The following is a 63,238-nucleotide window of genomic DNA, read 5'->3' as shown; positions in this document are numbered from 1 at the left end:
ATTTTAAAGAGGCTTTAGAATTAACATAACTATATCCTAATTTGAGAAGTTCACACAGCAAACTGATTAATAAAATTATTGAAATAAAATTGTCCTGTAATGACCTAGTTTATGCCAAGTGGATGTTAAACCCCATTTCTCTCTCTCTGTGTTTACACAACCCTGTAGCTGATAATTTACTCGGTTAATGTGTATCATAACTGCCTATAACCGCACTTTCATTTCACATCTGAATATATAATGTGCTAGACATAATGCGCTTATGTCTAGCGATCAGTTTATGTTTTTACATGTTTATAAACGTTATGTACAGCGGTTTGAGATATTTTAATGTAAATTACTAAATGAAAAATTAATTATTATTATCATTATTATATAATAATTAGTCATTTAACATACCCGTCTTTGTCTAGCCTGTTCTAAAGTTTTCTTCCTTTCAAATGCTGCAAGCTGATTGGCTAATTTCTCCATTATAATTTCAACCTACAAATATAATACAAACAAGAACAAAAATAAAAACACTTGACAAGAATGTCTCAGGTTTTAATATCTGTGTGGGGTCGAGAATGTCCCGGGTCTTAATCCCGTGTGGGTCGAGAATGTCTCAGGTTTTAATACCCGTGCGGGTTGCGAATGTCTCAGGTTTTAATACCCGTGAGGGTCGAGAATGTCTCAGGTTTTAATACCCATGCGGGTTGAGAATGTCTCGGGTTTAAATACCCGTGCGGGTTGAGAATGTCTCAGGTTTTAATACCTGTGTGGGTCGAGAATGTCCCAGGTTTTAATACCTGTGTGGGTTGAGAATGTCTCAGGTTTTAATACCTGTGTGGGTTGAGAATGTCCCAGGTTTTAATACCCCTGTGGATTGAGAATGTCTCAATTTTAATACCTGTGTGGGTCGAGAATGTCTCAGGCTTTAATACCCATGTGGGTCGAGAATGTCTCAGATTTTAATACTCGTGTTAGTTGAGAATGTCTCAGGTTTTAATACCTGTGTGGGTCAAGAATGTCCTGGGTTTTAATACCTGTGTGGGTTGAGAATATCTCAGGTTTTAATACCCGTGTGGGTCGAGAATGTCTCAGGTTTTAATACCTGTGTGGGTCAAGAATGTCTCAGGTTTTAATACTCGTGCGGGTTAAGAATGTCTCAGGTTTTAATACCTGTGTGGGTCAAGAATGTCCCGGGTTTTAATACCTGTGCGGGTTGAAAATGTCTCAAGTATTAATACCCGTGTGGGACAAAAAGATCCCAGGTTTTAATTAACCGTGAGCCCCAAGAAGAACCATCAGGATTTTTCGAGCTTGGCCTTAATTTTCCAGGGGAGGTCTGTGTAGGACTGTTCATGGGATATTGTCACTGATTGTGACTGTGGGTGGGATTAGGTGAGATTGTGACTTTTGGTGGGATTAGGTGAGATTGTGACTTTTGGTGGGATTGAGTGAGATTGTGACTAGTGGTGGGACTTGGTGGAATTAGGTTGGATTGTGAATGTTGGTGGGATTAGGTGGGATAATGACTATTGGTGGGATTTGATGGGATTAGGTTGAATTGTGACTATTATTTGGATTAGGTGATATTGTGACTATTGGTGGGATTGGTTGACATGGTGGGATTGTGGCTGTTGGTGGGATTGATTGACATTGTGGCTCGGTGGGATTCTGACTTGGTGGAATTAGGTGGGATTCTGACTGTTTGTGGGATTGTCATTGTTTGTGGAACTGGGAGACTGTTGGTGACATTATCAATAATGGTGGGATTGTCACTGTTGGTGGGATTCAGAGATTTTGATTTCAGAACATTCAATCAGTTATGCTTGTAGATATTTATAGAATATAAATTACCTCTGCATCCGATAAACCCGAGGATCTCATTAAATCTTGGCGTATTTTATCACGGTATTCTTTATCAAGATGATTCTGAAATAAAACAACATTCACTGTAACTTGGGTATCATTTAATCTTGTGTATCTAGCATTAATTTCTTTCCCATCTTTGTTTAAAAATTTGTAAATAAAAATTTTAGCCAATAAAATACATTTGTCTAGTGCCGTCCCGTTAGAGTTATCTGTCTTGAAGTACTCAAGTAGTTCCACGAGGTGGCACCGTATTCCTCATATGGCGGGATTCTAAGTAATGTGCTAAAATATTTCTTACTAATGTTTTTATGATAATTGCATGTGTTAATAACTTCAAAGGGCTATTGTTTTAAGGACTTTCTTTGTGTGGCGTTGTGGCAAGTGTTCCATTCACCGTAATCAGGTTTGATTAAGTGATTTCTTCTACTGCGAAGACAAAAATCGTTTAAAACTGTTTGATTTCTCAATTACTATTAAAAAATAAACAACCCAATTGATTATTGATGTATATGTACATGTATAATGATGAATTTTTTAACAGTGGTCAGGAAATTAAATACTTGTAAATTGGACACTTGTTATCAAAATTAATCAGTCAGCTTTAAACTGAAAGAAATTAGTGCTAGATACACAAGATTAAATGATACCTGGGTTACAGTGATTATGGATTACATTAATTGGAACATAATATAGAGTTAAAAATATAAAGTCACTTTGTTTCTCACCATTATAATTAAACTGACAAATTTTCACAATTACTTGAAGAATACAAGCTGGAGTGAATTTTAATAGGAAACCAAGTTGAAAATTGCAAATTGTTGGTAATGGTCACACCCATCTGAATATTTGTACTTCTAGAAAACCTATTAACAATTTGATTCCTTTTACTTGGGGTGTAAAAACATAACTTAAAAATTAAAGAAATACTTGAATGGTTGCTCTTCTTACAGAAAAAAAAACAGAAAAAGATGAGTCTAATCTTACCAATTTATTGTTATGTTCTGTTTGAACTTTTTGTAATTCACTCTCAAAAGCTTCAGGATTCTTCGACAATTTCACATCCTCTCTTAATTCCTGAAAATCATTCATATAAAAGTGATTCTTTAATTCTGTAAACGACTTTTGCTTTTCAGATCATGAAGAGCAGCCACTTCGTCGTTCGTTTCTGGAGTTTTACGTCCACTTCCACCTAAGGTGATATCGTAGACAAAAGCAGCCACTGAAGTTGCTGTCTTTTTATAGGCGAGAGACTGCGAGACAGAAGTTTGGTGTAACATGCGCTCAATACACAATAGGTCATTTTGTGACTAACATGTGGTTCGATTTTATTTCAATAAATTGCTTGCATGTAGGAAATTAAATGAAATGGAATGGGGTTTAACGTCCTACTGTTCTTCTCTGTTGGACAGGTGATGCTACTCCCTGTCACATACACGCTGAGAATCCAATCCACACCATTTGACTCAAAGACAGACCTTATGATTTAAAGTGCAAGTGTTAGATCACTCAGCCACTCCACCCCAAATCTGGCCAAAAACTTATCAGTTTCTGCTTCATATTGGTGCAGATTGTCACAGGACATCAGGAATTTAACGTTTCGGATCCATGGTCAAGAGCTTTAGCACCCATCTTGAAAAAACTTTTGTCCTTCATAACTTGTTGTTGATAATGTGCTCAACCCTCTCATGGGAGATGCCCAAAACACTGGCAATATGTTGAGTGGTCAATCCTCGATCAGCCAACACCGTGTCATGCACCCAAGTAATGTTTTCTTGAATGGTTAATTGCTGTTGACGGTCTTCCAGGACGCGGGTCATTGTCAAGACTCTCTCGGCCACGCTTAAATTCTGCAGCCCATGTCTTACTGTGGAAAATGAAGGAGCATCACCCCCTTAAAGATACATTATGTAAGATGTAGATAAAGAGCTAGCCATTCTTGCTATAATAGTTTGAAAATAGATAATGTAAAATGAATAATTTGAAAATTTCATTCAAATTACTCTTTTACGAGCGATGATATTAGCCTTTGAAGGTTTGACAAGACGTGTGCAATAATATCAACCACCGTACTGGTTGTTCGAAGCTAAGTCTCACTCCTCCATTCATTCAATGATTGTACTTGTTGGTGGCAAAAGTTTGTTTCAACCAAAATGATCTATCCTTTTCAGACTTAGAACTTTTCAACCAGCCAACATAGGCTCAGGTGGTTTCAATGCTAAAGGTTTTTTTTGTGCCTGTTTGGTTTTTATTAACAGTATTTTATTAAGGGTATCTAAATGATTATGGGGAACAGGTGTAACCTATGTAAAAACTCTGCTAAAGGGATAAGGCCCTAACTGTCTGCTCCCACAGGGCTTAGAGGGCTAATCAAGACAGTCATACGCATTTATGTGCGCTCTTGGGGAAATTTTGCTTTATCTTACCTGTTCTTTTTCTGCTTTTTCTCTCTCCATTATTTTCTTCTGATCAGCCATTTCAATCCTTGTTTTATGTAAGAAGCCATCGTAGAATGAAGTCGTTATCTTTTTCCTGTCAAGATCTTTGCGTAATAAAATGGCCAACAGTTGAACATAAAGCTGAAATAAAATTAATTCATTGAATTGTACGTAACCCCAGAACAATCAGAAAATAAAAATCATACAAATAATCATTACCTACCCAGATCTGTTTTTTCTTTCACATCTAAAAATTTATATAGAAGTATAAATATTTTGCCAAACAAAATACATTTCAGTGAAAATACGGATGTTGCAAAGGACTATATTTTACTTTAATTATTGGGACTTTCTGAAATACAGGTAGCTTATACAGGTACTCACCGTTTGTTTTTCTTTACGTTGTCTATTTTCTATGGCTGTGACAGTTTCTAGATCTTGACTTGCTATCTCTATTTCCGCAGAATTACTATAAATAAAAATATAGATATAATACACATGAATATTCATGACATTTGTATATATGAATAGTAATGAGTTTCAATATGTACATGGCCGAGGCTTGGACTTCCTGTTGTCATGGTAAAGCGTATAGTGGTCTTCCGTACATCCATATTGATAACTTGCAGGTTTTTATTTTCACATGAATATGAATGACCTTTGTATACAGTATACATCAAAGTGTGTATGTAATTATGTGTGTGCATGTGTGAAAGTATGTTTGCACACATATGTGGTATCAATTAACCAGCATAACCCGTGAATTTTTTAGGCTATCGGACTTGGGTCCTGGATGAATTGGACCTAGGACTCAGGCGAATCACGCTTCGTCTCTGTGCTCCATCCCCACATATGTGGTATCAAATTAACTAGCATGACCCTGTGAATGTTTTAAGGTTGTCGAATTTGGACCCTGGGCCCAGGACAAATTTGGACCTCGGGTGAATCCAGGTAACTTGCTAGTATGTATTAGTAATAAGTTGTATTATAATGACATACATTGTATCTTTGTGAGAATAATAAATGGAATCAAAAATGCAATGGAATGGTTCATCTATTTGTATATTCTAATAAAAGATAGTTGATCAGAACAGCTACATTCCGATTAACTGTTAGAAAAATTCTTGGTGTCCTTCATTTAAGCACTATTCTTAGATACGTCCTCAAAACTAAATGTAACAGATTTTTCAATATGGTGCAATCAAGCTTAAAATGACAATAATTTTAATAAATTCGTCATATTTTGTGTATCAATAAAATTTTGGAATCTTGGTCACCTTGCTGCATAGTCAACCCAATAAAACTACTTCCTTGAAGGGCCACATGTGTCCCCTAAACTGATCGATATTGTCATACATTTACAAGGTTGTTCTCTTGACTTGCTTTAGATTGGGAGGTCCTAGACAATTTAATCCTTGAATGGCATTTAGTGATTGAGCACATTGAGTACTTGATAACGATAAGAGAATACTTGTTGGGACGTCGTGCTATATGTGTATAAACCAGTGATTGTATTCCATATAAATTGTGTTGTGTTTCTTAAGAAATTAACATTATAATTACATGTAGTTTTACAGCTTACATGGTGTATAGTCATTTCGGGACTAGCATATGGTTCAATTTTATTGCAATAATTCGCTTGCAGTCTTACTGCTTACATGGTGTATAGCTTCAATTGAGAGAAGATGGAATTGAATGTTCCATCGACACAAACTAGATCATTTTGGGACTAGCATATGGTTCAATTTTATCCCAATAATTCGCTTGCACGTTGGAGTCTTTGGCTATGGAAGGAAACCGGAGGACCCAGAGAAAACCCACAAGGTTGGAGAGGCGACCACACTCCTTGTCAAGTACAAGCAGGGAATTGAAACCACGCAACTTGACTCAATGTAAGATAATAATAATAACAATGTACATTCGAATATGGGTCCAACCCCTCCAATTGTTTTTCTGGGGGGTCTGAATATACTTGACCCTAACTCCTATTTATTTACAACAATTATTAGGATTAGTTAAGATTTTATCTGTATAAAACCTGTACATGTTTTAGTTTAACTCCGTAAAATATGCCAAAACAGTGTTTACAGAAGACTGAAACTTTAAAAAAAATTTTATGGGAGGATGACCCTCCCACACTCTTCCTATCGCGCTCCCGCGTCACAGTTTGTCAACATTTTATATAATTTCATTTGCGGAACCCCCCCCAATATATATTTCATGGCTCCGCCTCTGCATTCGTAGAGCATTAAATCCATCCAAAAGTATGCTCAAAGCGCAATGAGAAAATAGTTATATACACAGTGAGTAGAAGGTCTAATTCCCAAAAAAAGTAGGTGATTATACTCAATTCAAGTTAAAGTCATTCGACCACCAAACTTGATAATGTGATTTGAGGCTCAAATTTTGAGAGATACAGGAATCTTGTAACCCCAGCGATCTTAATATGTTTGTGAAATCTAATTGATGTGCCTATTTTTAATATGACTGAAACCAAGGCAGGAAGTTATCTAGAGTTGATATTCTGCTTTTGTTTTCTTAATTTAATGTTAAATAATCAATCTGAGTACATATTACCGGGATAATCAGTGTGGATCAAGCTGTGAGAAATTTGATATTTTCGACAGAATGAAAATTACAAACTATTACTTTAAATAATTAATTAAACATGCAAAAGCTAAAGCTGTCTATTGCAGGTCGTTCTTTAGGGAGAGTGAGACAGAGAAATGGGGTTTAACGTCCACTCGACACAAACTAGGTCATTTTGGGACCAACAAGTGGTTCGATTTTATTTCAATAATTTGCTTGCATGTAGGGGTCTTTAGCTGTGGGAGGAAACTGGACGACCAGGAGAAAACCCACGAGGTTAGACAGGCGACCCTACTCCTTGTCACGTACAACTGGGGATTCGAAACCATGCCAATTGACTCAATGACAGACCTTATGATATAGCGTGCACATGTTAACCAATCGGCCATCCAACCCCCCTTCTTTCTTTAAGCCTGAAATGTTATCTAAATTATTAATTAGACATTAATTAACTTATCCAGACCATAATCAACTCTAGCCTGTGATGTTTACTGGATAAGGATACCATTTGCTGCTCCACTTTCATTCTTTAATTTAATCATGAAATGGATAATCGAGTCTCTATGTTTTTTTAGCGTACCGACTTTAGTAATGATGATCGAGGCTTGGCCGAAAATTCAATCGCTAAAATCTTGGTTCATAGTGGATCAATTTGACTAAAATCTTTAGCAAATTCCCTTTACATTATCTAATTTCTAACTACATGTATTATAGTGAGAAATGCCAGCTCTTTATCTAATCTCCAATAATGTATCTTTAATATTAATATACAGGACTTTAACTTCAATAATCAATAAAGACCAACAGCTCAACTCGTAACAAGAGATCAATCTGCTAGAAGCATAGCCCAGAAAAAATAACATCATTAAAGTTTCATATTTAACGTCAAGGAAAAACACAAGCTTGTAGCCTTAAGATCAAACTGATCAGTAACAGTACCACACTGATCAGCAGTGAATATTCACTAGTGAGCTACAATCACTGATAAGGATGACATCGATGAGGCTTAATGAGCCCCCAATATTAACTTATTTTCCTTCTGCAAATTAAATTCTAGAACATTTTTTTTAAGCATTAGAAAAATAAATAAAGGTGTTTAAAGTATATATATGTAGGTAAAAATATGTCCTATTTAGTGTAAATGGGTTTGTAAAATGAGTACAAGGTACCATTCTGCTCAGACAAGTAACGTCTCATGTAAACATTGAACGTGCCGATGATTGATGCCGCGTGATGTGACATCATGTGTTGATGTGACATCTTTTACAGAGTTATTAGAAGACCTTCGTAATCCTTTGTAAAACAGATTGCAACAGTACATCGCCATTGAGGAGACGACCACTGTCAAGATTGGTCGCATTATTTCTGTTACGTCTTTTTTGTATTCCTGATCGTTTTCAAATTTGAGTGAAATCTGTGTCACTACAGGCCCGGATCCATTCACTTGATTTGATATTTGTTTATTTGGTGCAATGTCTATTTTCTGTCTTGTCCGCAGGTTTATCTTGTAGATTTTTGTTTTGCGTGTAGTGCGGTCCTCCTGCAATTACTATTAGAGCAATAAAATATAGTTAATTTAAATATAGAGCCAGCAATATCAAATTTTTATTCACTGCAGATAAACTTCTGAAAAGCCCATCCCAGTGTCGAGAAAAATTATGCTGTAGTTAATTTGTAATATATCTGAGCAACGGGCAGTACATGGTTGACACTGGTTATAAAGTAATCAATCTGAATTCAAACTTCCTATCAAAACCTCAAGACAGGCGCAAAATCTCCAAAGCAGCACAAAAACTCCAGGGGGTGCACAATTAAACTATGACGATAAAGCATGTCACTGTGTTCTCTTCACTTGTCTGGCAATGCTACATGTATATTCATTGTATAAAATATAAAAAAAATGAAATGGGTTTAATAATGTCCTACTGTTCTGCTCTGACCGGGCTAAAGAAGACAGCATAAAAAAAAAGGTAACTGAAGTTGTCATGATATATTTGATCTGTGAATGGGTTTAATGTCCTACTGTTCTGCTCTGACAGGGCTAATGAAGACAGCATAAAAAAAAATGGTAACTGAAGTTGTCATGATATACATGTATTTGATCTGAGTGAAATATACTGTATGTAATTGATGTACATGTACAATGTTGATTTGATTGAAATATACAACTTGTAATAAACCTGCTGCTGGTGATTGAACTAATGAAGCGCTTGTGATCTTATTGAAATATATAAACCTATTGAACCAGGTAACCAAGTAATCAAATTAATTATTGAAATACTAGAGTCTCATCAACTGGTGATTAGGGAAGCTGACAGTTTAAAATCCATATCTCTCTGGTATATTAATGTTGGGTTATAAGTACAGCATCGTGAAATACAATAATATAGTTCTAGAAATATATCGACAGTTATTGTCTTACTGGGAAGAATCTGAATACAGACATCCTAGATAAAACCAAGGAGAGAGAGAGAGAGAGAGAGAGAGAGAGAGAGAGAGAGAGAGAGAGAGGGGCGGTTAAGGTACATGTAAAGTTTACACAAGCCAGGTCATTTCGGGACTAACACATGGTCAAATTTTATTTCAATAATTCACTCATGGGAGGAAACCGGAGGACCCAGAGAAAACCCATGGGGTTGGACAGACGACCCTACTCCTTGTCAAGTACAACCGGAGAAATGAAACCATGCCAGCTGACTCAATGACAAACCTTATGATACAACGAGCACACCATAACAATTTGGCCATCCAATCCCCCTAGACAGAGAGAGAGAGTTAAACTTATTGGAGGTAAAACTACATACATGTACATGTATGTGCATTTCTAGTTCAATAAAAACAAAAATTATTATTTCATCTAGATAGAAAATAAGGTGCTCAAAACCTAATCAAACACAAATTTTACTTTTATTTTAATTGAATACCACAAATTTGTACTGGTACATGTACTTATTGTCTGAAGCCACTCTACTTTGTGTGACATTTTCGGGCATCGATTATTATTTGTGAATGCAGATGCAACAGTCTGATTGGATGATTGGAATTCAGGTCGCAATAGAGTGGAATTTCCATTGCAAAAAGTTTAAACTTTGAAGTTGCTTAACTCACAGGCCGAAATGGCAAAAAAACACTTTTACTGCAGTTAAATTTTCAAAATTTGATTGTTTGTTTGGGATTCAGGTCAGCCACCGAAGGGACAGGTAGGTTATACTGGACCACATTGAAGTTGCTGTATTCACGGCTGGCATAGCTTGAAAACATGTTTGTGGCAGTTAAATTTTCAAAAATATTCTGCAGAGTCAGTCACCTAAATTAGGCTATATTAGACATCTTTGAAGCTGCTGTATTCTTGGGCTGGAATAGCAGAAAATTGCAGTTCATCCAGATTTTCCGGCGTGGTTTCCCCTTGTCAGTGATGCAGGACGGAGGGCCTGACAAGGACAGCTGTCTAGTTGTTCGGATGGTACGAAAGACCGAGGTCCCATGTACATATTGGCGTGCACATAAAAGGATCCCTTGGCAGTTGGAATTCGATATAAGAGTAGGCCGTAGCGCCGCTGCCCAGGCAAAATTTCCCTCATGGCACACTGTATGACGTATGCCCATCTTCATTAGCCCAGTTTAGGAGCAGAATAGTAGGACATTAAACCCCATTTCATTTCAGCAGAAAATTGCATTTGCGGGGTTCAAATATTGTAACGTGTGCGCTTTAGATTAAAAAGTATGTCATTGAGTCAAGTGTCACAGTTTCGAGTCCACACTTACAAGTATCGTCGCCTATTTTGTGTCAAGTGGACATTAAACCCTATATCTCTCCCCCAAAAGTAAGTCACTGCTGTTATTATGATAGACTTATATCCATAGGCGTACGGGGAAATTTTTGACTGGGGGGGGGGGGCGGTGGTGGTTGGTGCCCAAAAAATGTAGTTAAGGTTCTTAGTATGTTACATAATAATAATAAATTCGCTGTTAAATTGGACACATTCAAAAACGCAATATTCTTTTATACAACTTTTACAAAGTACAATTGTGTGCCCAAATTTTCCCAGCATTTGGTGCCCAAAATGGGGGTGCCCCCCCAGCTCGTACGCCTATGCTTATATCCACTGACATAAGAGATGACTGTAGTATTGATATAGTTACAATATTTGTATATACATGTAGATAAAGAATGGAGAATGTTTTGACAACCGGAGATATCAATAAGTTTTATTGACAATCATATCTATATTATTTTATTATGTAGTGATAACAGTTTTTATATTTCTATGAAAACGTTTATCGATGGTCAGGGTTTATTGATCTAGTTGATGTATAAATATACTAAGCCAACCCACATTTATAAGTAAAAATAATTACATGCTTGAGTGATTCATTCTTAAACATGTTAACAATAGACAATGTACTGGGTCACCTGGCCAGGTAGGATTACGGCATGGGCTTTAGGGACTGGAGCACAGTGGTTTATCCCAGCAGGGAGGTGGGGGGGACGCACAACAGATTAAGTTTGTAGTTTTTTGCGGAATCAAATCAACCTACATACATATATAAATACTCCAAATTTATCAATCTGATTAAAATACAGGGCCCTTATTCACGAAAACTTAAACTAAGATACAATCGAAATTTTAAGAAATACTGCAATTCGATTGGCTGACCAGTGAAATCAATTTGCATATATCCAATTTGCATATTGGTCAGCCAATCGAATTGCAGTATTTCTTAAAATTTCGATTGTATCTTAGTTTAAGTTTTCGTGAATAAGGGCCCAGATCTATATTTTTGTTTGGTTTTTATATACTTTCGATGACCTACACCACATGAAGATCTGACCAGTTGTACTCGGGGGTCACGTCAGAGGTCATACGTGCGTTTTTTTACCCTTTTGACGCCAGACATTTGATTAACCAATCAGCATTGATGTTTCTAGTGGATTACCCACAAATCTGTGCACCTCACGTCAAAGGCTTGCCGTAACAGACCGTTTCATTGGCTAATCCCTCACATAATCCAGAACACGTCAATGATAACAACTCTTTCAGATCCTATATGTGTAAATTTCGTTTCATAGAGAGGGAGAGAGAGAAATGGGGTTTAACGTCCACTCAACACAATCTAGGTCATTTCGGGACTAACATATGTTTTTTTTAATTTTTTATTTTTATTTCAATAATTTGCTTGCGCATAGGGGTCTTTAGCAGTGGGAGGAAACCAGAGGACCCGGAAAAAACCCATGAGGTTGGACAGCGACCCTACACCTTGTCACGTACAACCGGGGATTCGAAACCACGCCAGTCAACTCAATGACAGACTTTATGATACAGCGCGCGCACGCTAACCATTCAGCCATCCAACCCCCCCCCCCCCCCCCGTTTCATAGATACAATTCAATTATTTATTCTGTTTAGAAGCCTGACCATGTACATGATGTAAATGGTGTATTCGCATTTCAACATTTTCTTTTAAATACATAATTTGCAAAAGGGCATTCGCCTCACGAATATTATTATTATTACGGTGGAATGAGAATCAGGTCAGGCAGAAACTGAGAAAGCTCTCATCGTCCTCCTAGTCCTACTCTCGGGCTGTAGCAAATCCACGGTCAACACAGGTAAGAAATAAAATAAGAAACATCGTGAAAATTTGCAGGCGCGTGTTGGGCAATTACGACATTCAAACCTTTAACATTGGAGTGCCGTAAATTGGTCTGGGTGACCTATTTACGGCAAATAAACAAATATAAAGACCGTAGAATAATTGTAAAATGAATAGACCTAGGCCTACACATCTTCTAAGTATAAATAAACAAAATACCAATACATTTTTCGTTAAACTAATTTGGGATGATAGGGTCTACTACGGCACACAAAAATAAATTATGCCGTGACAGACATGGTTTGCGTACGTCGGCTTTTACCATGGCTTTGCCGAATTGCCGTGGTAAATTTCGAGCGCCAAGTTTGTGTACAGAGAAGGACGAAGGGGTTTAAATACGACTGGGCGGCTTTCTTCGATTTTTTCTTTGTGCTGGGCGGCAAAAAATAGTGCCGGGCGCAGGCGCCGCCCCGCGTGGCTACATCTGCAAAAATGTGCCTGAAATTTTTTTTTTTTTTAAAGCGGATGTGCCTGCGCACACCGTGCGCATGTGCGCGGAAATATCGATGCCTGGCATTCGGCAATATCCGTCACCTTTGTTTAATGAATGTCTGTTGTTAATAGTGTAAAGGAACTTTTTTTTGCTAATATTGCACTTAAACTGTGTTCACGAATTTGTTAGAATTTATTTGCAGTCTATTATTTGAAAGATGATCACTCAGTTACCAATTGCTTGACGTGTCTTGGGGGGGTGGATGGCTGAATGGTTAGCGTGCGCGCGCTGTATCATAAAGTCTGTCATTGAGTCGACTGGCGTGGTTTCGAATCCCCGGTTGTACGTGACAAGGAGTAGGGTCGCCTGTCCAACCTCGTGGGTTTTCTCCGGGTCCTCCGGTTTCCTCCCACTGCTAAAGACCGCTATGCGCAAGCGAATTATTGAAATAAAATTAAACCATATGTTAGTCCCGAAATGGCCTAGTTTGTGTCAAGTGGACGTTAAACCCCATTTCTCTCTCTCTCTCTTTTGACGTGTCTTGATGACACTTACCATAGATGTACATGTATAGATAATTATCTAAATACTTATCGTGTGATAATTAGTGCCTCGTGAAAGGTCATACTACTTGTCCTGATTGATATCGTGTACTTAATATTAATCATTATTCAATGGTATTTACCAACTATGTAATACCTTCGCACACCAGATGAGTCCCGTTCCGACGATATCTCTTACATGTACCACAACTCGATTTAAGGATACCCTTCTTATACTATGAACATCAGATAATCGTTTCGCTAACCACAGTATACATTCTGTTCTTTAAAGATACATTATGGGAGATTAGATAAAGAGCTGGCAGTTCTCACTATAACAGCTAAAAACTAGATAATGTAAAGGCAATTTGCTGAAAATTTCAGTCAAATTGATCCACTATGAACCAAGATTTTAGCGATTGAATAATCGGCCTAGCCTCGATAATCATTACTAAAGTCTGTACGATAAAAAACATAGTTTCGATTATCCATTTCATGATTTAATTATGAATGGAAGTCGAACAACAAATAGGAACCTAATCCAAAAAACATCGCAGCCTAACGATGCCATCGAGAGTTGATTATGGTCTGGATGAGTTAATTATTGTCTAAATAATAATTTAGATAACATTTCAGACCTAAAGAAAGACCTGCAATAGGCAGATTTAGCTCTTGCATAATGTGTGTTTAACTGATTTATACTATATCCAATATACATGTAAAATTGTGACTAATTAATTTGAGTAAACATTTTTACTCTCTATTTTATACCAGTACATGTATATATTTACTGTAAGATCATAATTTTAATCAATGTATTTTTATTTTCTGTAAATAATTTCTTACAGGAGATGCCTTGTTTTCAAATCCCATAATTATATACATGTATTGTCCTTTAGATAATATCTAAATATTTACTGAATAACTAGTGTTAGAAAAAAAAAAAAAAATTACCAATGTATATTATCAAAATAGAACGACAATACGATATACCAGAAAGCAACAGAAAACATTGAAAAACACCGGAAAACTACCGGAAAACACCATGTTGTACTGAATACCGGAAAACACACTAAATACCGGAAAACACACTAAATACCGGAAAACACACTAAATACCGGAAAATACCCTAAATAGGTAACCTGGAGACTAGCACCCTAAATAGGTAACCCAGAGCCTGGTCCTCTGTGTGCCTCGGTTAGGGTTAGGGTTAGTTTCCGGTTTATAGTATAGCCCTTCTTCGGGTTACCTATTTAGGGTGTTTTCCGGTATTTAGTGTGTTTTCTGGTATTTAGTGTTTTTCCAGTGTTCAGAATACCATGGTGTTTTCCAGTTGTTTTCCGGTGTTTTCCGGTATAGAGTATAGCCCAGATAGAATTCTAGGATTTTTCACTGCCACCAAGCTGAGGAGATTATTCCAGTGAGAGAATATATGGAAATGGCAATTTCTATGTTGCACCAAAGATATTAAACCATCAATACACAATACATGGCCAATTATTTCTTCCTCCCAGACAATGTCAAATAACGTCCAAGCATACATGTATGTTTAGCTGATTGGTAGAACTAATAATAAATTTGGATTGATAGCATGGGAGAATCAAGAAAATAATAGGAAAAGTCCACCTAAGCATATTTCACAAAATCTCATTTTTAAGCAGGGAACAGAGTATTACATGAAATAAGATTCTCCAGTATGTGTAGAGTACAGCCACCCAGAAAATGTCACAAGTACATGTATAAGAATCGAAGACCGATAGTTGGAATGGACCTGCTTTTCTTCATTTAAGGAAGGGGGGGGGGGCGCGAATGGTTTGCGCATGTGTGTTGCATCATAAGGTCTGTCAGTGAGTCAACTGGCATGGTTTTGATTCCTTGGTTGAACGTGACAACGAGTAGGATCACCTGTCCATCCGTGTGTGTTTTCTCTGGGTCCTCCGTTTTCCTCACACTGCTAAAGACACCTACGCGCAAGCAAATTATTGAAATAAAATTGAACTGTATGTTAGTCCCAAACTGACCTAGTTTGTGTCGAGTGGATGTTAAACCCCATTTAAAGATACATTATGGGAGATTAGATAAAGAGCAGGCAGTTCTCACTAAAATAGGTAAGAACTGGATAATGTAAAGGGAATTTACTGAAAATTTCAGTGAAATTGATCCACTCTGAACCGAGATACTGATATTAGCTTTTGAATTTTAGGCCTAGCCTCGATCATCATAATTACTAAAGTCAGTACGATAAAAAAACATGTCTTGATTATCCATTTTTGGATTAAATCATGAATGATCTTTGAGCAGCAAATCGGATTCAAAGCCAATAAATATCGCAGGCTAGCGATGACATTGAGAGTTGATTATGGTCTGGATAAGTTAATTAATGTCTACTTAATAATTTAGATAACATCTCTGGCCTAAAGAAAGACCTGCAATAGGCAGATTTACATGTAGCTCTTGGATAATGTATGTTTAAGGAGGTATACAGACTGGCTTTAAATGGAATAAAGTACGTTCTGTAATCACACATACATTTACTAATCAGTAATCCTATTGTTACTCTTAATCCTTTAAATCTCAATTTCTCAAGGAAAAGTAAGGCGATTTACGGTTTTAGACACTAACGGTGATTTGTGAAGTAAACATTAGAATGAAATCTAAGATTAATAGCAATTAGCAAGCTTGACCAATTGTATTTCTGTAATCAGAGATTAATAATTATCAACATTCGGTGTATCAATCAATCAATCACTGTTGGATTTAAAAGATAATTATAGATAGTCCTACATTACAGGTTAATCTGAACCTTAAGGTGATGATAGGTGTCAAAGCAGGATGAACTTTCTCTGTCAATGCAGGGATTGAACACCCGACCTCCAGGCCAGCGAGCCAGCATCTTACCCACTTAGCCACTGTGATCTCCCAATTATCATAAACATGTTGAACTATCTCGGCCAATGCAGGGATCTAACACCCGACCTCCAGGCTAACAAGCCAGCGTCTTACCCACTTAGCCAATTGTAATGACTTTCAAATATCCTATTTAGTGTTACTTAGGAACCACAGTGGGTAAGACGCTGGCTCGCTAGCCGGGAGGTCCCTTGTTCGATCCCTGCATTGACCGAGAAAGTTCATCAGGATTTTCCAGCATATTTCCCCCTTGTCAGTGGTGCAGGATGGAGGGCCTGACAAGGAGAGTTGTCTAGTCATTCGGATGGGATGAAAAAGCGAGGTCCCAGCTGGTACAGTAGAACATTAAGTTTTTTATATACCCAATTATTGTTCATTTCTTCAAAATAAATCTCATTTATATCTGAACATCATCAAATAATTTTACCTTTCTGTTTGAGCCATGATGTCAACCATTCCTTTTGATAATTCGGGCATCCTCTCTTGAACTTTCTCTTTGTAATCAACATCATCATCATCGTCCTCATCATCACCACCCCGTCGTTTAAAACGTCCACCTTTCTTTTTCTTTACTTTCTTCTTCTCAAGATTCTAAATAGAAATTCTCATTTAAAATTTGAACAATATATATGGAGAATGTCATGTGGGGGAGAGAGAGAAAGAGAGAGAGAGAGTTTAACATCCACTCGACACAAACTAGGTCATTTCGGGACTAACATATGGTTCAATTTTACTTCAATAATTCGCTTGCGCGTAGGGGTCTTTAGCAGTGGAAGGAAACCGGAGGACATGGAGAAAACCCACAAGGTTGGACAGACGACCCTACTCCTTGTCATGTAAAACTGTGGAATCGAAACCACGCCAGTTGATTCAATGACAGTCCTTATTATATGGCACGCTTGTGCTAACCATTCGGCCATTCACCCGCCCCATGTCATGTGGAGCTGCCAAAAAAAAGATGGCTAATGAAAATCACAACCTGTACATATGCATGTACATGTACAAACAGCAAAATAAAAGGTGAAATTGAGTGCATAAAATTTTGTCAAGCAGCTAAGTTTTATTTTAATAAAAATTTAATGTTTAATGTCTGTAAGGTATTCTCTCTATATACATGTATCTTCATGTACCAACTGTATTGCAACCTTACAAAACAAAAAAACTCAAATGTTTTATCTAGACACAGCCTTCGTTAATTACATCAGCATTGCAATTCTGGTGTAAATTTGATCTCTTGGGCAATCAAAGATAGAAAGAAATTCATTTTCATAACAGTTCCGTTTTTTGGGATTTTTTTTGTATCTGAATAGATGTACTTGTACATGTATGTAGTTAATTACATGTACAATACAGAAAACTTTAATGAAGGATCTTATTCACTATATTTATTAACTGTGCACAAAGTTTCAATCAGGGTATTTCCATTCCTATCAAGCAATGATACAATCAAACCTACATGTACATGTATTACAAAAGGTTGAATAACCTAATTAACAAAAACAAGCCAGTTAAAGATACATTATGTGGATTAGATAAAAAGCTGGCAGTTCTCACTATAAGAGTTAAAAACTAGATAATGCAAAGGGAATTTGCTGGAAATTTCAGTTAAATTGATCCACCCTAAATCGAGATTTTAGCGATTGAATTTTCGGCCTAGCCTCGATCCTCAAAACTAAAGTCATTACGATAAAAAATATAGTATCTATTATCCATTTCATGATTAAATCACGAAACGAGATTTTAGCGATTGAATTTTGGGCCTAGCCTCGATCATCATTACTAAAGTCGGTATAATAGAAAACATAGACACGATTATCCATTTTTTTTATTTAATCAGCAGCAGCAGACCAGGTTCTAATCCAGTAAATATCGCAAGCTAGTGATGACATGGAGAGTTGATTATGGTCTGGATAAGTTAATAAATGTCTAATTAATAATTAAGATAACATTTCAGGCCTAAAGAAAGCCCTGCAATTGGCAGATTTAGCTCTTGCATAATGTATCTTTAAGGAAACAATGATTATGTGTTAATCAATTACATCGCAAAAGCAACGAACATAGGTTCCCATATATAAATAGATCTCCCAAATTGGCAATTTGGCTTGTCTGCGATATCACTTCGGTGGAGTGCAGATGTTAAATAAAGCTATTTCACACATTTGGCGAGGTTTGCAAACCTTTGGGCCCTGGTGCAAGTACATGTACATGTACATGTATGCAGATGCACTGTTTGTAATTCCCTAATATAGTAATATACATCTACTGGTACCACCCTGGACCTTAAAAAAGATTTCCAACATTTTTCAACTACAGAAAAAATATTACAAGAATACATTACCTTTTCACCATCTTTTATCTGTTTTGTAACAACTGGTTCTAAATGACTGCTTGCTATATTACCCTTCTCCGCATCTTGACGCTATCAAAACAATTAACTTTTTTAGTAATCTACATGTAATACATGATGTACATGTATGGCACATATGGATTAATAAATTAAATAATGTTTTCTAGTTTTCTAATGTTTTAATTATTTAAAATGATATACCGGTACATGTAATTACTAAGGAACAGATTCCAGGAACAGATTCCATCAAAAATGACATAATCTATAGTAAATATACATGGATTAATGACAATGATCTACATGTACTGTAATAGCGAAGGAAGAGATTCGATCAAAAATAAATAAATGAATACCGATAGTCCTATCCTATAATAAATGCAAATGTGGGATCAAAAGTCGTAGAATCTGATCATTCATTTTTCTGACAATATTTAATTTTCAGCAGCTTAAAAAACTAAAATATTAAGGGTAGATAATTTCCTATTACTAGTTCAGATTTAATCACCTGAATCATCATCCCAAACTTAGGCTGCCTCTCTACAGTTAGTTCCGCCTGACAATAGGACATAACCTAATTAACCGACATTTTAATTCCTACATCGACGATTTTAGTCGAAAACATGGAGTATGCCTTTAGAAATTTTTAGAAGTTTTTATTTCTCATCTATTTTCATACTGAATGAAATTTAATATGTTTATTTAGCCATTGTGTCTATGAAAGATGTCAAATGGATTAGAGCGGAAGCACGAAATAGTCCACTAATTATTCAAAATGGACGATAAGTCCCACCCCAAAATGATCACACGAGCGTTTTTAAATGGACGTCATTTAGCGCAGTGATGTATTCTCGAGGTATGAATAAGATGCATCGCTGTGCGCAGTATGCTGAATCATGAGTGAATGAATGAATGAATGAGTAAATGAAATGGAGTTTAACTCCTACTGGTCTGCCAATGAAGACCGACATACTGGTATCTCATACAGTGTGCTACGAGAGAAATTTTGCCTGGACCCAGCTTGAATTCCAACTAACAAAGGCCCTTTTACATGTACGCCAAAGTATACGTATGGCATATCATCTGCTGAAAGTTCCGAAAATTTTAATTCATCACTATCAAATATCGAAGAGAAATTAACTATTTTCTAGCTGGTATTTCAGAGGTTCAACTTTCACAATATTGTAGCTTGCATGGAATTCAAACTCGTATAAATGTTATGAATCCTGGCTTTTATCAATCAATCAATAATTTTTTGTATTAGATTTATGTTGTGGTTTGAGGGTGAGGGGCATACTTCTTCATTAGCCCATTCCTCCGCGCAGAACAGTTAGACGTTACCCCATATTTCATTTTTCTTTGATCAAAAATATGCTCATATTGCCTACTAGTACTACATTAAGAAAATAAAACACATATAATTACTTTTTTCTTTTCCCACTCTCTAAGACAAGGCCTCACACATAATCCTGCAATTCCTGCTCCAAGAATTAGTCCTAATACAAACGCACCTGCCACCCATCCTGGATCAGCGCTGAATTCATCTTGTTCTACTTTAACAGTCAGAGGTACACAATAAGATGCTGTCGTACATGACGTCATCGTTTCCCTTTAATTTATTTCCCTAAAACACAGAAATTAACGTACACCTTTCCAAAACACCTGTAATCCAATTAGCCTTTGATCTTGCCGCTCCACTGACTTTCCGTTAGCGGCTTGCTCGTTCGCTCGCTTTGCACTTTGTTAGCCACACTTTACTATATATTAATCATAATAACAAAAAATATTGGATTCACATGTTCAGTATTTAACACTACGCATCCCTGATTTCCGTAATTTTCATCAGATAGGTGGTAACAGTTCAATAATCACTGTTGTTTTCTTGCACGCACATGTCAGCGGAAAACAGTCGCCATATTTGTTGTTGTGGTAAATAATGCCAGGTTGTTGCGAAGGACGGTTTTGAGGTTCCCGAGTTATAACGGTACGCGATTGGTTGAAAGATAAGGGGAACTAAAAACCGTATAGATTGAGGCTATACCGGGTTATTTGACAGCCAGTGCCATGAATTTTGTCGAAATCTTCTTAAATTTGTAAGTGTCTTTCAGTAATTTTCTACAAAATCATTCTGTGCTAGAAGTGATGGATATTCTTGTGTAGGAATTAAGCTTATAATGTGAACCCTGTTGTTTATATGGGTCGGTGAATTTTACTGTTAAGACTATAGTCGAGTTACAATACCGTACTACATGTATAACGAACCGTACATACAAATTAAAGGGACTGCTGCCTTAAATAAAAAAAAAAATAAAAATGGAATTTGTCATGAATATTAAGAGATACATTTTCAATTGTTATGTTTTTTATTTATTTATTGATTGTTTTTTTGATATGATTGTATAATTTTAATTAAGATCTGCATTATATGTATGACTTCTACTTCTAGCTGTCATCTATTTCAAGTATTTGTATCTGAATATTATATCCCTCAATAAGGAGGTCCTGCAAAAAATTCTGAGGATTTTCCAGCCTAGTTTTCTGTGTCAGTGCACAGTACAGGATATACATGCAATGTAGTGCCTGTCTATGAAAAAATGTCTTATTTTGTTTGGATGACATATAAAACCGAAACCAAGCTGATTCGAACCATTACTGATTCGGACCAAAACTAAAGCTGATTCGGACCACATTCTAGGCTGATTCGGACCACCATTCGGTAGCATTGTGGAAAATGTATTATATGTAGAAATGCTAAAGCTTTTTTAAATTTTTTAATCTGACTAAAATTGAATATTTACTAGTTTTCCAACCCCTCTCCCATTTAAGAAACCCCCCAAAATTTCAAAATCGATTAAGAAATAAGAATGTTATTGCACTTTTATGACCCAAAATTGATTGATGTCAGTATACACTTTTTTTTTCAAATTTGCAAAAAAAGTGACCGAAATTAATTTCTCAGCAACCATTGAAGATATACCGGTAGGCATCAAATTTTCAGGAAACATCCATCCAACCATTAACTAGTTATTGGAATTTTAAAATTTGGGCTATATAATTTATTTCCTATGATAAAGAGGTCTTTCTATGAGAAAATATGTTTACTCTCAGTGATCAGCGCCGTTTTTGCCTTGTCCTGAAAATTTTTTTTTTTTTAAAATATAAGAAATAAGCCGTAAATTACGTTTCTGAATGTCAAAAACACACTCGACACAAACTCTGTTTTCGTCTCAACATGAAAAGCGCAAAGTCGTCAATGTTAGTGTTCATACAACTACCTGAAGTCACGGAACAAAAACGACACATTTTACGGTCAGTTTTTTTGACGTTGATAAAAATAGTATGAATGGTGCCACTAGCGAGCTTTTGCATTGCTATTATATGACTAAATGAAAATTTTGTCCTATTATTAAATATATGCAAACATGTTTCAAGTACTCTCGTCATTCAAATAATGGTCCGAATGAGCCTTATGGTCCAAATCAGCCAAGAATGTGGTCCGAATCAGCCATGGTTCGAATCAGCCGATTACCATAAAACCATGCATGGGCTACCTGTGTAATCACTGGTGCATAGCAGAGCAGACTGCATTAGATCAGTTCCCTGCATTGGCCGAGAAAGTTCATCCTGATTTTCCGACGTGGTTTTCCTTTTGTCACTGGTGCAGAACGGAGGGCCTGACAAGGACAACTGTCTAGTCCTTCGGATGATACGAAAACCTGAGGTCCCGTGTATACATTAGAATGCACGTAAAAGATCCTTGGCAGTTGGAATTCGATATAAGAGTAGGCGATAGTGCCGCTGCCCGGGCAAAATTTCCCTCATAGCACACTGTATGGCGTATGCCCATCTTCATTAGCCCAATATATAGGAGCAGAACAGTAGGACGTTAAACCCCATTTCATTTCATTAGATCAGTTGGTGTAGAAAAATAGACTGTAACACATCATTGCATTTTATTATTATTTACTTCATCACCCACTGAATTGTTTCCCCTGTTCTTGTTTTATTGTCTACATCATTTTCTGTTGTTGTTTTTTTTAGATAAAATGTCGTAATAAGATGGTAAAGATGAAGATATTGTTAATATTACTGTGTTATTGTCTGGTTGGGTTGAGCTGGGGTCAGATCAGTATAACGCCAGTTTGTACCACATACAACGTAAATCTACCTTCCACTGTAATTGGTCGAAATCCTCTAATTGCAGATGTAAGTTATATCGCTATAATAAAAGCATATATTGGGAGATTCGAACATTTATTGGGAGATTTAAAACATATTGGGAGATTCAAACATTTATTGGGAGATTTGAACATATATTGGGAGATTCAATTTTATTTTGGGAGATTCGAAACATATTTGGAAATTCGAAACATCTATTGGGAGATATATTGGGAGATTCGAAGGGGATTAAATTCACTAGTCTGTCACTATACAAACTATTTAGATATTAATAGATTATAAAAGAAGCAGCCTCTATACAAAATATTCTAAATATGTCCGAGTAGGCTATCAAAGGGCTGGGATGACCTAGTGATCTCAAATGTTGTGTTTCTAGCTCTAGCTGTCTTGGGGGAGGGGGGATGGCCGAATTGTTAGCACAGGCGCGCTCCATCATAAGACCTGTCATTATTGAGTCAACTGGGGTGGTTTCGAATCTTCGGTTGTACGTGACAGGGAGTTGGGTCGTCTGTCCAACCTCATGGGTTTTCTCTGGGTCCTCCGGTTTCCTCCCACTGCTAAAGACCCCTACGCGCAATCGAATTATTGAAATAAAATTAAACCATATGTTAGTCCCGAAATGACCTAGTTTGTGTCGAGTGGACGTTAAACCCTATTTCTCTCTCTCTCTCTCTCTCTCTCTAGCTGTCTGGTCACCTCTGGCTTGTGGTCATAGTTTCGATCCCTGGTGTGAGCGTTTGCGGCTTGGAGATAGGGACGCCTTCCTCTGACAGAAGATCCATGTGCGTGCTCTAAGCATTATAGAATATGGCAACTTGTCTGTGATATCACCATCGGTAGAAATAGCTGGTAATCACTAACAGAAGAAGAAGTATTAAAGAAACCAGCAGAGCCAGCTGAAGGTTTCTGATTTTAGATGTTTTTGTCCAGGTCAATGGTCAAGGGTCAAGAGACGGTTGAATCACTACTAGTGGACTAGTGTTCATACGCTGTATGGTCCAAGAAGAATCTTCAGGAGATCTTCTGTCTCATCCCCATCCCCCTTGCTTTCGATTCCCAGGTTGTATGTGACAAGGAGTAGGGTCGCTTGTCCAACCTTGTGGGTTTTCTCCGGGTCCTCTGGTTTCCTCCCACTACTAAAGACCCCTACGCGCACACAAATTATTGAAATAAAATTGAACCATACCATGTGTTAATCCCGAAATGGCCTAGTTTGTGTAGAGTGGACGTTAAACCCCATTTATCTCTCTCTCCCATCCCCCTTCCCAATAATTTGGATATATTTTGGCCTTTTTTTTTCCTGAGATTATAAATTTTTATAGGAGGAACCCCAGTTTGGCTCCCCTTACCAGCATCTCTGACAATATGATTTACTAGTCTGTATATAATATGTTTTTGACCAAGCCAAGGTTTAGATACACACAGATTCATCGGCTTGTTTGTTTTTCAAAAATTGTAGTTTTAACTTGACAGTAAATTGTAGTTTAACATGCCAGTAAAATCGTAATTTAAACTTGACAGTAAACTGTTAGTTTAAACTTGACAGTAGATTTGTTTAAACTTGTCAGTAAAATTGTAGTTTAATCTTGTCAGTAAAATTGTAGTTTAATCTTGACAGTAGATATGTTTAAACTTGACAGTAAATTTGTTGTTTAAATTTGACAGTAAATTTGTTTAAACTTGACATTAAACTTGTAGTTTAAACTTGACATTAAACTTGTAGTTTAAACTTGACAGTAAACTTGTAGTTTAAATTTGACATTGTAATTTAATTTGAACATTTTTCTTTTTTTTTTACAGGTTGTATATTTGGTGTCAAACAATTCAGTTATTCCCGGATCGGCAGCTACTAATCCTATTCCTGTAAACAGTGACATGATAACCAAGTCTCAAGTAGAATACAGAATAAATGATACTGGAAGTGGTGAACCTGATGTTCTGGTCAAAAAGTCAATAGAGGTCAGAATCATTTTATTTGCCTTCCTCCGGTTGGGGGGATTGGTGGCCGAATTGTTAGCACGTGCGCGCTGTATCATAAAGTCTGTCATTGAGTCAACGGCAGGGTTTTGATTCCCCGGTTGCATGTGACAAGGAGTAGGGTCGCCTGTCCAACCGAAAAACTGAGGACCCGTTTGCGTTCACATAAAAGAACCATTGGCAGTTTGCAATTCGATATAATTGTAGGCCCTAGCGCTGCTGTCAACGCAAAATTTCCCTCATTGCTCATTACATGGTGTACCGTATGCTTGTCTTCATCAGCCCTGTAGGAGCAGAAAAGCAGGATGTTGAACTCCAAAATGGATGAATGAATATGATGTTGAAATTGCATTTATTCACATTTTCACGATTTTTAATTTCAGATAATTAATAGTAGCCCTGAGAACCCAGTAGTTAAGATCAGCACCGTTCTGATTCACGAATCAACCTCAACCCGCCAATATTTAGACAGTGTGCAATTTAACGATGATTTGACGGCAGGTTTGTGGGCAGAACTTGGAAATGGTTTTCAACCTGGCATATTTGAACCCAATTTAACCAACTATGGTCGCTCCCAAATACGGTGGAATGTTGCAGGCAATATCACAAGTAAGTTTAAAGGCTCAATACCACTCTTGTTGTAACTGAATAATATGTCCCAATCTTTATTCTGGTCAACAAATTGTACTATTTTACAATATTCCAATTAATTGATGATACAAATTTGATCTTAACACACCTAATTTAAAAAATTGGAAAAATTCAACTAAATGATTTGAAAAGCCTGACATAAAGCTTTTCAAATGTTACTTGGATTTAAAAATATTTTTGAACCCTCTGGACAAGTAAAATATGATTTAATGGATAATTTACACAACAGGTAGGACACTAACAAATCTAGTACTTAGAATAAGGCTATTTTTTATTTTCTGGAGCTGTCAAGCCAGCAAGAATGTTATTGTCCCTTTAAGTGTATGTAAACACTGGATCGTATCCCTGACTGCCTCATTATTGAGCCAGCACCATACTCCGCGAACTCGCAGCTTCGTATTAGGTACGTGTATTATGCGATGGTGTTTTGTTACATCGTGAAAAATCCAGTATGAATTAAGGAGTGCTCTATATTATGCAACATTATACTCCAATTATGTGGCATCATACAGAAATTATGTGGCATCATACAGAAATTAGGTGACATTGTACAGGAATTAGGTGACATCATGCTGAAATTAGGTGACATCATGCTGAAATTATGTGACATCATGCTGAAATTATGTGACATCATGCTGAAATTATGTGTCCTCGTACTGAAATTATGTGACATCACACTGAAATTATGTGACATCACGCTGAAATTATGTGACATCATGCACTTAAAAGAATCTGTGACAGATTAAATTTAATGTAGGCAGAAACACTGCAGTCGGACAAGAGTTCTCTCATTACACGCCTCATAGGTCGTTAAACCCCATCGCGTTTCTTTCTTTTTCAAATTACGAGAATTCGTCTTTTATTTTACAGGTAACGACAGTAGAACATTAGAATATTTTGCCATGCCACCAGAAGATGAATATCATGATTTACCTGATGGTGTTTCAACATACGTAACAACTGTTCAATTTTCAGATGTAAGTTACTTAATGTTGTTTTACCCACTCAAGCATCAACATAATTTGTAGTTACTAGGATATGTGCTTCCTGCTGTTGTACTAGATATTCCAATTTTTGATTTTGTAAGCAGTTACACCCATAACACAACCTCACAACTTCCTTCATTTGCCTAGTATGCCACAGAAAAACTTAGTAACTCAATAGTCAAATCAATACATAAGCTGGGGTTTAATATTCATTCATTAAATTTTTCTTTGTTTTCTCAAAATAAGAAAAAAGTGAGTTACTAGGTGTTGCCTTTTGAAGGGAGATATGTGTTTGATGTGATATTTTATGAAATTATTTTCTTGTTGATAGTTCTAAAGCCTCTTTGCATTTCCTGGGGGGGGGGGGGCGGCGGATGATCTGGTAGTTTCACGGGCACATAAGGTTTATCATTAATTCAAGCGGCGTGGTTTCTATTCTCTGCTTGTGTGTGGGGGGTCACAGTGGCTAAGTGGGTAAGGCGCTGGCTCGCTAGCCTGGAGGTTGGGTGTTCGATACCTGCATTGGCCGAGAAAGTTCTTCCAGATTTTCCGGCGTGGTTCCCCCCTAGTCATTGATCCTGGACAGAGGGTCCGACAAGGACAGCTGTCTAGTTGTTCGGATGGGATGTAAAACCAAGGCCCGTGTATACATTGGCGTGCACGTAAAAGATCCCTTGACAGTTGGAATTCAATATAAGAGTAGGCCATAGTGCCGCTATCCGGGCAAAATTTCCCTCACATAGCACACTGTATGGTGTATGTCCATCTTCATTAGTCCAGTTTGGAGCAAAACAATAGTACGTTAAACCCCATTTCATTTCATTTCATTTCGTTTTGTCAGTACAACATTACTGAAGGTTGTATACTTGATAAATGAATGTATTCCACTTTTCTGGATTCATTCAAATTATTTTTATATAGTTACTTTCTAAAACATTTACATACGGTAATGAAATTGTTATTTCTTATTTTTGTTTATAAAAATGGGTCTTGCAGCCCTTTTTAGTTGACCAGTGATTATCTGAGAACCACACTATTTGTTTTATATGGCCTAGCGTTTTTAATGTTACACTGGTTCTGATGGGTTGGATGGCCGAATGGTTAGCGTGTGCGCGCTGTATCATAAGGTCTGTCATTGAGTCAACTGGTGTGGTTTTGATTCCCTGGTTGTATGTGACAAGGAGTAGGGTCGCCTGTCCAACCCTGCTAAAGACCTCTACATGGAAGCGAATTATTGACATAAAATTGAACCATATGTTAGTCCCGAATTGACCTAGTTTGTGTCGAGTGGATGTTAAAAACCATTTCTCTCTCTCTCTACACTGATTCTTCTGTGGGTTTTTTTTTCAGGATGCTGGTGTGATGTATACCCCTGTGAAACTTGAAGTGTGTATTGATAGAACATCACAAATCAAAAAAAGTGTAAGATATTTTATTTATTTCATTTTGTTGTTTTGTTTAACAATTTGTTGTCACTATTTACATACTTTAGATTGGCTGTTGTAGTTTGAATTCTTAATTTGTTTTATTTCCATTATAATTTCTAGTTTACAGTCATATTTTTGATATTAAAGCAGCCTGTAGTCATTTTAGTTTTGTAAACATTTTGACATTTTACAAATGTTACCAGATGTGGTAAAACATATGGAATTGTAACTCACAATATGGTAACAGATGGCAATTGTGTTGTGAATTCTGCTCCATATTTCTTTGCCTGGATTGAAGTAAAGAAATGATGGGAATATGCATTTGAAATTGAAAACTATAATTTTTTTTTTTTTTTTTTTTTTAAAGTTATGTAATTTATTATAAATGAGTGGGAGATCTGGGAACAGTCAAAATGCTTTGTCAAACCCCTTTCCCAATGCTTAACTGAAATATTTCTGGAATCATGACTTAGATGCTTTTATTTATTTACATGAACAATAAAAACGTTACAGTGATGTGTAATTTTTGTTTTTCAGTTATTATACATGCATGGTTTTACAGCACTGAGTTTCTTCATGGCATTTATACTAGGTATATTGTTGGTTGTACTGATAGTATTTATCATCGTGTATTTTATGAAGAAACGCGGCTATATGGCCACAGCTGTATCTCCTGGAAAAATAGATGTAAGTCATTTTATGAAAGAAACCGTATCCTATGAACAATGAAATTTCAGCAACGTTTCAATACTGTTACCGGCATATCTTTATCAAGCAATGAGAAGGGGGGGATGTATCATGAGGTCTGTCATTGAGTCAACTGGCATGGTTTTGATTCCACGGTTGTACATGACAAGGAGTAAGATCGCCTGTCCAACCTAGTAGGTTTTCTATGGGTCCTCCGGTTTCCTACCACTGCTAAAGACCCCTACACGCAAGCAAATTATTGAAATAAAATTGAACCATGTGTTAGTCCCGAAATGACCTAGTTTGTGTCGAGCGAACGTTTAACCCCATTTTTCTCTCTTTTTATCAAGCAATGATCAAGAATGAGCTAAGAAGTAGTAAAGTAAATCCTTAAAGTTGTGTTATTGTGAACAATTTAATTAATTAAACAATTTATGTCCAATCTGAAATCACTTTATGGCAACAATCTTGTTTTTTTATTCATAAAACTATTTAGGTTCAATCTAAGTCACCTAATAGTTGCGATTTTTGTTTATGATCTCTTGGGGGCCTTTTGGCGCAATGGTTAACGCGTGCACATGGTATCGTAAGGTCTGTCATTGAGTCAAGTGGCGTGGTTTTGATTCCCTGCTTGTATGTGACAAGGAGTAGGGTTGCCTGTCCAACCTTGTGGGTTTTCTCTGTGTTCCTCACCCTGCTAAATATGATTAAAATAAAATTGAACCATGTGTTAGTCTGAAATGACTAGTTTGTGTTGAGTGCACGTTAAACCCCATTGCTCTCTCTACATGATCTCCTGGGATGGATTTAATCAGATGAAAAATTACCTCATCAAAATGATTTGACCATATTCTGTCTACAGACAAAGCCGAACACTGAGAATTTTTAATTCATCATATTTTTTTATTTACTGAACCTTATTTGGACTGATATCTCTTTATTAGAGATTCAACTTCCACAATTTTATGGTATTAAAAGGAGGCAAAATCACTCAAGTTGAATCGGGGGGTTGGGTGGCCGAATGGTTAGCATGTGCATGCTGTATCATCATATGGTCTGTCATTGAGTCAACTGGCGTGATTTCGATTCCCCAGTTGTATGTGACAAGGAGTAGGGTTGCCTGTCCAACCTCGTGGGTTTTCTCTGGGACCTCCTGTTTCCTCCCTACGTGCAAGCGAATTATTGAAATAAAAATTGAACCATATGTTGGTCCCGAAATGACCTTGTTTGCGTCGAGTGAACATTAAACCCCACCACAATTTTATAGTTTTAAAAGGATGCTATATCACTCAAGATGACTCAAAGTTCAAAGACTTGAGGGTCAGAATTATGCAGATAAGATTGTGATTTGTTAACCAGTTGAGAAAGAATTTAATTTAAACTGTTTATTATAATTGAGAGAGAATTGAATTCCAACCTTTCATTGTTTTATCTTGTAGAAAATGAAGATGAAAGAGACAGGTAAAAAGATTGTTTTGGATGCCAAAGATGCCATTAAAAAAGGTTTTAATACAATCAAAGATTACAGGTTAGCTAAAAAGATTTTTAAAACCTATAATCTCATATAACAAAGGGTTATTAGAAATGTAAATGTGTTTTTTACAATTAAAATGTGTTATTTATATACATTACAATTACAACATGTTATTTACAGAATGTTATTTACAAATATAACATGTTATTTACAATTACAACATGGTATTTACAATTACAACATGTTATTTACAGAATGTTATTTACAATTATAACATGTTATTTACAGAATGTTATTTACAATTATAACATGTTATTTACAATTATAACATGTTATTTACAATTACAACATGTTATTTACAGAATGTTATTTACAGAATGTTATTTTCAAGTACAACATGTTATTTTTAAGTGCAACATGTTATTTACAGTTTGATTGGACCAGATGATAGTATTGTGTACATCCTGTCTCTAAAAGATAAACTTCAGATGTTCAGAGAAATTGACAAGTAAGTTGAAATTAAAACAGGAAAACTGGTCAAGAAGACTGAGTTGAATGTTAATTGGATGTTAACCCTGGTCTTTCTCTTCCTCTAACCATATCCCGGGTTTGATCCTGGTGTTAGCTATAATAAACGAATGTGAAAGAAATTAGTGCTAGATACACAAGATCAAATGATACCTGGGTTACAGTGTTATAGATTCTTATAATCAGTCAAGTTTTCAATAATAAGAGTAAGATTTTCCTCAAAGCACACTGCATGAATTATACTCGTCTTCATAAGCCTAATGGGAATATCTGACCCTCCCCACCCCACCCACCCCCCTCCCATCGTAAGTTTCTTTGAAAATTAATAGCTAGTAATATACAACAACAAAATATTATTAATGAATTTCCATAATTTTCCTAAACAGTTTAGATATCGTTTCGACGATTTACGTGGATACGGACATCGAGAAAGAACAGAATGACGCCGCTGTACAGGCAAGTACCATGTTGATACAAGGTATGATGCAGAATGGTGACATCACAAAACAAACCCACGATCAGACTATTAACAATCTCAACAATAACATGAAAGATTTGGAGAGAAAATTACAAGACGATTACAAAAAGGAAATGGAAATTATTCTGGTTAGATTGTGTGCCAGAAATAGGGTGAGTAAAATCGTAAATACAGGTGCGGCTGATGAAATCAATGGGCCCTAGGCTAAATCAGTATAATTTTGGATTGCTCCCGTCAAAAGGCAAAACCTAGTAACTCACTTTTTTCTTATTTTGAGAAAACAAAGGAAAACGTAATGAATGAATATTAAACGCCAGCTCATTCATTGATTTGAATATTGAGTTTCTAGGTTTTGCTGTGGTATACTAGGCAAATGAAGAAAGTTGCTAGGTTGTGTCATGGGTGTAACTGCTTACAAAATCAAAAGATTGGAATATCTAGTACAACAACAGGAGACACATACCCTAGTAACTACAAATTTGGTCCTAACTCAGTTTTGATAAAAAAAAAGTGAGTTACTAGGTTTTGCCTTTTGACGGGAGATTGTCTCTCTAATGTTGCTTCTTATTAAAAATTTAAAAAAATTGTTACTATGCTTGTATATGTATAATAATTAACTACTATATATTCTGTACATTTTCATACATTTTATTATATTAATATAATATGTATGTGTTTGCCATTTTAACTATGTATAATATACACCCATTTGCATTAATAATATATATATACATATATATATATAAATTATTTAGGGAGAGGGGTTTTACATAGGTTAAGCCAGTTCCCCAATCCCATTCAGACAACCTGAATAAAGATATTGTTTATAAAAAAAATGAAGAGGGACCAGGCCCTAGGCTATTCCACTTATGAGGCCCCCTCCCAATCCCCCACACTGAAATTGTGTTTTAAACACAATATAGCAAAGCGGAGGATGATGACGGATAATTAGACTATAATGTGTGCCCGAAAGGCTTATGACAGCGTCATAAATGTTATACACCTTGGTCGGAGGCCCCCTAGATCTTGAGACCCTATGTAAATCCGGAACTGAGTCTTATGGTGTGTAAAACCAGGACGGAACCTTCAATTCCCGACCCACACGACTAGAGGAAGATGAAGGTCTGTTTTAAACACAATTGAGTAAAGCCCAGAATGATGACTATTGTTTAAGAATATAGAATGTGTAATAATAGCGTATGACAGTGTAAAAAATGTGGCATTGGGCTCACTAAGGTGAGTAAAATCAGGATGGAACCTGGTTAGTGAGTCAGGACTTTACTCGATCCCCCGCCCTTATGACTTAAGGAAAATGAAAGTGTGTTTTAAGACATAATGTAATGACATAAGATATTATACACATTGGCCAGAGGCCCAATATATCTTGAGGCCCTAGGCTTCAGCCTTTCAAAATTATAGTAAGTAAAATGAGGATTGAACTTGGTTAGTGAGCCAGGACCGTTTTCACTGAGCAATCATTAGAATATCTGGTAATAATTTTCAAAACTCAATTATATTACAGGAAAAAGTTGGTGAGATGCTTCATAGACATAACTTACAGAAGATAGAAGTGGAAGAAAAAACATCAGAATTATCGGAAAAGGTTGGTTTTAATTGTTGATTTATTACTATAATCAGCCCTTAACACACCAGGAGGAACTTCTGGGTCAGTCAACTCTAAGAATGCGTAACGTCTATTTCTGTAAGTAGGCTGGGTTTCTGCTCTCTGAAACTGGTGGTTATAATGGCAATCCATCTAGCGTGTAGTTATATCTAAAGTTATTCATGGGACTCTCATTAGAGCCTATTTTCTCCTCATTTATCATGGACATGATATTTTGAAATAAGAATCGTTTTAAAGGAAAGTATGATTTTTTTGTTCTCGTTTGGGAGGATGGAGGTTGAGTCACATACCAGGGAAACTCCTGGCGCTACTGAGAGACTTGGTAAGTCTGACAGTGATTACTACAATGATCTTTATCATTATGTACAAATCGATAGCAGCATGTTAACGAAACCCTTGCAGTTGAACATGGAAATACGTAAGTGTAGGCTGTAGTGCCTCTTTTGGGAAAAACTCCTGTCATAAATAAACATTATTTTATTACTTTCATTGATCTATTTACACAATATATATATATATATATATATATATATATGAATACAATAACAAGCTCATGTCAAATCAATTTTAACTGCTTGACTTATGTCTCTCTTCATTAGCCTGGTTGGTGTAGAAAAATAAAATTTTAAACCCAATTTCATTTCAATTTGTCATTATTAACTAAAGTATGATAATAATAGAGCATCTTCACAAGGTTTCTTGGTAGAGCATCATTCTCATGTGGAGGGATACTATATTTATGGATATATATATATATTTCTGTGTTTTAGGAAACTGAAGATTTTTTAAGTTTATTAGAGAAACAACATCAAACAGAACAGAATGAGATGACCTACGTTTTAGCTTTAGAACAGAATGAAGAGGCAGAAAAACTTAGAAAGGTCAGTTGATAATGAGTGATAGAAGGATGAACAAGTGAGTGATAGAAGGATGAATATTTATCTTATGAAATTAAGACTGATAAGGTTGGCAAAAATTGAGGGAGGGAAAGAGAGAGAGAAATGGAGTTTAAGTCTACTCAAAACCAGTTTAGTCAATTTAGGATTAACATATGGTAAAATATTATTTCAATAATTCACTTTTGTGTGAGAAAACCCACAAGGTAGACAGACGTCCCTACTCCTTGTCACGTCTTAGTTCAGGAGCAATGACAGAACTTAAGATATAAAGTGCACATGCTCAACAATGATCGAGCACCATACCCCTTGTAAAAATTGAGCAAAAGGTAATAAATAACTTGACCACCACAAATATCATGATTCTCATTTTCTATTTTCAGGAATTTGGAATCAGAAAACGACTTGGTATAAAAGAAGTTCAGCAGAAAATAATCAGTGATGTTGTCCAAAATGGCGGGTTGATGCAGAAACAAGCTGATTGGTTGCTAAAAGAACATAAACGACAACAGGACGAGATACAAAAAATGTATGATGAAGAAATTTCACGACAGCGAATGACCCTAGAAGAAAAGCTGACCAGAAGAAGAGGTTTGGCTCAAGCCAGTGTAAGCTTTTAGAATTTATTTGAAATGATGGGAAATAATCTCAAATTTTGATACTGATCTGGTACATTAATATTGCAAGCTATATAATTGGGAAAGATGTATTTGGACAGAAAATAATAATTAAATAAAACACATGGTTGCTGTATTCTTCGATTTATACAATGTGGTGCTGTAAAAAATGTTGTTTATACAATGTTCTGCTGTAAACAATGTTGTTTATACAATGTTCTGCTGTAAACAATGCTGTTTCTACATGTACAATGTTCTTCTGTAAACTGTGCTGTTTATACAATGTTCTGCTGTAAACCATGCAGTTTATAAAATGTTCTACAGTAAGAGTGCTGTTTATACAATGTTTTGCTGTAAACTGTGCTATATTTCAGTTTAAATAATTCACACAATCAACTTGCATTCAAAGATTATAGGCGTTTTTACGAGAAAACAAATCAGTTTCGATTACCTATCTCGTTTTGTACAAAGACATAAGTCTCGAATTGGTCTTCGAATCAGTTCTCGTAAACGCAATGAGTTCTTGCAAGATGGCTGAAGACTGAAGAATTGAGGAAAAATGTTAAAAAAAATTCACTTTTCTTTATTCTGTTCTTGGTGACACCTCCCAAAAATAAAAACGAGAAGTTGTACCAGTTGACTATCCCCAAATGCCCCGTATTTTTATTAGGAATGTCCATAATATTCATATTTTAACATTCATATTTCAAAAGAAAATGAACTAACGTTGGGCACGTCGTGTCCCTCGTTGGGGACGCCATCTTGGAAATCGAATCTTCAATCCAGCAGGCGAGCAAGTTGGAAGATTTGTATAATCGATTTGGCAAATCGTCATGGTAAATACGACAATTAGGTGGAACCGATTAGGATAATTTTTGCCGTGTTTGGAAAGGAAATGCAAATCGATTAGCCCTAATCGGTTTCTCGTAAAAACGCCATATATATTTTCAGATTAGAATGTTGTAACTGTAATAATTGCATAATGGTTAGATGATTATTATTGTTGATTAAAGGAATATCAAGAAGATTAGATTTATTTTTAGATTTGAATGTTGTAACTGTAATAATTGCATAATGGTTAGATGTTTATTATTGTTGTCTATAGGAATATCTGACTGGTATATATGTAGAGTGTAAATGTGATGTTTATTATTGTTGTTTATAGGAATATCAAGAAGATGATTTAAGTGATATGTTGAATACAATGGCTGGACATCAAGTTAATGACATCAACAAATTAAACAAGTTTGTATACAATATTATTTTACATTTTAACATGGTCATATATTGTCATCATCTCTGTCTATTTATCTGTCATTCACTATTTAGACCATACGGTCTGTCATTGAGCCAAGTTGGGTAGTGACCCACAGCTTTATAATGAGAAGGAGAAGGGATGGCTGCCCAACCTTGTGGGTTTCCTCTACTAAGGACCCGTAGGCGACTCATAAAGAAAACTGGACCATATCACTGGTAAGCTGATACCGTTGACTAATGAAGCTAGTTCTTTAAGTAATGACAGTTTTTGTCATTTAATTGTGTAAGTAGTCAGTATTCTAAACTTATGTTTAGTATGTATAGAAAGTGGTTAGAAATTACCATTATGGGACAAACGAATGGTTCAATTTTCTTTCAGTAATTCTCTTTAGCTGTTGGAGAAAGCCCATGAGGGTGGACAGGTGAAACCATGTCACTCCACTCGATGACAGACCTTATGATCCAGAGTGCACGCTTAATACCCCCCGTCAGACCGGGGAGGTGTCTTTACTTTGCTGCTACGGCAACGGAAAATGGTTTTAGAGGGCATTAAGATTGCCATAAGCGTGGTGGAAACGCCAGCTGTGGTCACCATGGTCGCCAATGATTGCCGAGTCACAGCATTTGTTTTGAGCATGTTCAAAACAAATGCCAAGGTTCTGTGATCTAAACTGGAAAGCTTTGAGAACACGACTTTTTCCAAGTGGTCACATTTTTGCGCATTGTGTTCACGTTTGCCGGCGACCAGAAAATGCACAAGGTTGCCACAGCGCAGTAAAGACGCCACCACGGTCTGACAGGGGCAGTAGACAACTAGACCTCCTGACTTTCACTCCCAACAAAGAGGTGATTCTGTGGAATATAAATGTCTCAAGTTTTAGGCTCTGTGATTATTGGCTTTAATAGTTTTTATGTTTTTTGTTTTCAGACAAGGTAAAATTTCGTCAGAATTGGCTGAAGAATTTATCGCAGATATGAAAAATGATATATTGGTCGTGAAAGAGAAAATGGAGAAAGAAAAAACTCGACAGGAAATGGAACTTCATAAAAAACTTTCTTTATTAAAACAAGAAAAAATGAGTGCCATGGTGAGGGAAAATTCCATTTAACATGTGGCTGTAGTAGAAATGCGCCTTTTTTTTTAAAAAATGATTTGGTGATCAACGTTGTTTAAATGTGTGTGAAATAGCTTTATTTAAAGATACATTATGTAAGATTTAGGTAAAGAGCTAGCCATTCTTGCTATAATAGTTCGAAAATAGATAATGTAAAATTAATAATTGGAAAATTTCATTCAAATTACTCTATTGTGAGCGAAGATATTAGCCTTTGAAGGTTTGACAAGAAGTGTGCAATAATTTCAACCACCGTACTGGTTGTTCGAACCTAAGTCTTGCTCCTCCTTCCTTAGCTTAACTCAAAATATGGCTGAACTGTTCTAATCTATTTAATATCGGAGAAATCCGATGACATCAAGACTTGATTATGGCCTGGATAAGTTAATTAATATCTAATTAAAAATTTAGAAATCAATTCAGGCCGAAAAAAGACCTGCAATAGGCAGATTTAGCTCTTGCATAATGTATGTTTAACATCCGCTACCACCTAAGTAATATCGCAGACAAAATTGGGTTGTTTAAAAAAATGTATTTCTATTAATAGAGGGAGGTTATTGCAAAATGATTTACATGCAATTTTTATAAAGAAAATCTATCTTTGTAGAATGATTTCTTTCTCTCTTTCTCTTTCTGTATCTGGGGGTTGGATGGCTGAATGGTTAGCATGCACGCACTGTATCATAAAGTCTGTCATTGAGTCGACTGGCGTGGTTTCGAATCCCCGGTTGTACGTGGCAAGGAGTAGGGTCGCCTGTCCAACCTCGTGGGTTTTCTCCCGGTCCTCCGGTTTCCTCCCACTGCTAAAGACCCCTACGCGCAAGCGAATTATGTAAATAAAATTAAACCATATGTTAGTCCCGAAATGACCTAGTTTGTGTCGAGTGGACGTTAAACCCCATTTCTCTCTCTCTCTTTCTGTATCTGGAGGTCAGGGTGGCTAAGTTTGTAAGACGCTGGCTCGCTAGCCTGGAGGTCAGGTGTTCGATCCCTGCATTGGCCGAGAAAGTTCATCCTGATTTTCCGGCGTCGTTCACCCTTGTCAGTGATGCAGGACAGAGGGGTCTGACAAGGACAGCTGTCTAGTTGTTCGGAGGTCCTGTATACACATTGGCATGCACTTTTAAGATCCCTTGACAGTTGGAATTCGATATAAGAGTAGGCCATAGAGCCTCTCTCGGGGCAAAATTTCCCTCATAGCACACTGTATGGCGTATGCTCGTCTTCATTAGCCCAGTTCGGAGCATAACTGCAGGACGTTAAACTCTGTTTCATTTTATTTCTGTACCTGAGGGCACTTGTCATAAAAGAGTGAAAATGTGAAATGATGTATTGGGAAAGTTTGAGGGATAACTAAATTCACATGTCTATGTGACATTATTTGTTTGTTGTGTTTTTAGAGAAAGCGACAAGAAGAAGAAATGGTTGAATATAACAAACGATGTAAAGAACAGCAGACAGAAGGTCCAATAGGTCAGACAATTATTATTATTTATATTATAAATCATTTTTCCTAGTGCCGTGTAACGCAAGAATTTTGCCACAAGAGAGACGTTTTTTTTAATTCCAACTGTTAAGTCCACCTAAGTTGTAAACAGCTAGACCTCAGTTTTTTGTACCATCTGAATGACTAGACCCACTTTCCACATCAGCCATAGTAGACATCATCCAGGAATCACCCCTGCCCTTACTGTTGCATAAGAAGGGTAACATTACCATTGATTGTGTGACCTAAAGAAAGCACCTATAAGTTGTTTTTTTTTATAGTGAATACGTTTCTTATTTTGGAATTTAAGCTCTGAAGAACACTCAGATAATATCCCTGAAGTAACATCATTGAAGTAAAGAAAGGCTACTTACGGTTTTCAGCTAATTTAAACTGTAGTGTTTTTCAGAAATTGTGTAACGTTTTAAGATTCAGTCAGCTGTAAATGGCCATTGTAGATTATGTTTTTACACAATAAAATGTCTAGACATAATCTGAATTATATTGACTGACGAAGTGGGGATTGGGTGTTCTAGTAATTTAAACTGTAGTGTTTTTCAGAAATTGTGTAACGTTTTAAGATTCAGTCAGCTGTAAATGGCCATTGTAGATTATGTTTTTACACAATAAAATGTCTAGACATAATCTGAATTATATTGACTGACGAAGTGGGGATTGGGTGTTCTAGTAATTTAACGCCATGAAGTTGGACATGTAACCCTACTCCTTGTATCCAACCTCGTGGGTTTTCTTCGGGTCCTCCAGTTTCCTCCCATTGCTAAAGACCCAAATGCGCAAGCGAATTATTGAAATAAAATTAAACCATATGTTAGTCCCGAAATGACCTAGTTTGTGTCGAGTGGACGTTAAACCCCATTTCTCTCTCTTTCTCTAATCCTTGTATATAAGCCGGGAATTGAAACCACACCACTTAACTCAATCAGACTTTATGATTTCATATGCATGCGTTAAACCACTAGAGGAGTAGGGTAGCCTGTTCAACCTTGTGGGTTTTCTCCAAACCCACCGGTTTCCTCCGACAGCTAAAGGCTTTTTTTTTTTAGAGTGGCCATTAAACCCGTTTTCTCTATCTCTATATTGTTACTTTAATGAAATCCAGGCTGGTTGGGTGGCCGAATGGTTAGCGTGTGCCCGCTGTATCAGAAGGTCTGTCATTTAGTCAACTGGCGTGGTTTTGATTCCCCGATAGTATGTGACAAGGAATAGGGTCGCCTGTCCAACCTTGTGGGTTTTCTCCGGGTCCTCTGGTTTCCTCTAAAGACCCCTATGCGCTAGCAAATTATTGAAATAAATTGAACCATATGTTAGTCCCGAAATTATCTAGTTTATATTTAGAGTGGCTATTAAGCCCAATTTCTCTATCTGGATTGTTAGTTTAATGAAATGCTTTCTGTGTGTTTTTATTAGATCCTGTATCTGTATTGGAAGGAGAGTTGAGACTGAGATCGACACATCGTGCTGAATTAAGTAACGTTGAGAACGAACTTGATAGCGATCACTCTAAACAGTTAGAAAAAGCTCGAGATATTCTTGCTGAAAGAACAAAGGATGAATTATATCAGATGGAGAAAAACTTACTGGATAAATTACAAGATGAAGGTAAGAGCAATCTAATTAAAGATGCATTATGTAAAAGCTAAATCTGCCAATTGCAGGTGTTTTTTTTTGGCTTCAAATGATTTTCTTTTTGGCCAACTATAACCAGTACTTAAAGAGACATTATGTAAGAGCTAAATCTTTCTATTGCATATCTTTTTTTATGACTTCAAAGGTAATATAAATAATTATTTAGACATTTATTTACATGACAAGCCTATAATCAACTCTCTAAATCATCGGATGGCAGAGATTTAAATGGATTAAAATGCCTTCTGGATATTAAAATTTAACAATGAAATGGATAGTCAAGACTAAATCACGCTTGTCTAGTACTGTTGCTAGGATAGTAAACAATTTTCAAACACCCATAAATTTGCTCAGAATAAAGTAATTTGAACGAAATTTTCAATATATTCATTTTTTAATATGTATGAACTATTATATCAAGATCAACCAGCTCTTTATCTAAATCTTACATAATGCATCTTTAAAATACATATCTGAATTTTGTTTTGCTTTTTTAACCAGTAACTGATTCCATACACTTGTTCTTCCCGGGGTGGTGCTCTTCAGAAAATGTCTAAGGCTTATCAATAGAAATAAAGGTTTACAATTGAAGTCTATATTGCTGATTAAAAATGAATGTTTTGGATAGAAAATCTGTATTGTTGATGAACAAATGACGTTTAAAACCAGTGTTGTTGATTAAAATCACTGTTAGATTGAAACCAATGTTTTTAATGATAGGAATGAAAGAATCCGAAGTTCAGAAAATATTAAAACAACATGAAAGAGAGATAGTTGAACTTAGTGAAAGTCAAGAAGAGGGAAGGAGAAAGCAACAAGAAAAACTAATGGTTAGTGCATAACACTATTGAGTTTTCAGTGCAATCTGTATAAAGATTTTTGATTGGTAGGTTAATGTGGTTTTGACCAATCAAATTTACAAACTTTCTGTCGCGGTGCAGAGAAGTAATATATTAAACCCCCATTAACATCAGGGGGGTTGGATGGCCGAATGGTTAGCACGTGCATGCTGTATCATACGGTCTGCCATTGAGTCAACTGGCAGGGTTTTGATTCCCCGATTGTACGTGACAAGGAGTAGGGTCGCCTGTCCAACCTCGTGGGTTTTCTCCGGATCCTCCAGTTTCCTCCCACTGCTAAAGACCCCCACGGGCAAGCAAATTATTGAAATAAAATTGAACCATGTGTTGGACCCGAAATGACCTAGTTTGTGTCGAGTGGAAGTTAAACCCCATTCCTCTCCTCTCCTCTGTATAAAGATTTTTGATTGGTAGGTTAATGTGGTTTTTACCAATCAAATTTACAAACATTCCTGTCTTCATTTGCTTGGTCAGTGCAGAGAAGTAATACATTAAACCCCCATTAACATCGATTAAAAGTTCAATGTTAAATACCTTTTCATTTAAGGAAAAGCTAGCCAAAAGAAAGAAAGAATGGGCACAACGAAAACTCTCAGAAAAACAGGAGCAGAAGGAATTACGTGAACATGAATCAAAAGTTATTGGGTAGGTTAAACAGACATACAAAACAGTCTTCAGTCTGGCCATCAGTGATTCGATATGTTACAAAACACATCAGAAGTTTATTAATAATAGGGGTGTGGGGGTGTGGATGGTCGAATGGTTAGTGCGTGCGCGTTGTATCATAAGGTCTGTCATTGAGTCAACTGGCGTGGTTTTCGATTCACTGGCGTGGTTTCGATTCTCCGGTTGTATGTGACAAGGAGTAGTTTTCTCCGGGTCCTCTGGTTTCCCCCAACTGCTAAAGACCCCTATGCACATGCGAATTATTGAAAAAAAATTGAACCATATGTTAGTCCCGAAAATGACCTAGTTTGTGTCGAGTGGACGTTAAACCCCATTTCTCTCTCTCTCTTCTCTATCTAATAAAGAAGAAAAATCCATACGCATTGAGCCATCGTAGCTGCCTTAGTTTGTTGCAGTATCAAAGCGATCAATATCAGATGTTACACCAACATCAATGGATGACATCACATCGACATTTTAAATATATTTAATATTTCGAGAAACATATTAGAAGTTTATTAATAATGGAGAAGAAGCCATACTGACTGAGCTATAGTGAATCCCTTTGTTTTTTGGCAGTATCTAAGTGATAATTATCCAATATTTTTTTGTTATTTTAGTAAATTGATCAGTAGTCAGATGTCGATATCAGATGAAGACCGACAGAAAATAATGAAAGAACACGAACAGCACATGGTGAAATTAGAAAACAAGTAATTCATTTTAAATTATAATCACTTAGGCAACACAAATAAAATAACTTGTTTCTCGGGCACCGCCCGCACGCAAAATTGGTTGCGCGTGCAGTCTATTTATTAGTCTTGATGAAAAAAAATAAATATGTAACGCCCGCCCGCACATCGACAAGCAAGTCGTAAAAAAAATATCCCGCATGTACCTACATCCGCCATACATGTATATCTATTCAAATGTATTAAAACTGATTCAGATGAACATGCTGTCTTTTTTATCCGAACAATGGCGAAGTTTGGCAGATTTGCCTTTTTTATTGATATCGAAAGAACCTCCATTTTGTATCACGTGATATTAATTACCTCCCCTGATAAACTAGAATTTGATTCGTGTTAAAAGTCATTGGCGACAATATTTCAATCATTCGATCGTAATCGGCTCATTATTGCCGGCTTCAGTCGGTCCTTGTTTGGAAAATCCTATTGATAAAATAATGAACCGTAGAACAGGTTAATTAATTATAGCTAAGAATACGATACGATGACGATAGTCGTCATAATGCATACCTTAGAATCTGGGTCATTATTAGCACATTTACGGTAGTTTCGATAATCCGGAAAATAATAATTGGATTACCGATTTGATGGTTTTACTGACCAGTTGTTAGTTAGATTTAAATAGTGATTCAATATAAACACCGGATAGAACACCGAATATCCTGAGAAACACACCGAATATCCCAAGAAACAGTATTTCCGGCAATCTCCAATACCGATGACACGGTGTGACATGCATTGGTTGGAATTCGGTAAATAATTATAAATAAACCGGCGATACTAGATTTAGTTTTAAATACTGTTTACCATGATTATTATTTTTGATACACCTGGTGAAAGAGGCTTAGTTTTTAAAAATATTGTTGTCTTTATGGAGGGCTATTACATAGTCGTATGGAATTTTATTTTAAACCAATTTCAATTATGTGAATTAAATATGGAAAATTATTTTCCTTTCAGTCAGTGTTCAGTCTCAGTGTTTTAGTAGACTTGATTTTGGGTTTATGTTTTAAGTATGTACAATAAAGTTGAATATAACGGAAAGCAAAAACGTAAACAAGTAATGACTTTCTCATTTAAAAAAAAAAAAAAGGAAAGACCGCCCTCCCGCCCCAACAATTTTCAGCAAGAGCGAAATATTATTATGCACCATCAATGAGTAAAAAAAAAAAAGAAACCGCCCTCCCTCCCTACAGTTTCAGCTGTCAGTTGCCCGAGAAACAAGACATTTATTTTGTGTGGCCTTATATAGAAAATTACAAAATATGTAAGGGTATCAATTGCAAGTAAAAGCATGTCATGCCTTGTACATGTCCCCTATCAATAACTTTTAACATTATTAGCTATGCCAACTTCTCGAATGTCAGATATTAAGAAAATTTTATCTATAATAAGAGCATATCCTATTTTTCACATATTTTATTAATCACAGAATTATCAGAAACTTTGTGTTCCTTTTAATTTTTCGAATCAATTTTAACTAGAGAGAGCTTGTTTCATCATATATTGAAATAACATTTTACATAAATCCAAATTGAATACATTGATACCTAAATATGGATTGATTTTATTTTTGCGATTTCAGTTTGACGTTAAATAAATTACGTCAAAAAAGAATGTTGGAAGAGAGATTGGCGTTAAAAAGAGCTCAACAAATGGATAAATTACAGCAAAAACAGATGATGGAAGCTCACGTAAACATAGATTTTATTATCTTTTTAGTTAGATATTGGAAATACGAGATATGCTTACAATACAGGGCTCACATTTTATTGCCGGACTGTCAGTCAAGTTTTACATGCCATGAAATTAGAATTTTAAAGTAATTTGGATGATATTTTCAATATATTCATTTTGTTGCATTATCTATTTTTGAACTATTACATTACACAAGAGTTTTTATATTTCTAGAAACAACATCAGAAATTTATTAATAATGGAGAAGAAGATGATGAAGATAGCCGAAGACAGGAGGTGATGTTGATGAAGAAACATGCTGAACAACGATTATCTGTATTGAATGGTCAGATGCTGAATATCGATGAAGAATTAGAGGAAGTGAGTCCAATTATTGTAGAAGAACATTCCTTTGGTGACGGAATGGTTAAAAGTGTGTGTGCTGGTTCATAAGGTCTGTTGTTGAGTCAATAAAGTGGCGTGGTTTTGATTCCCCACTTGTACGTGACAAGGAGTAGAATCGTCTGTCCAACCTAGTGGGTTTTCTCTGGGTGCTTCGGTTTCCTTCCACAGTTAAAGAACCCACCACGCAATCGAATTATTGAAATAAAATATTAGTCGATAATTGACGTTAAACCCCATTTCTCTCTCCCTTTCTCTCTTTTCAATTCTGTACCCTTGTTTCAGATATTTTATCCCTTGCTTGAATTTAGTATCTATGTTTCAGATAAGGATTGAAATGATCAGAGAAAGAGCTTTGGCTTTAAAAACTCAGGAAGAAAGATTGGGAACAATGATAGCTAGACTACAGCTTGAAAAAGCCAAAGAGGTGAACTAATTAGATTCGTATATATAACCATATTAGATAGTTTAAACAGCATTTAGTATTTGAACTGGAAATACACAGGAAATACAAGGATTTTCCTATCTGATAAAAGTACAAATCTATATTTCGTTTCGTTTACGATGGCCTACACTACATGAAGATCTGACCAGTTGTAGTGGAAGGTTGCGTCAGAGGTCATACGAGCGACTTTTGACCCTGTGACGTCAGACATTAACTAATCCATAGAAATATAGATTAATCAATCAGCGTTTCAAGGGGTTTACCCACAGGTCCATGCAGAGCATGCCAAAAACTCGCCGTAACAAACCGTTTCATTGGCTAATTTGTCATATCAACTAGAAGTTATATATAACAATTCTTCCAGATCCTAGTGTTGTGAAGATAAGTAAAACAAAATTTTGAACTATAAAAAACGAAGCAAAATTGGATCTGTGTTTTAATCAGGTTGAGGATTTTCCCAATATTAGTGTTTTTAACCAATTCATTATTGGCCACCAGCTTACTGCACCAGTTCATATTATAGTCTCTTGTAATAATAAACTGGGATCCAGATTCTGTTGAAAGTTAAAGTATTTTGCAATGACCAGGTGAACAGTGAACAGGCCACACGTCATGACAATTCTTTATTGGTTGTTGAGGTCTCATTTTTAATTAGTTACTGGTGTGATGGCCCACTGTCGGTCATTGTGTTCTCCTCTTTAATATAACATCTTGACCAGTGACATATCCAAGTGCCCCCTCCCCCTTAGATAACAGTGTAAAATAATCATTTCTTATTCTGTTTCTATGAAAAGTGTAAATTTGTTGTTGGTTGGGGTGATGTAGCTGATGCAATTTAATGTTATATTCGGGTCCAGGCATGCACCACAAATCACCATTGACACCCCGATTTTAGAAACATTACTGGTATATAAAGCCCCCCCCCCCCAAACAATTATCCTGCGTTCTCCACTGACATAGACAAAATGAAGTTTACTATGGATTTAAAGAACAAATCCGTTTATAAAGTATTTGTAAAAGATTTGTTGACTGATAATTGTATTTACAGCTAGCAAAGATAGAAGACCAACAGAAAGCTATCAATACCCTTAAAATCAACTTGGTAGATGATTTAAATGAAAGAGGAATTTTATCCACACCAGAGTGTGAAAAACTGTTGGAACGCCACAAACGGGTAGATAATTAGAAATTACTTTGTTTAAAATTTTAAGTTTCATTTAATTAATTACACAATGGATTTTGTCTAATGATTTCTCATTTAAGATTTTCCCCACACAGTATTTAAACCTATTTTATTTAATAAAGTCTCTAATCGTCATTTCAATGCATTGTATTAATTCTAATTGACAGGAAAAAGAAGACTTGTCAAAGAAGTTGGATGAACAAAGGAGCAAACAAGAAAGAGTTAGTATGATAGTTTAGCCATTATTATACCTGTTGTGTCGAACTAACTTGAATGATTCTTTCAACCTTCTGTGTCATATATTTGAATTCTTTGCCATTTCTAATTTCATTTCTTATGATTTTCTATACCCCCACATTTTCATGTGGACATATACATATTGTTGTCGCCCCTGTCCATCCGTCCACAATTTGTTTGTGGACACTCTACAGGTCACAATTTTTATCCGATTTTGATGAAACTTTAAACATAGGTTTGTATCGGATTGCAACTTCATAGACTGTGGACTGTGATTGTATGAAAAATCACGTTCTTAGCTTGTGGACACAATTTGCATTTCATGTTAAAAGCGGTTTAAATGTATCACTGTTACACCCTATTGAAGGTTGAGTTCCAATTTTGGGAAAATACAACCGAAACCGCTCTACAAAACGTCCTCTCCTTGTACGCAAGGTATGTAATATCAAGCTTGTGGACCCTCTAGAAGTTACAATTTTTATCTGATTTTGATGAAACTTGAAATGAATGTTTATAACCCAACGTTCTTGGTTCCTTTCAATATTGGCATCTATTGGCATCTATCTTTTCGGAATAGGCGCCATATTCAAATATTAGTATACTATTTTGTGATGTGGCTCTACAACATTTTACATCTGTCATACAAACAAAGACTTAATAAACATTTTTAATTTAATTAAATGGAAGTGAAATAATTGCTTCTCAAAATTCTCAAACTATACATGGTGTTTTCGACTAAAATCTTCGATTTAGGTATTAAAATGTTAGTCAACTAGCTTAGTGTCGGTTCTCAAGCAGAGCTAATTGTAGACAGACAGTGTAAGTTTAGTATGTATTATTAGTGGCGTGGTACTGCGTTAAGATCTCTATGATGTCTTTCAGGCTTTCTTAGAACGTCTTGTTGAAAGACAAAAAAAGAGAGAAGAGGCTTTTATTTGTAATCAAGATTTTGAAATGGAGAATATTACAGAAGAGGTCTTTTATAATTATAGCATGAGCTTAGGCATGGTTGCAATGCCTGTTTATGTCCACAACCGTATTTCACATAGCAAAGGAAATGTTATAAAGTAAAGTTGTCAGCACAATTTCTTGTAATGCAGTCATATTCACAACTCAGTTTTGATTTAATCATCTGGTCAGATGAATTATTGTAATGACCCCAAAACCGATCAATGGTTACACCACTTGGTACTTCACAAAGTCATATAAATCCTTTTCAAAAAGTCACGTGCCACCTGTTCTACATTCCATCGGTACTGCACAAAAAGTCACATCCTATCAGTACTTCACAAAACAAAAACAAATCACAACCCACAAGGACATCACAAAAAGTCATTTTCCATCAATACTTCACAACACAAATCACACTGAATTAAACAGTTCCTCACAAATTCTATCCATATTTCACAAAAACATTCCCATTCATCTGTACTGCATCGTCAGTCAGTAGGCTACTTGACAAAAGTTTACATTGAATCAGTACTGCTCTAATTAGTTTTGCTATCCCATGTGTAATGAAGTCAAGTGAGGGATATCACCCTGTCTGTCCTGTTTTGTTTCTGGATCATAACTCATAGATATCATTATGAAGTTTTACACATTCATCAACCTATTATAATCGTTGTGCTTTTTGCTAATTAGAATTTCTTTGGATTAAATAATTTTTGTGTTTCCATAGAACAAACTGACATGGGTTTTTTTTTATATACACGGATGCAGACTCACTTGAGTCTTTTTGTTCAGATTTGTTTTGATCTTAAATTACCACCCTTTTTACACGGACAACATCAATATATCTGGGTGGATTAGGTTGACAATATCAATATATCTGGGTGGATTAACTTGACAACATCAATATATCTGGGTGGATTAACTTGACAATATCAATATATCTGGGTGGATTAAGTTGACAACATCAATATATCTGGGTGGATTAACTTGACAATATCAATATATCTGGGTGGATTAGGTTGACAATATGTCCAATGAGAAGCATCAATAAATTTGAAGTGGATAAGGTTAAAGATATGGTCCCATTCGTCTCTTCTTCAGTTTTTTAGCCACTGTGGATAAGTGGAATTCAATATAAGAGTAGGCCATAGTGCCACTGCCCGGGCAAAATTTCCCTCATCGCACACTGTATGGCATATGCCATCTTCATTAGCCCAGTTGGAGCAGAACAGTAGGACGTTAAAACCCATCTCATTTCATTTCATTTAATTAAATGCTTGCATAGAGAGAGATAGAGAAATGGGGTTGAATGTCCACTCGACACAAACTAGGATATTTCGGGGCTAACATGCGGTTGAATTTTATTTCAATAATTTGCTTGTGTGTAACTGTGGTAGGAAACCGGGGGACCCGGAGAAAACCCCCTAGGTTGTACAAGTGACCCTACTCCTTGTCACGTACAAACAGGGAATCGAAACCACACCACTTGACTCAATGACTCTAACGCACACACTGTTAACCCTTCACCCTCTCCCCTTTGTTTTCAAAGATATATTGAGTGTCAAATATATTGGTTTACATATATAATTGTTTATGTTTTTGTTTAGTCTTTATCGAAACGTTTAAGAGAACTTCACCAGCTGAGAGAAGATGCGTTAATTAAACAACAAGAAATGGAGATGCAGAGTACCACAAGTTTGTCTGGTAGTAAAATGGCTGCCAAATTAAAGAAAATGATGTTGATGCATAAGCAAATGATAGAATTAGAAAGATTCAGGTAACTCATATAAAAAGTAATTGTAAATTTTTAAGGATCTGGGCCCTGTTTCATGAAATTTTAACTAAAGATAAAATCCAAATTTTAGTAGATACTTCAATTTTGATTGGATAAGCACTAAAATCAATCTAATATTATCCAATCAAACTACTAAAATTTGGATTTTATCTTAGTTAAAATTTCGTGAAACAGGCCCCTGGATTGCTTTATTTTAGGTTAATACCTTTATACCTTGCCTGTATTGTTCTAAGACTGCGTTCGTCTTCATTAGCCCGATCGGAGCAGAACAGTAGGATGTTAAACCCCATTTCATTTCGAAGACTGCGAAGCAAATTATTAAACAAATAGTTTTGGATCAAAATTTTGCATCCTCATTTGATCATTTTTAATTCAGTAATTCAAATGTGCGAAGGGGCTTATAGCTATGGGAGGGAACTATAGGAGATCCACAAGGTTATGCAGATAAGAGCAGATTTAACTCTATGTCACGTTCAAGCTTAGGATCCAAATCACACCATTCTCTTCATGACAACTCAGGTATCCTGTTGTACCATGAGTCAAGTTTACTACAGCTTACTGTCCCGAGTGGTGATTGTTCTTACCGGTACCTTGGGTTCTTCAAATGCCATTCAAAGGACAGAGATTTTATTAATTGTATATAATTGTATAGAGATTACTAACAGTTTCATTTCGTCTCATTTTATAATTTTAACAGAAATCAGATGGAACGAGAAATGAGTCAAACGCTTGAAGATACCAGACGACAATATCAAGTTCAAAAAATGGCAACCTTACAGAAAGAAGAAATGAATTTAATCGCCAATATGGTGAAAATTGGTAATTTGAACAAAGAAGAATTGGTTGATGTTTTAAGTCTATTATTTCCACATAAAACAGAAGCAGAAAAAAAAGATTTATTACTGCAACTTTACGATGATTCGGCTATTTCTAAAATTACCTCATCCGAACATGAAAAACTGTAAGTTGATTTTAAAAATATCAAGGGCAGATCTAGTGGGGGGCACACCTGGTGCACGCCCCACCCCCTCCTCATCTGAATCCAGGGGGTGCACTTTAGGACTGGATTCTTGTCTCAGAACACTATAATTGGCATTTCTGGGCTGTCAAAATTTTCTGGCGGAGGTTACCTGAACCCAGCCGCTGTGCACTTGACCCCCATTATACCCGTCTTCATTAGCCCAGTCAGAGCAGAACAGTAGGACGTTAAACTCCATTTCATTTTACGTTAATTTGCATGTACTGTAAGCTAGTTGGGTTGTCTGCCTAAATGAATGGGATTGTAGGGTTTGTCAACGCAATACTTTTCACACTTTATTTTATATACCTGGTACCTTGAGTTTTCTGTTTTGTCATTGAAAGATTAAATTGCTAAGAAGAAAACAAATTTTTATGCACCCACGTCTGGATCATTAAGGACATAGAGGCTAAATGTTGTGAACACAATAGACATTAGATTTCTTAAAGGCTCATCAAATTTGATCAACATCCAAGTTTTCCTTCTCCTTTGCAAGACTATCTTCAATTTATATTTTGTTGGTTTTTTAATAGGATAAAGTCCTCCGGGCCAAGCACACTACCCGAAAGAATTCGACGAACCTCCATATTAGATGTTGAACGACCACCTAGTCGATCTGTTACTCGTAAAGCAGGAGAGAATCATGGGTATGTCCCTTTAACGACTTTATGTATGATAATAATCACGATAATTGGTTGAGGTGACACTTTTGTTTCCATTGCAACCTGTGTGCTGTGTGCGTTATTTTCAATATTTGTACTAATCAGAAAGAAATGAATCAAGTATAATTTATTAAACCTATATAGCACAAGAATCCGGCTGGAACAGTTGCTCTGTAGTGCTTTTACAACGATACAATATAAGAATCAGAATAGATTCTAAAAAATATGTAACACGTAAATTGTTGACCCCAAAAAATAAAAATGCAAAGTAAGAAACATATATATTATCGACCCCAAAAACTTGAAAACCACCCTTCAAAGGTCAACTATGTTTTTGGGTTTTTTTGGGGGGTTATAAACAATATTTTATTCACAAAAAAGTATTGAGGAACAGACTAAGCCCTTAATTACCTTTCAACTATAGAGGTTGATGTGTATATTGTTGCTTGGCAACACTATGGTGTCCATGATAAATGTTACTATGTGTTGTATTTTATATTTTGTTTCAGCAACAAAAAGAAGAAAAAATTAGGTGGAAAAAAGGCTTCAACGTATAGTTTATTAGATTCTCTTGATCCTTCTAATTTAGGTAATTTAATACAATTAACACAGTTTTACAATGTGGTTAAAACACAGATCCTATTTCGTTTCGTTTTTATAGTTCAAAATTTCGTTTTACTTGTCTTTACTACACTAGGATCTGGAAGAGTTGTTATTTAACTCGTGTTTTGAATGGTGTCAGGGATAAGCCAATGAAACGGTCTGTTACGGCGCGCTTTAGGCGTGTTTTGCACAGAACTGTGGGTAATCCACTAGTAAAATCAATGCTGATTGGTTAATCAAATGTCTGACATCTAGGGTCAAAAGTTGGTCTTTTGACTCCTGACGTGACCTATGGCTATAACTTGTCAGATATTCATGTAGTGTAGGCCATCGAAAGTATTTAAAAAAATGAAAGGAAATATAGATCTGTATTTAAATCAGATTGCACAGTTTAACCCCCAATATAATAAAAATATCTTTATTCAAATACTTTATGGTCCAAAACCAATAAGGGGGTTGGATGGCTGAATGGTTAGCGTGCGCGCGCTGTATCATAAAGTCAGTCATTGAGTCGACTGGCGTGGTTTCGAATCCCCGGTTGTACTTGACAAGGAATAGGGTCGCCTGTCCAACCTCGTGGGTTTTCTCCGGGTCCTCCGGTTTCCTCCCACTGTTAAAGACCCCTATGCGCAAGCGAATTATTGAAATAAAATTAAACCATGTGTTGGTCCCGAAATGACCTAGTTTGTGTCGAGTGGACGTTAAACCCCATTTCTCTCTCTCCCCAAAACCAATAGTACAAATCATATACAATAAACACAACATATAGATAAAGATGCATTATGTATGATTTAGATAAAGAGCTGACAGTTCATATTATAATAGTCTAAAGATAGATAATCAAAAAAGAATACAGTAAACATCACATAAGTCGGATTCGTATAAGTAAGATCTTCGATCAACTAGGATAAAATCGTTTGAACCCTTTGATCCTGCACGTTTTTCTTATTAAATTTCTACACGTAAGTTGGATTTCCTAAGTCAGATGGGGGGTTGGATGGCTGAATGGTTAGCGTGCGTGCGCTGTATCATAAAGTCTGTCATTGAGTGGACTGGTGTGGTTTCGAATCCCCGGTTGTATGTGACAAGGAGTAGGGTCGCCCCATTGCTTAAGACTGCTATGTGCAAGCGAATTATTGAAATAAAATTAAACCATATTTTAGTCCCGAAATGACCTAGTTTGTGTTGAGTTAACGTTAAACCCCATTTCTCTCTCTCTCCCCTAAGTCAGATCTTTGCTTAATTCAGATCAAAATGTTCGGTCCATTTGATCTAATTCCGACTGTTTTCCTTTAACTAAGTCGGATCAGCAGTATGTTTAGAATTTCACTGTCAGTTTCGTCCCAATGGTCTAAAACGCAGTTAGGTATTCCATACACAGTTTCAGTTATCATTGCTACCATTGTTACAATAATAACAAAATCTATTTAAGATTATTGAATGGAGAAATAAAAACACCAAACAGAAAATTATAATTAAAAAATGTGCAATTTTATATTTATAAAGATAGTGAATTTATTCTTCCCATATTTCAATAGTTTTTTTGATAGATGCACAAAGACTCTTAATATTATTCTATAACTACATTCAAATACAAGCAAATATCATTGAATACGGCCATTGAATACAGCCATTGAATAACCTATAGTTGTATTCAATGGCCATTTCATAACCTATAGTTGTATTCAATGGCTTGAAAACGTACTACTTTTGTCCATAATGACGTCACTTACAGAACTACGTCAAACTGTAATGACGTCACAACTAGGCAACCACAATTTTTGTAAAAAAGAAAGAAAAAAGGGCGGAACCTATGATGAATTTTAACGTTAGTGGTGATGATTTTTTATGATAATCTAGATAGTACAGTGTATTTTAAGATTTGCATGTAGTTATAGAATAGAAACAGAACTCAATGACCATTGAATACCGCTCGGGTTATTCAATGGTTCACTCGAGTGTATCCCTAATGGTCATTGAGTTCTATCTATTTATTTCTGCTTTTACTTTGGAATAACTATTTCAGTATCAAGTTGAACATCGGTACCTTATAAAATCATCATCATCATCATCATCATCACTAATAGAGAGAGAGAGAGAGAAATGGGGTTTAACGTCCACTCGACACAAACTAGGTCATTTCGGGACTAACATATGGTTTAATTTTATTTCAATAATTCGCTTGAGCGTAGGGGTCTTTAGCAGTGGGAGGAAATCGGAGGACCCGGAGAAAACCCACGAGGTTGGACATCACTAATAGCATGTTGTGAATTTATAACTGTCAATCTAACCACGATTTGATAATACTTGTTCTAATCAGAGATGGGATTTTGCCTGTATATTCCGGACTTGTCTGACGCTATTTTCCAAACGCCCAAAATTGTCCGACCGGGAATATGCCCAATCGGACATCAAGACATGGTGAATAATAGAACTTCTAATCTAACCACACCTCAAAACTAAATAAGTACACAGGGACGAGCTGGGGTTCTTGCTCTCTCCCCTTCCCCCTCCCCCCTCCCCCCTTTTCACCATGGTAAGAGAAAACTTTTGAAAAACTAACTGTAAATAGTTCTTTCTAGAATTAGTCCCGAAATGACCTAGTTTCTAAAATAATATCCTGAGTATAACTGCGATAACATTTCTGTTACATTGCAATTCTTATGACTAAAAGGGCCTCAAAACTACATGACAAATTAACTGTTTTAGGGGCCCCCACAGTCTACCATACTTGTAAGTTCCTTCTCAGTCTATCCTTGTGGGGGGGATATTGTTGATATTAATTTAGATTTGAGAAAGTATATTTTCATGAAATAGGCTTTGTATTATCTTTGTATTATCTTTGTATTATCTTTGAATAGGTTAACAGAGAGAAATGGTGTTTAAGTTTAATATGCACATGACTACTAATCAACACAGTTTATTTTGGGACTAACATATGGTACTTACCTAGTCAGTAATTCATTTGCATGTATGGGTCCTTTATCATTCATGAAAATTTTGTGTATTATTTCAGAGAATGGCTCCACACTTTCCTCAAAAAGAAATTCTACAAGAAACAATGAGGACTTTTCCCGTGGTAACTATGACAATTACAATGGTTACAGTAACCATAGCAACCAAAATGATTACCATAGCAACTACGATCAACCTAGAACTGGTTATGATAATTATGGAGAAGATTACGATGATGAAGACGATTATCCATCTAGAAATGTATCAAATTATAAATCTACAGGTCCGACAGGCAGACTACCTCCTTTAGAACCAATAAAATCTTCACCGCCGCGGGGCAAAAAGAAGAAGAAAAAACTGCTGAAGAAGATGGCGCATCAAAATGATTATAACGATGACTACTCATAGTAGATAGTCTTTACATACAGTTAAATAAATATTCTGAGAGCGATATTTTAAAGTTATATTCTTAAAGTCCCATTTTAGTGCTATAGTAATCCCTTGCAAACTACAATATTCTGAAAAATGAATCACTAATGGGAACATCAGTCAAAAAATGGTTTGATTTCGTACATTATTTACAATTACAAGGATATGTGGAATTGAAATTCCATCAATCTATGCTATGCTGTTTGGCTATGTAATAAGCCTGTAGGATTGTGGTGTCTGAAAATTTTTTGGTAGGCCCTTTTTCAAATCTGATCGAATCCATGCCAGGGCATTATCTAGCGTTAGTATATTGATGTGGTATTCTTAATAACATTAAATAATCAATCCGACTACATAATAGCATGGATTAAGCCGTCAGAAATTTGATATTTTAGCAAAAACTGCAAATAGCACATTTTACTTTTGAAATTTTGAGGGCAATATTGACAATGTATCTAGATATTCTGAGGGCATAGGCGTACGAGCTGGGGGGGCTGGGGGGCGGCCGCCCCCCCCCCCCCCATTTTGGGCACCAAATGCTGGGAAAATTTGGGCACACAATTGTATTTTGTAAAAGTTGTACAATAACAGATATTGTGTTCTTGAATTTGTCCAATTTAACAGCAAATTTATTATTATTATGTAACATACTAAGAACCTAACTACATTTTTTGGGCACCAACCACCACCGCCCCCCCTCCCCCAGTCAAAAATTTCCCCGTACGCCTATGTCTGAGGGTAATATTGGACAGTTATATTCTGAAATATTCTTAGGGCAATATTGGAAAGTTATTCTTAAATATTGAGGGTAATATTGGATAGTTGTATTCTGAAATATTCTAAGGATTATATTAAATATTCTGAGAATGGAAAATTATATTCTTAAATATTCTGAATGCGATATTACCAATCTGAAATTTTTAAGCGTATATGCTTACCACATAATTTTTGTTCATATAAACCAAAACTCAAAATTCACTGTTGTAATTAAATTTCTCATGTGTTAAATTCCACTGCCTGAGTGTCAGACAGAACAAGAATTTATCTTTAATAATAGGCCTACTGACATCGAATTATCGCTTTTTTAAAGATTTGTTTAACTGTATAATGTTTGATTACCTTTTATACATACTTGTATATATATATATATATATATATATATATATTCCGTCCATTTTTTATTTCACCAATATAGGGTTTATCAGATGGCAAACAGGAGGGGTGGGGGGTGAAAGTATTGTTACACATGTTCATTGTAAAACGATCAGTTTATTTTTGCAGAGGTCTTGCAAGATATATCCTGAACTTTTAGCATCAAGCTTCAAGGAAAGGTACTGATTCCAATTGAATATCATTTAGGCCCAGGAAATTTTTAGAGCACGGTTTCTTGTTTGAGGAGATCACATGATGCCAGGTGTAGTATACAAGGCAGGATGTGATTATTCTTCATACCATTTCTTTTTGCATATAATGAAAAAGTAGATATATATCCATTTGATTCTGCTAAATCAGCAAATTCAACAAAAACAGTTATTAAATTTAGACATTTTTAGTTGAGTAAAGTTTTTTTCAAGCCCCACTATGCTCTGGACAAACCCTTCTGTATTAAAATTTGATACTATAATTTATACACACTATGACTCTATATATAGGTATTATATATATATATTATGTACTATGTATAGTTTATTATATTATATCATGTACAATGTTTTATAGTTTATTATATTTAAAACCACAAAATGATTCCACGTTGGGAAGTTTGAATATATCAATTAAGAAAATCTTTGAAGTAGCGATATACTATGTCAATAATTTGAATGGTTAAGAGTAAGACTAATGCTGGCACGATAGAAATGAAATGAGGTTTAACATCCTACTGTTTTGCTCCGACTGCCACGAATAGATGTACAGGGTGACACAAAAAAAAACATTCATCAATAAAAATCGAATAACTTCCAAAATTTAGATTAACGCACAAATTCAGCTACATTAGGTTAAGTCTATGTAGCAGACATCTACAAAGTTTCAAGTCTGTACCACAAAAACTCTTTGTTTAACTGGCGCTCAAAAAATGTGCTCTAAATGAGCTCCCCGGTGCTGCAAGCACATTTGGATCCGGCGGGAAAAGTTCTCGATGACCCTCCCACATTCTTCCCTTGGGATTGCTTTTATTGCTGCTGTGATTGCTACCTTCAGATCAGGGATAGTCTGGGGGTTGTTGCCATGTCATTTTTAAATCTCCTGCAATGTACAATATTATGACAGTTGAATTTCTAAAAGGAATGCCAGTCCCATTCAGTATTTACAAAGATATGATCAATTGTACCATGGACAAGGTGGGGATGAAAAACAGATATCAGGCCAACCAAAAAAACGGCACCGCTCTTGGCGAATCATCAAAACTGGTGCCAACAGATGGACCCCAGACCGACGTCTACCCTCACCCTGAAGTATCATCTTGAAACCCGAATCCGAATCAGCAATACCATATTGTTACATAATGACAGATGTTACAGTGATTTAAAACCTGTCTACTATCGACACCCCTGGAGGTCTTGGTAGCATTCCGTATGCCATTATGTAACCTTAACTTGTTGTTGGCATGTCTTATTTAAACTTTCTTTGTCTGATAAGCATGTATTGAATGTTAGACCTGATATGATACATTATCCAGGTGTCTAATAAGATCCTTTGTCTTGAAGGGTTTATAAACCCAGAATTGAAACGACATAGTTAGTCAGGTCCGGCACAGGACGCGAGAGCGGAGGCCATGGGCTCCTTTGCAAGAGACGAGACGGAACGAGGGGGAGCGTCTGGGAGTTGGCACAATCAGTGCCTAGCCAAGCTAGGACATGGCTCCCTCAATACAAGATAGTTCTGGGTTTCTTTTAACATTACGATGTTTGTACCTGATATGTAAGAAGCAGAGAATAAAAGTATTATAAGATGTTAAACTAGTCTTGTCATCTAGAACTTGATATTAAGCAATACTGTAACAATATCTCGTACCGGCCACCTCGTCCCTAAATTGAACATTTTGCAACATCTGGCATCCGCTGCAGCCGATATAAACAAACCAGAGCCACATTGTAATATCGGGTGAAATCTTTTGATCGGCCTCCCTTTAATCCGATTGAATCCGAATGGCTAGTACGTGTGCGTTGCATCATATATATATATAAGGTCTGTCATTGAGTAAAGTGGCATGGTTTCGATTCTCCGCTTGTATTTGAGTAGGGGCGTCTGTCCATCCTCTTGTGTTTTCTCTGGGTCCTCCTAAAGACCTCAACCCGCAATGGAATGAATGAAATGAAATTGACCCATATGTTAGTCCCGAAAAGCCATAGTGGATGTCTCTCTCTCCCCCTCTCTCTCTTTCTCTCTCCCTCTCTCTCTCTCTCTCAATTGAATGTTAAACAATCAATTTAGGTACAGTTTTACATACAGTAGACAGTTTCCAGAGCCCTGTACAGGACCTGGGATCCAAAAATGCCAGAATTGGCTCGTTTCAGTTTCTACTTTGTCTTGTTTTCTTGAAACAAAAGATTCCAGAGAACATTTTATTCTATCAATTATTTTAACAACAAAACAAATATCATATAATTATATTTTACCTCACACAGATCATCTAAATAATATCTATCCTGAGCTCTAAGCAAGGGGTCAGAACCAGAAGTGAATATCTCCAAACAGGGGTGTCATTCCTAATAGTGCAAAACAGACCAACCAGAAGTGAATACCTCCAAACAGAATTTTCACTCCTAATAGTGGAAAACAGACCAGCCAGAAGTGAATACCTCCAAACAGGAGTGTCACCCCTAATAGTGGAAAACAGTCCAGCCAGAAGTGAATACCTCCAAACAGGAGTGTCACCCCTAATAGTGGAAAACAGTCCAGCCAGAAGTGAATACCTCCAAACAGGAGTGTCACTCCTAATAGTGGAAACAGTCCAGCCAGAAGTGAATACCTCCAAACAGGAGTGTCACTCCTAATAGTGAAAAACAATCCAGCCAGAAGTGAATATCTTTAAACAGTGGTGTCACTCCTAATAGTGCAAAACAGTCCAGCCAGAAGTTAATATGGCTGACATCAGTATTTTAGTAGGCCTACTAGAAGTAACCATGTGTCATATATCCACTTCTGGCCGAAACGGTTTTATGATGGTGGGCTTTAATCAAGATCGGAAAAATTGGAGATATTCACTTCTGGTTCTGAGCCCTCATCTTGTGCTAATAACATGCCATTTATCCGGTTTTCTCGTGTTCTAATAACATGCCATAGTGCTCTTGTTTCAATAACATGTCATCTGTCCAGTTCCCTTGTTCTAATAACATGCCATCTGTCCAATGCTCTGGTTATAATAACATGCCATCTATCCAGAATTCTTGCTATATGTCAGTGTTGACATATAACAGATTTTTCTTTTCTTTTGAATGTCTACTTTAAACACCATTTTATTTCTCAAACGAGATGACATACCTGCGAATCCCAAAGAGACACCTGTACTGTTCAGCTAGCTACAAATGTCGTACCGTTAAACCGTGTTTAACGATACAATTGATACAGTCTAAAACTCCTTACGCAAGTTCAAATACGTTCAAACGCACACTTGTCACCACATGTCATAACAGTTTGTATTGACATAGGTAATTCGATCACAAATAGTGAAGACTGGACCACTAAAATAGTTATTGAACAGTTTTTCTTTGTGGTAATGCGTTCTACATTTTCAAAGCGACATTTCTTGTAATGTAAGCCGCCATGACATGAGCCAGATGAAATCTCGTCAAATTTCGCGTAACAGTTGGATTTCATCAAATCATATAATTATGCGGTAAGACTTCACCTTTATTTCAATGGGAATTGGTTTATTATATGTTAAACAATGTGATGTACAGATGGGGTCAGGTTATGTGTAAATTAAGGGGGCTAGAGACAAGCAAACTTTTTGTAGTCATTTGACTAAAACAGTTGCGCAAAGGAACTCCATAGGACGAGCCACTACTGTGGCTGGAGTGGCGGAAGACATCAGTAGTGGAACGATTTCTACTATTCAACCACTTCACCCATGTTAATCAAGTCAAGGGTCTGGATTGTAGATACAAGGACCGTCGGGGGTTATAGGCAAATATATATTCATTAGTTTAAAATAGTGAAATGGTAGAATCATCCTAAATACCCCACCCCACAACCTAGGAAAGTAATGGTGGTCTGCTTCCAGTTGTCTTTAATTGGAGTTGTCTACCTTTAACTGTATCAATAGCAGTGTGCCGCAATGCCGGAATTGTGTCAGACCAAAACTTTATTAGTATTACACACCACAGTGAACATGGAGTAGGGTTGAGTTTGCTTGTAATGACATTTTGGTGAAAAGATATTTTGTTATAGACTGCGGTTTATATTGTGGGGGTAGGGGGATCACGTGGATAAGTGGGTAAGACGCTGGCTCGCTAGCCTGGAGGTCGGGTGTTCGCTCCCTGCATTAGCCGAGAAAGTTCATCCAGATTTTCTGGCGTGGTTCCCCCTTGTCAGTGATGCAGGACGGAGAACCTGGGAAAGTAATGGTGGTCTGCTTCCAGTTGTCTTTAATTGGAGTTGTCTACCTTTAACTGTATCAATAGCAGTGTACCGGAATGCCGGAATGTGTCAGACCAAAACTTTATTAGTATTACACACCACAGTGAACATGGAGTAGGATTGAGCATTTTGGCGAAAAGATATTTTGTTATAGACTGCGGTTTATATTGTGGGGGGTAGGGGGGGGGGATCACGTGGCTAAGTGGGTAAGACGCTGGCTCGCTAGCCTGGAGGTCGGGACAAGGACAGCTGTCTAGTCCTTCGGATGAAACGAAAAACCGAGATCCCGTGTATACATTAGTTAATGCACGTAAAAGATCCCTTGGCTGTTGGAATTCGATATAAGAGTAGACTGACTAGGCGATAGTGCCGCTGCCCGGGCAAAATTTCCCTCATAGCACACTGTATGGCGTATATCCGTCTGCATTAGCCCAGCGCAGCATAGGAGCAGAACAGTACGTTAAACCCATAGAGCTATATATATAGAAACTAGAGTCCGCACTGATCACGTGACAGTGTGCCGACATGGGCCCTTGTCCGCATGTTAGTTCCGGGGAGTTGACGCTGACGACCATTAGATCTTTTAAATCGTGTTTTATAATCAATATGCCAGAAAGTTGCTACTGTTTTGGCTGCTCAAACACCCGAAAAAAGGGTAGTGGAATAGCGTTTCATAGGTTAGATTGATTTATCAACTGTACCTATCAAAAATCGGTCCATTCTTCTCTAGTTCTAGCACTGGGTAAGAGTCGAGCTCAGTCCAATGTAAACGTCAATAGGCCTACTCAATAACAATGATGTGAAGACCTAATCTAAAAGTCATTTTAAAATAAAAGAAACCCTTTTTTACTACTAAATCTTTATACGAAACTTAAGATATATAATAAATTTTCATGTCATAATATTTTTCTAAACACAAACAAGTTCAGCTGAACAAGCGAAAACAAACAAATTAGCCTAATGTCAATGAAGAATGAAATGGGGTTAAACGTCCTAGCGGGATAATGAAGAGGGTCATACGCCATACAGTGTGCTCTAAGGGAAATTTTGCCCGGACAGCAATTGAATTCCAACTGACAAGGGTTCTTTACGTGCACGCCAATGTGTAGGCCTAGGCCGGGACCTCGGTTTTTCGTCCCATCCGAACGAGACGCTGTCTCTGCAATGCTCCCCGAAAACAAACACATTCATTACAAAACCTCACACAACTAGGCACCATATCTTCTAACTCGTAGGCCTGTGTGTCATTGAGTCAACTGGCGGGGTTTCGATTCTCCGGTTGTACGTGACAAGGAGTAGGGTCGCCTGTCCAACCTCGTGGGTTTTCTCCAGCTCCCCCGGTTTCCTCCCACTGCTAAAGACCCCTACGCGCAAGCGAATTATTGAAATAAAAAAATTAAACCATATGCCATATGTTAGTCCCGAAATGACCTAGTTTGTGTCGAGTGGACGTCCACCATTCACTGTCCCTCCACCTCTCCTCTGCAGTAAATAAATATTAATGCAAGCACCCACAGGGTTAAAATATTATTTTCTTAAATTACAGATTTCCACTAAAAAACGAGAAGCTTCTGAACAGATGGCTGTTAACCATTAGACAAGACAATTTCGTAACAGCAGATAGGATTATTAGGTACAAATTACAATTGTTGATAATATTTTTAATTTTCATTTTATTGCTGTTTTTTTTTTCATACTCTATGGTCGGGCAGTCTTCAATGTACTTGTAAGTTAGGGAGCCGCGATTTCTCAGTGACAGAATAAAGGGATCCGGTGTTCGATCCCGAGAAAGTACCTCGGGATATTCCAACGGAGCTTCCCTTGTCAGTGGTGCAGACGGAGTGTCTGACAAGGTACATTGTCTAGTCGTTCGGATGTGACAAAAAATCGGCGTGCACGTAAAAGAACCTTTAACAGGTGGAAATCGATATAAAGAGTAGGCCGTACCGCCGCTGTTCGGGCAAAATTTCCCTCAGAGCGCACTACATGGTGTATGCCTGTCTTCATTATCCCGGTTGGTGCAGAACAGTAGGACGTTAAACCCCATTTCATTTCTTAAATGTTTTTTTCATTCTGGAAACATAATATTTCCTTTATTGTTGTTGTTGTTCTAAAACTATTCATTTCTCTACAGGTGTACAGGCCATTAATTTCTCCTCACTTCCATAATTTTCCAAAATGAATAAATAAATAACATTTTCGGTTTTAATCCAGTCTCTTAATCAATAAATAAATAGATAAATCAATAAATAAACCGTTTTAGGGGAAGTTTACTTGAGTCAACTGATCCTTTGGCAAATAACAACAACATCATAAGACAGATTCAAGCAGAAATATTAACAACAGTCAGAGGGAAATTTTTTCTCGATTTTAATGATCACTTTATGGAGACCGATTTCGCTGAAGACGACCATTTTGGCCAGCTTGTTAATAAGATATCTGGCCTATTCTGCAGAACACGAGATCGCTGACAATGACATAAAATAAAACCAAGTACGAAAATAGTGTATTCAAGCAAAATAGTGTAATCAGCAAATGGACTGCTCCTCGTGTACAAATTACACGACAAACAGTGGTAACAGGTGTCCGGAAGAGTAAGCTTACCCTGCCTGACGCCACACCCGCCATAGCTGCATCCAAACTATTAGGCGAAATGTCGGTAAAATAGCGTGATTGGCCAATGAACTATCGGTATGCAAAATGCACGCGATGAACTGTGTTAACGATGTAGTAGATATTATCAGGGAGATAGTAATAGTATACGTGTCAATTAAATATGTCTAGAATAATAGCCGAGAGAGACACGTTATATTTACCAATCAAATCAATATGACGGCCATAAAACTTTTTAAAGGTTTTAATAAGTTTAGTGCGCAAGTATCACTTTTCATTCCATAATTTTCTAAAACAAATTAACAAATAAATAAATAAATAAATAAAAATACAACATTTTCTGCGGGCTGTTTTTAGTTTCTGTTCCCTTTTCAGTTCCATAAATTTCTAAAAATAATTAACAAATAAATAAATACCGGTAAATAGAAATACAACATTTTACGTAGGCTATTAATTTTTCTTCACTTTTCATTCCCTAATTTCATAAAATAAAATAATTAACAAATAAATAAAAATATCGGTACATATAATTCTGCCGGCTATTGATTTCTGTTCACTTTTATTGTTAAAAAAAAACCCCATTCATTTCTCTACACTCTTTATTAATTAGTTCCATAAATTT

At 36.4% G+C, this 63,238-nt stretch overlaps 1 protein-coding gene across 1 annotated transcript; it reads left to right on the top strand.

Moving 5' to 3' along the window:
• The first annotated feature begins 20,775 nt into the window (after positions 1-20,775).
• Positions 20,776-40,633, top strand: LOC126815073 (uncharacterized). The gene is made up of 18 exons (XM_050540605.1): positions 20,776-20,855; positions 22,804-22,968; positions 24,742-24,900; positions 25,302-25,527; positions 26,440-26,546; positions 27,906-27,977; positions 28,520-28,669; positions 30,109-30,197; positions 30,574-30,651; positions 31,058-31,301; positions 32,672-32,752; positions 33,544-33,654; positions 34,053-34,277; positions 35,452-35,531; positions 36,472-36,631; positions 38,059-38,131; positions 39,573-39,764; positions 40,512-40,633. Exons 2-18 carry the CDS (start codon positions 22,822-22,824, stop codon positions 40,631-40,633), a joined length of 2,316 nt encoding a protein of 771 aa, XP_050396562.1. The 5' UTR covers positions 20,776-20,855; positions 22,804-22,821.
• Positions 40,634-63,238: the final 22,605 nt, after the last annotated feature.

This window comes from Patella vulgata, chromosome 3, assembly GCF_932274485.2.
Source record: "Patella vulgata chromosome 3, xgPatVulg1.2, whole genome shotgun sequence".
Taxonomy (NCBI): Eukaryota; Metazoa; Mollusca; class Gastropoda; family Patellidae; genus Patella; species Patella vulgata.
This window is presented reverse-complemented; position numbering and strand designations above follow the sequence as displayed.

Excerpts from the sequence above, each read along its gene's own strand:
- LOC126815073 (XM_050540605.1), top strand. The coding sequence starts at position 22,822 with ATGGTAAAGATGAAGATATTGTTAATATTACTGTGTTATTGTCTGGTT. Across the intron at positions 33,655-34,052 it reads AGGCAGAAAAACTTAGAAAG|GAATTTGGAATCAGAAAACG; the intron begins GTCAGTTGATAA and ends TTCTATTTTCAG. Across the intron at positions 34,278-35,451 it reads GAGGTTTGGCTCAAGCCAGT|GAATATCAAGAAGATGATTT; the intron begins GTAAGCTTTTAG and ends TGTTGTTTATAG.